Genomic DNA, 68,702 nt, shown 5'->3' on the forward strand with positions numbered 1-68,702 from the left:
GTCACACATGCTGAGTCCAAGCAAGCCCTGGCCGAATGACCCTGGGCAAGTCACTTAGCATCCCTGGACCGCAGTTTCCTCATCCGTCCTCCTAAGATGGCTCTGCAGATCACATGAGCCTTGCAGATAGAAGTGCTCTGTAAACTGGCCGGGGCTGTTGGCACGCTGGAGGGCCCAGCCACATACACCCAGAGCCCACTGCCTCCCTCCAGGCCTCCCACCAGCTACACGGAGAGAAGGGAGGGGAGGCCTAAGCCCCAGCTTCCAGCCAGAGAAGTGTCATCCCTTAAGGACAGTTGAGACAGGCTCCTCTGGGGGCCTGCTGTGCTTCCCCCTTTGGTGGCCTTGGGAAAGCGTCTCCTTAGGTCTAGCTGAATGCCCTCTTGCTGCAAGGCAACCCACTACCACGCTCAGGAATGCCGTGCTGGGTCCTCCCTCCCCATGCACACCCCTACCAAGGACAGAGGTGGGCTCCTGGCCCTGGCCCAGTCTCTCTCTCCCACCTTTGCTCACTGACCCCTTCCCTCTGTCCTCCTGGCTGCAGTGCATGAAACTGGAGGAGAACATCAAGGCAGCCGAGAGCCAGGGTGAGCTGACCCTCCAGGACGCCAAGGCTAAGCTGGCCCAGCTGGAGGCCGCCCTGCAGCAGGCCAAGCAGGACATGGCGCGGCAGCTGCGTGATTACCAGGAGCTGATGAGCACCAAGCTGGCCCTGGACGTGGAGATCGCCACCTACCGCAAGCTGGTGGAGGGCGAGGAGAGCCGGTAGGAGCTGGACCAGCGGGGTGGGGCTGGGAGCGCGGGAGGACTGTAGGACCAGCCCCATAGAAGGCCGGCCCTCTCCACCCCCTCCCCGCCCACAGCATGATTCTATGAGCCTGGCACGCCTGGATTCATATCCTGGCTCAGCCACTGAAACAAACTGGTACCTCGGCCCGGTTCATTAAATTCTCAGCTTTCCCATCTGGAAAATGGACCGATCATAAGCATGGCGCGCCTGTGGTGCAGAGGATTAATACGATCCTGCGAGCAAATGCCTGTCACAAATTAGTGCTCAGTAAATCACAGCCATTCATGCAGAGCCCAGAGAGGACAAGCTGGCTAGCCAGGCTCACACAAAAGGGCAGCCCAGAGCTGGGAGTGACAGCTAAGAATCGCCCTCCTCATGCCAGTCCCCAGGCCCCCAATCCCAGGGGAGCTCAAGCCACAGGCTCCCTTCACATCCCACCATTTCCTCCTCCCCCAGGATGGACTTGCCCTCAGCCACTATGATCAGATCCATGCAGTCCAGCTCTAGAACTGGTGAGCCCGCTTGGCCCAAGAACCCATGGTGGGAGGTGGACAGCGGGGGGATCGTGGCCCTAAAGGCATCATACTAAATGGCTCCCAAACCTCCAGCCCGTACCCTGCCCCACCCCTTATGTTCCCTGTAGCTGCCTCCAGGCATGGCCTCTCGAGAGCCCCCTCCTGGAAAAAGAAGACCAGGGGAGACCTTGTGATCAAAATCACCGAGACCTCGGAAGAGTTCCTCTCGCAGGAGTCAGAGCTCTCACAGTGAGGCTGCTGTCCGGACCCCAGGAGCCCCACGTCATTCCCCTGCGGCAGGAGGAATACAAGCTAGACTCAAGAAAGCAGCTTGGAGCCTCTAGGTCGGGAAGGAAGGCAAACCTGACCCTGAACTAAGAAGAGGAGGGTTGGAAACAGTGACTGCCTTTCTGTGGGTTGCCAGGGATCCGACAGGACTGTCACCAGCTATTCAAAGTCACTGGGCTCCACATCAATATCTCACAGTCCCACCCTTCCAACCTCTGGCCAGAGGTTTTCCTGACTGGGTAAACTGGGATCGGGCGTCTGTTTTTCCTGCACCTCCTCGCTCCTCCCCACGACAGAGGGCTCTGAACCAAGGTCCCCCTGACCCTTTGCCCTACCCTTGCCCTAAGCTCACGTCTCAGGTCTTGCCTTGCCTCTGCCTCGGAACCGAGGCGATGCCCTTTTTCCCCCAGCCCTGGCCAGCCACGGACCAGGGGCTGATGGGACTGCCTGGGCACCCTCCGCATCTGGAGTTCCTGGGGAGGCTGAGTGCTGAGGACCCCAGGCTTTCCTGCACCACCTGGGCTCCCTGGAGACCTGACAGTATCAGGAAGGGAGGGGAAGAGGCTCCCTGGGTGTTTGGGACCTGAGCCCGGACCTCTGAGATCAGCGCAGACACCTGTGCCCCTTCCCTCCTCCTGTGGGTCCCTCCCAGCAGGTCACAGTCAGACGTGGACAGGCTGCCCAGCCAGCTCCCAAGCCCCTTCTCTAGAAGTTATTCTTGCCGTGACGAACTCCCTGGCGGGGAGGTGGGAAGCGGGGAGGCCACATGGCAACCGGAGATCAGGCAGGAGAACTGGACCCTCCTTTCTCCTCCCTGCCATCCTGGGGTTCACCACCTTGCCTGGGATCTGAGCTCTCTGCCTCCCACCCAGGTGTTTCCCAGCCTGAAACCTGGCTTCGGTGCACCAGGCCCTTGAGACCCCTAGCCCCACCCCTGCCATGAAACCCCAGGCCCATTTCCCGTGAACCCCACTCCTGGGCGTCTCTGTTCTCTGCATGGGGCCAAGCAGCCTGGCCCTCGCCTCCTCTGCACCCACACCTGTGGGTTAGAGCTCCTTCCCTTCTCCCCGCTCCGCGCCTCCTCCCTCCATGCCCGCCCCCCGTGCCACCGGGGCGGGAGGGTAGATGGGTCATGAAGAAGGCACTTTCCACTCGGGTCTGGGAGCTGCTGAGCCCTTGAGGTCGGGCGGGAGGGCCCCGATAACAACCAAAGAGAGATTGTGCAGCGATCCAACAAGAAGATTTGGGGCTCCTCTTTCCTCCCCTTGGCTCTCACCTTCGGGGGCTCCAGCCTGCCACTCCACAAGCCACCTTCCTTCCCTACCTGCCCCTTGCCTCACCTCCTCTTCTAGCCCCAGTTTTGATTCATTCATCTTGTTTTCCAGGAGAGGGTGGCCCAAGGCTCTGGCCCCCTCCTAGGTCTCAGGGTCCTCCAGGCCTGTGGGGGGCACTGAAGGGCAATGACTCTCAGGCTTGAGGGAACTCAGACATACACTCATCCCTCAAGTCCCAAAAGGGTGCTGATTGCTGTTTTTCTCTGCCTATTTATTGGTTTCCAAGGGAGCAAATCCTCAGTGGGGATACAAGATATAAAAAGTATATATATATTATTTTTCATAACTTATACATCTTTTAACTTATTGCTTTTCTTCCTGTTTCTGCATAATCAGTGCTATGTATTACACTATCTGGAGAGACAACACATCAGCCACCCCACCTGACTGGCTGACTATATTGGGGCAATGCCCCCTTCTCCCCGCCAAGGGATGAATAAAGTGCTGAGATTTGTCCATGCATAAAGCTGTGTGTCTGTTTTTATCTCCCCTCTCAGGATTGGTCAGTCACTGGTCAATCAGGTTGACCACAGGACTTTGGAAATTCTCCAGTTATGGGGAAAGGAGCCCAGGGACCTAGTTATACCTTCAAACCAATGCAACTTGGACACAAAAAGTTCTCCTGCCCCACCATCCGACAAGGAGGCTGTACCGGTGTGACCTATGTTCCCAGCGCCTCCCGATATGCCCAGGCACCACGTGGCCGCCTCAGTAAGCACAGACACAGAGGATTCCCTATGTGACGGCGTTTCCCCATCAAGCACGTCCGTCTGATCGTGCTGGTTGGCACAGCCCAGCATATTTTCTGATAGGTACAGGCCTAATCCTGCCCAATCAAATTCGAGATCAAGAAACAAGGATTGAGGGCCTTATCCAAGCCCAGCCCCGTGGTAGGACACCTATGAGCATTCCCCACCCCGCCACCTCGAGAAGCTCGCTGTCAGGTCAAGAGAGGAGCTATCTGCTCACGGCAGCCAGCCGAACTTCCTCTCCAAGTGAAGAAAGCAGGGGAGAGGGGCTTGTTCAGGGAACCCGGGGATAGGAAGAAGAGATGTCTCAAGGACAGGAATCTTGGGGGTGAAGAAGGGCCTTTGAAGCATTCGTGTCCTGGCTCACCCACTCACTGGAATGAAGCCTCAAACAGAGCCTCACTTTTCCCATCTGTAAAATGAGCATACAGCTTCCCTACTTACCTAAAAGGGTGTTTGGGGATCTGACAAGATGGCTGGGTTCACTCCTACCAGGAATAGCACATGTCTTGCTTGAGCACTCCGAACAGCTCAACAGAGGTAAAGGATTATTAGTGATGTCGTTATAGTTATTACAGCGGACGTTATGGCTTAAAGACAACCCCCTAGTCGAGAGACTAAAATCAGGCGAACAGGCCTGAGGCTGGCTCTCTCAGGGCACAGCACAGCCATGCCCTTGGGCTGGAAGACTAGAGACTTCCATTCAGGGTTTATCCATTCTCCTGGGGCCCCTGAGGGATGGGCTCCACTCTCAAAGCTCAGAAGAGACGGTGGATAAACCCCATTCCTATTCAGGAAGGGCCTGGGAACTGAGACCAGCTCTCTTACTTATATCATCTTTGTTTTTTATTGTATTAATTTCTGAATTACTACTTATCTTTGTTTTCTATTCTGTTAATTTCTGAATTATGGATTTCTGAATACTAATTTGAATTTCTGAAACTGAATTCATAATATTTATAACATAAAAAATGACCTATCGTTATTTCCTTTCTTCTACTTTCTTTGAATTTATTATTTTTATCAGTTTTTGACTTGTTGAGTTGAATCTTTAGTTTTCCATCTTTCTTCTTTTTCAATATAAGATTGTCTAAAGACCATAAATTTCCTTTTATGTACTATTTTGACTGCTTCATATTAGCATTTTTTATTAGCATTTAGTTAAAACGGTTTTATTCTTTGACTCATAAGCTGTTTAGAAAGCTCCCCACACGAGGGTCACGTACTTCACGTTTACTGAGCACATACTTGGTCTGTGCCTGGCCCTGCTCTGCATGCTTAGGGAGACATTAAATCCAGCCAGCATTTATCTCTGTATCCTGGCCTCCCTAATCCTCTACTTTAGCCATGCTTCCATTGCCTACTTTTGTGCCTTTTATCCTCTAAACTCCTTGTGGGCAGGGATTGCACCCCATTACGTCCCCAGGGCCTTGCACAGTGCCTGACCCGTAGCAGGTTTTCAATAAAAGTAAAATTAATGAAAGAATGAATGAATGATGTACCTCCCCAACCGAGGTCTCCTAGCCTAAAAGTCCCATGAAGGGAAGGGCACATCTCCTCAGCCTTTGTGTCCCTGGTGCAAATGTAATGCCTGGCAAGTTGAGTGAGCACAGTTAGTGCACAAAGACAGAGAGAGAAGGGAGAGGGATAAAGAGAGAGAAAGAGGAGGAGGAGTGCAGAGAGGGAGGGAGGGACAGAGGGGAGGGAAATAATGACTTCCCTACCCAAACGAGGACACTCTCCTGCCCCGCTCCTGCCAGCGGAGGATCCTGATGAGTTGCCAGGAAGGCTGGAGTCTGACTCCCCCTCCTCGTGCAAGCTCCCTCCTTCCTCCTCCTTCCCACTCCCGGCTCCAGAGTGATTCAGTGAACACCTAGCCAAGGGCACAACCCCTGGGGCTTCCCTGGTGGCGCAGTGGTTGAGAGTCCGCCTGCCGATGCAGGGGACACGGGTTCGTGCCCCCGTCCGGGAAGATCCCACATGCTGCGGAGCGGCTGGGCCCGTGAGCCATGGCCGCTGAGCCTGCGCGTCCGGAGACTGTGCTCCGTCACGGGAGAGGCCACAACAGTGACAGGCCTGCGTACCACAAAAAAAAAAAAAAAAAAAAAAAAAAGGGCACAACCCCTGCTCTGAGTACAACAACAAAAATAAGCCCCTACCTGGGCTTGGCTCCTTGGTCTCTGGTCCTCCCAACTACCTGTGAGATGGGCTGGACAGGTATCATTAGCAGAGGCCCAGAGAAGCCTAGCACTGTAACTTTGGTCACCCAGAAGATAAGAGGCAGCATGTTGGTTCCCTGGAACCATTTTTCACCTGTAGACTACCTGCCACAGGGACAGTAAAATGGCCAAGCCCGGGAGTTGGTGAAGTGCAGACTGAAGGTCCCCATCTTCAAACACAAAAGGTGCTGGGGCTGAGTAGGTACCCAACAGCTGGTGCCCAGCCTGAGCCCCCAGGCACAGTGTGGAAGATCAGGGCTCAGGGGTCTTGGGCCAAGACTAAGTCAGTGCCCTGGTAGTCGCAGAGAGATCTTCCTCTAAGGGGCTCCCGGGACCAGGGCCTAAGGCAGGCCCTGTGTGCTGGGAGCTGACTACACGACCTCCCTTCCTGCCTCTTCTGGTCTATGTAGGCCTGAGGAAAAACAGCTGGAGGGGAGGCAGTCCCTGTGTTTGGGAAGCTCCAGAGGCTGATGGGGGGAAACAGAAACAGAGAGACGGAACCAGAGATACCCGGGCAGAGCTCAAGACCTCAGCACTGGGGCCTGCAGAGCAGCTGGGGGACTTAGTCAAAGAGGGCTTCCTGGAGGAGGGGAGGGAGGCGGCTTGGGAGGAAGGGTTGTCTGGTCTGGCAAAGAAGAAGGCAGTGGGAATGGCCTGGGGGCGGGAGTGGAGCAGGCTGCCAGTACCAGGCTGAGCAGAGGAATGAGGAAAACTATGGGGGCACGGGTCATAACGTGGGGTAACCCCTGAAACCCCCACCAGGAGATAAGCCAACAGGGGCAGGCACTGTGCCTTATTCAACTGTGCGTCCCAGCGCCCAGTAGGGTGCCAAGCACACAGTCAGCGCTTACTAAATGCTGAATAAATGAACGACGGCGAGAACGGCAGGTGACTGCAGCTACCGAGGGATGCAAGATTTACTCGTGAAGGACTTTTCGAGCACCCGCTATGTGCTGTGCCCTGTGCTAGGTACAGCAGGGAGGAATGGGGTAAAATGGGGTCCTTGCCCTCAAGGGGCTTCTGGCTTCTGGCCAGGATCCAACTCGTGGTCCCCTGTCATGGGGAATCCTCTGTTGTGGCCGACCACGTGACTGATCCCCGTGGGACCTCGGGCAACGCTGGAGTTGTTTCTTCATCTGCAAAATAAAGGAGTAGATGAGTACTGCTACAGATCCCTCAGGGTCAGCACCTTGATGGTCCCCTTCTGCTCACCCGCTGCACACTCACCTCAGTTCCCTGGGCAACACGCCCTCCTTGGAGGCCGCAGTCAGAGGAATTGAGAAGCGGCCAGCAGAGCAAATCCTGGTTCAGGCTGTGTGGTCTTGGGCAAGCTCTGGGAGACAGAGTACCTGTCTCGTAGATCTGGTGTGAAGAGATGATGCATGATAAAAGAACTTAGCGCTGTGCCTGGTACATGCTAAACGCTTAAAAATAACAATATAGCAAATATGCTAACTGTGGGAGCCTTTCCCCTTATCCCAATGGAGTTGGAACTTGGGCAGGAGTGGTTAGGCAAGATCTGCCCAGCCTCCCTCGCATCTCCCTCCCCCCAAACCCGCAAGGAGAGGCCAGGGGCTCAGAGATGTGTTGGAGGGCGGCTGAGGATTAGACGAGGGAAGGGAAGGGGAGGGGCCCAACCGTCCCGCTCCCGGCAGAAGCTGACCGCCCACATTCCGCTAGGGAAAGGTCAGCGCCCGCCCGACTTGCGCGCACCTCGGCAACCACTGCCCTCTGCCGGCCGCGGCGAGACCAGCACGTCTTAGGAACCTGAGCCTGCAGAGGCTTCCGCTCCCCTGGGGAGGGTGAGGCGGGAAGCAGGGAGGGGGTATGCGGTTCCCAGCGCTGAATCCATAACCCAGATCCCCGCACATTTAGCGCAAATCTCAGGCCTCAATGCTCAGAGGCTCCCGGGGCTGAGCCCTCAATCTGGGGCCACAGACTAAGCCATCTCCTCTCCCCACCACCACGCCCCCGATCATCGCCCGCCCGCAGGAGCAGGCTCAGTACCTTCCACAGAGAGGCTGCCGCGGCCCGCAGGCCTCAGAGACCCTGATCCCACCTGGAATACTCAGCCCCCAGGTGTGGCGCCTTCTCATTTGTCAACCCAACATCACCTCCTCAGAGAGGCCTGCCCATGTGGAAGAGCCCTCACCCCCACTACCTGCACACTGCTTGTTATTTCCTATTTCATGGTTACCCTGTCCTGTGTTCTTCAGAGCATTCAGCGCAACCTGCTCTGTCTGTTGATTTTCCCTTCTTTAATGTATCAGCTGGGATCTGGTCAGGAAAAGAGAAACCAGGCTAGGCATTTCAAACAGAGAGGATTCAACGCAAGGAACTGAAAGTGTGGGTATTGAAGGTGTAAAGAACAAAGGAGGAAAGCAGAGGTATTCTAGAAATCAGTAAACACTGAGGCGACATCATCCCTAGGGCTGAAAAGGCGGCCTTACCCAAACCCAGGAGTCCCCAGGGGGCTGGTTCTTGCACGTGGGGCAGGGAATGGATGGGTAAAACATTTTCCTTCTACTGGGAACAGTTGGGACTTAAAGACCGGGTGATTATTCTGACGAGATGGCCAAGGCCCATGTGGGCTTCCAGAAGGTGTACTGCACGTGCGTCCTGGTGGAGAATGTGTAACCCCTGCGAACCCCCGCTGGAACCCTCTGTTCAGAAACACAAACATCTCCCAAGAATAAACAAGTGAGACGACATCAAACTGAAAAGTTTCTGCACAGCAAAGGAAACCATCAACGAAATGAAAAGGCAACCTACGGAATGGGAGAAAATATTTGCAAATCATATCCTTGTTAAGGGGTTAATATCCAAACTATGTAAAGAACACATATAACTCAATAGCAAATAGCAATAATAACTAATAATGACCTACTGTATAGCACAGGGAACTCTACTCTGTACTGGCCTATAAGGGAAAAGAACCTGAAAAGGCGTGGATATATGTATATGTATAACAGATTCACTTTGCTGTACACCTGAAACTAACACAACATTGTAAATCAACTATACCCCAATAAAACGTTTTAAAACTAGCAAATAACTAATAATAATAATCATCATCATCATCCAATTTAAAAGTGAGCAGAGGAACTGAATAGACATTTTTCCAAAGAAGACATATAGACGGCCAACAGGCACATGAAAAGATGCTCAACGTCACTCATCATCACGGAAATGCAAATCAAAACCACAATGCGATATCATCTCACACCTGTCTGAATGGCTGTCATCAGAAAGACAAGAGGTAACAAGTGTTGGCGAGGGTGTGGAGAAAAGGGAAACTTGTGCACTGCTGGTGGGAATGTAAATTGGTGTAAATTGGTGGAAAACAGTATGGAAGTTCCTCCAAAAGTTAAAAATAGAACTACCCTATGATCCACTTCTGGGTATTTATCTGAAGAAAACAAAATCACTATCTTGAAGAGATATCTGCAGTCCCATCTTTATTGCAGCCAAGATATGGAAATAACCTAAGTATCCAACTATGGCTGCGTGGATAAAGTTGTGGTATATACACTACTTAGCCATAAAAAGAAGGAAATCTTGCCACTTGCGACGACATGGATGGACCTTGAGGATATTATGCTAAGTGAAAGAAGTCAGACAGAGAAAGGCAAATACTGTATGATCTCACTTACATGAGGAATCCGAGAAAAGCAGACTTACAGAAACAGAGAACAGATTGGTGGTTTTTAGAGATGGGGCGGGTAGTTGAGGGAAAAGGAGAGAGAGAAAGAAAGAAAAAAGAAAGGAAGAGAAAGGGAGAGAGAGAGAGAGAAAGAAAGAAAGGGAGGAAGTAGGGAGGAATGAGAGAGAAGCAACACCTCCCCCACTTTGATTGGTATATTTTTGTACGATAATAATTTTTTTCAAAGGGAGAAACCTGCCTCTCCCTCTCCTAACTAAGGCACAAGAGTTTGGTGGATATTACCGTAGCCACTCAACTTCTGTCCCGAAGAGAGCAAAAACAACCAGAACACTCCTGCCGTCTCCTCCTCCCCGCCCCCAGGCCTCCAGCCCTTGACAGGTTTACGGCAGCTGCGGCCCAGCTGAGGCCTAAAAGTCAGGGACCCCCCTGTCATCAGCCCCCATCACCAAGGGATGCGTGCCACTCAGAGCCAGCACTCAGCATTCACTTGACAAATATTTATTGACGCCTGCAGTTCAGCAGGCATGTTGCAGGCTCTGGGGAGAGAGCACGAACAAATGTGCCCAAAGCCCTGCTCACATGGAGTTTACTTTCTCATGGGGAGAGACAGATGAGAAAGAAACATGTTATAAAAGATACAGTTGGCCAGACGGCAATAATAAGTGGTATGGAGAAAACTTTAGTCGCAGTGTGCATAGGGAATATTGGGGGTGGGGGGAGTCATAGGAGGTCAGGGAGAGCCTCACTGAGAAGGAGACATTTCATCAAAGCCCAGACAGGGGTGAAGCAGAGAGCCGCTTGGATGCTTGGGGAAGAGCATTCTAGCAGAGGAAACAGCAAGGGCAAAGGCCCTGAGGCAGGACCCTGCCTGGCACGTTTGAGGACCTGCAAGGAGGCCAGTGTAGCAGCAGCAGTGGAGGGACAAGGGGGAGAATGGGAGGAAACTGGTCAAGCTGGGGGCCAGGCTGTGCCCGGCCTCATGGGCATTACTGGACTCCAGCTTCAACTGAGTGAGACGGAGTGTTCGGGATGGAGAGTCAGATCCTGACTTCTGTGGTAAGAGGCAGAGGACCAGAGCAGAACAGTTAAATCTGGAATTTTCCCAGCCCAGTATTTGACAAGAAATAAGAGAGAGAAAGAGCCTTCTCTGCCAGCCTTTCCTTTACCCTGTAATTTCCATTTTGGAGAATCAGAGGACAAGCCGTAGGACACCTGCCCCCATTAGAACCTAAGCTCCTGGAGGCAGGTGCCCCTTGTGTGACGTGCTCATCACTGCACCCAGAGGGTCTCACAAAAGGGCCTGGCGTTCAGCGGGTGCTCATTAAAGATCTGGGGAAGAAATGAGCAGACGTGCCGTGAGGGAACCCCCGGAAACTTGCAACAGGCCCCACGGCCAAGGTGTGGTCGAGGACGGTGCTGGGCACCCAGCCGACATCGCCCCCTTTTCAGGAGAGCTTGAGTGCCTTGCCCAGGGTCACCCAAGGCCGAACGGGAATCAGTCGGCAAATCTGTCTGACTGCAGGGCCCTCGGCCCCTTCTCACTGCCACAGAGGCCCAGCACACCCTGTCAGGCCAGTGGGTCACGCCCAGCTCCCTCTGGCTCGCCCAGGGCCCTCGAACACCAGCCCAGAAGGCTCCAGAGGGGGAGGGGGCGTCCCTTTGCCTGTCCCTCTGAGGGTCTGTGAGTCTATGGGTGGGGGGGTGGGAGTCTGACCCTCCGTGGAGAGGGTGTATTTCTGTCCCACTGGGTATCTGGCCCTCCTGGCGCAAGGTCGGTCCTCCGGATCCCACCTCCACCCGCCCTGCTGGTGGGACTGTACCTGTGTTTCACCCCCGCCCGGCCGGTTCCCATCCCGGCGGACCTGCCTCGCATCTCCATCAGCGGGCCCCGAGCGCCCCCAGCCGACCGCTGCTCCGCCTGCACGTCCACGGCCAGCAGGAGCCCGAGGGCGTCGGTGCAAAGGGGCGGTGCAATGGGAAGTTCCCCGACACCCAGGAACCACAGGGGAGTCCCATCTTGGATTGAGGGGGGATTGCCTGCCACACACAGTAAGGGGACAGGGCACAGACGTCACAGATGCATCCTCCCGGCCCTGGGACTCTCCTGCAGGCTCCCGGGAGCATTTTCCGGGGTATTGGGGGTCTGAGCCTTGAGAGAGGTGGATAGAGAACGCCAGGGGGTGGGGCAGGACCGAGGCTCCCGGCTCCAGACCGCAGAGGGTCCTCTGCCCCTGCCTGGGACTGAAGAAAACCCAGGCTGACCCCCACCCCCAGGCTTAATCCCTCTTATCCCCTGCGTCTTCCTCTTGTCCAACCCCTTGCCAATCCTATCCCCCCCCAAAACGGCTTTCCTTCCAAATCCTCAGAAGTCCCAGCGCCATCAGCAAGGCCGTCGCACAGCCCATCTTGGCACTGAGTCAGGAGCTTGAGAAGGGGACAGGAGGTGGGTGAGCAGCAGGGCAAGGTCAGCCTTTGGAGAGGACGACATACGCACAGGCTCACAGCGGTGTGCACACGTGAACGCATGTACACAGCATGTGCACGTGTGCACACGTGTGCACTCAGGTGCCGTATGTGTGAACACATGTGCACAGATATGCCCGTGGGTACTTATGTGAGTCACGTGCTCACACACGAGCGTTGCATGCACACCTCCATGCCTGGGCCCAGGTATCCACACCTACAAGCAGGCGTCCTTAGATAAACACAGACTGATACAGGTCTGCCATCGAAGCCCACAACTGCACACTTGGGTACACACACAGCCCTCAGCCGATACTCATGTGCACACACATCTACACGTGCCTGGAGGAGAACTAGACTCTGGAGACAGAGAGACCTCAGTTTGCACTCTGGCTTGGCTTCCCACTCTCTTGCTCTGTGATCTTTTGTGTGTGCAGCTTCTCAAAGCCTCAGTATCTCTGTCCATAAAGTGGGTAATAAGGGGGCCTGTCTATCGGGTTGTAAGGGTGAAAGGAGCTAATGAATGGATCAGGCCCGACACATAGTAAGCGCTCAGCAGTGGCAGCAGACAGACCCCCATCCTCAGGCCTGCGTGGGACAGTGACTATAGGGTAACCAGAAGGGTTCCCATCTAGGGATTGAGGCAAGGAGGCCCCCAGCACAGGCACATACGCGTGCACACACGCGGGGCTGCTCTGTGTTCCTGCTGTTTGTGCGGGCTGCCTAGCGACGAGCTGTGCTGAGGAGGGCGTGGGCCCACACGGGAGCCTGGCCCTCCCACCCCAGCCTGTTGGGACAGGGCCTGCCCAGGATTCATTCCTGCATTCCTGCTGCCTTCCCTCTTCCTCTTGGCCACAGACAGTTTGGGTACAAAATGGAGGATTTAGGGAGCCACTCACCCTCCAACCCACCATAGGCTTTGCCCTGCCCACAGTGAGCTAGGGGTGCTGCAGGGGCCCTCCCTGACACAGAGGGAGCCTGGGGTCCCCCTTGGGGCTCTCCAGCTTGCCTGACACCCCCTCTCCATCTCCTCACAAGCCCAAGGCTGCTGAGACTATACCCCTGGTGGGGTGAGAGGTGGCAGGCCCTGCCCCCCCCCACACACACACACACATGCCCCCCCTTGGCCTCCTGGGGAAAGGAAGCTGGCCAGTATCCCTGTGAGCTCCTTTGCCAAGGACTCTAAGTCCCCTCACAAAACCCTGACCCCCAGGCCACTCCCATGGCCACCCTAGTGCCCGGGGCCGGTAGGGAGAGGAGCTCCGTCACCTGGGTCCAGAGCAGAGAACAAGCTGGGCTCATAGGCCGGCTCTGCAGACCACACAGCAGGTCACCCCTTGAAAGTGTGCCTTTCCATCACCAAGCCCCCAAACTATCAGGCCCCAAAGGGATGACTAGGACTCTTCCCCTTGCCTGTCTTCACCCCCAGGTGGGCAGGGAGAACCTGGCAGGAACCACTGCCACACTCCATACAGTGACAGTGGCGTACATACTGCCATACTGCAGACAGGAAGAGCCCCTTTCTTTGGTAAACTGGCCCAAAGGTAGCGGGTGCAACCCACCCAGGCCCTTCTCCTTCCAGGTCCCTTCAAAACAGGTCAGGGCCACCTCACACCTCAGGTGTAGGGTTGTATGACAGTAGCACAGGCATCCCAGGGGTGACACCCAGCCGCAGAAGTGTAGCCAACCACCTTATTTTACAGATGGAGAGACTGAGGCCCAGAGAGAGGAGGGGCCTTGCCCTAGGCCCGCCGTGGAGCTGGGCCTCCTGACGCCTTGCCACCCTCTTTGGAGACAGCCGGGGCTCTAGCAAATCTCCCACTCAGAGCTTTGCTCTGTGTCCTGGGACTGCCTAACTGGTTGGGTAGAAAGAGAAAGAGATGCACACCCCCAAGTCAGCTGCGAGGAGCAGGCTTCAGGAGGCTTCTTCGCAGGGCCCAGCCTTAGGGCTGACAGGAGTATCAGTGCCCAGACAGGCTCCCTTCTGGAACTCCAGGGGCCTAGAGCATGCCAGAATGAAGGGGTCACTGGTGTGACCACAAACAGGCCTGGGTGTAGAAAGGGGAATCCTCAACATATTCTGAGACCCATGCCCTCTCCACCACTGCGGCCCTGCAGTTGTAAACCCCAAAAAATGTGGAGATAAGAAAACGGAAAAAGAGCGCTGGACTGGGAATTGGGGGCTCTGTGTCTGGTCCTGACTCATGGGGGGAAGTTGAGCCTCAGTTTACCCATCTGTCAACTGGCAATGGGATCTGTGCTCTCCCTGCTTCCTCCACCCCACACTGCCAGAGCCGGCCCCTCTGGGACGGGATGGGGTGCAGGCGACCACGAGGCCCCTCCCTGGGGAGTCTTGCCAGTCTGACTGGGGAGGTGGGCAGCGACGTTCTTTAGCACTGTCCCGGGCCACTGTCCATGAGCCTCTCCTATGGGTCAGCGCTCACGACAGTACTGGGAGGTCGGGTCATCGCTCTCGTTTACAGATGAGCAAACTGAGGCCAGAGCCGGGGCTCCAGCACGGCTCTGGCTGCCTCCAGCAGGACAAGGGGGAGGCCACCGGAGAGGGGTGGCCCAGGGCCCTAGCCACCCACCATCAGAGCAGGTGTGTCATGCCGCTGCGGGCGGGGGGGTGTCCCCTGGGCCCAGAAACTCAGGAACTCGGGATCTGTGTCTCCCGCACCGTTCCACGCCCACCCCCACGGCGCCCGACGGGGACAGGACCCGGTGTGGCGCCAGGTACCGGGGAGGGGCTCCGAAACCTCTGTTCTCGTGGCGCCGACAACCGGTGTCCGCCCGCCCGCGGGTCGGCGTGTCTGGGCAGGGAGGCGGCTCGGGGCCGCCCGGACCGGACGGGACGCGACGCGGGCGGCGACGCCACATCTGAGCCCCGCCGCCTTCAGGGGCGCCCCGCCCGGGGCAGGGGAGGAGAAGCTTCCCAAAGCCGGTCGGGCCCCGCCCCCTGGCGGCCGCCGCAGGTGGATGCAGGTCCGGGAGAAGGCACCGCCTCTCGGGTCCCACTACCCCGATCAGTCACTCATCAAACACTTCCTGCTGGGGGTCCTGCAGAAGGGAAAGCCAGAGCCTGGTAGAGAGGCCTTGCCTTCTACCGTCTTTGATCTGCCAAGCCTCTCAGCTAGCCCGGCAACACCCAACACCCCCTAGGCCACACCAGCGACACCCTCTGCACACCCCGCAGCCAGGCTGCAGAAGTGGCCTCCAGTTTCTGGACTCCCCTTGCCCAGAAAGTGGGCAGAGCTGGAGCCCCCTCTTCCTGACTCCGAGCTGCTCACACACCCTCCAAGCACACCTGTCATGCTACCCTTGATGGCCACCCCTCCTCCTGCCTACAACCCAGCCGGGAATGTCCACCCAGTCTTTGCCTGCCTGCTCTAAGACCCCTCAAATACCAACAGCAAAATGCTTATGTAGCAATTACTATGGGCGAACACTGTTCTTCCTGCTTTATAAACATCATACATTTAACAAGCCTGCCCAGAACAAATGCTGCACCGCCCCTGCCACACACACACATACACACATTTTGTGACTGTCAGTAACTCCATGTTCCCAGGTCTGGGCTCATGTGGCTTTCCTATCCGCCCACCACCGCCCTGCGCTGGCAGCTGTGCTTCAGAACATTGAGCACTGCCTGTCCTTCCCTCCGCTGAAGCCCCCTCCGCCGCCACTGTGCCCCATCCTCAGGCAGCTCTGTGGGCAGCAGGTGCTGGGGAAGGAACAGAGACTCTAGTCCCAGCCACTATGCACCGCTGTGCGACCCAGGGCAGCACAGGACCCTCTCTACGCCTCAGGTTTCTGAGCTGCGGGAAGAGGTCATTTCTAAGGCCACGTCAGACCCCATACAAATGTGGGGTTTTGTATACAGTAAGTGCTCACTAAATGCATGAACAGCTGTTCACAGATTGTGACCCTGCTCTCAGCCCCCCTTTGAGTCCAGGACCTGGGAGGAACCGTGCCCTCTGCCTCCCACGCCCTGGCCTTCCTGGCTTCTAGAACTTCCTGATAGATCCTGGTCCAGGCCCAGAGGAGTCCATAACAGGAGGGGGTGATGATCTGTGAACAGGCCTGGCAGTCTCCTCTGCCCCCTAACCCTCTTCAGGGCCTGGCACCTGCATACAGGCCAGAAGAGAAAGCTAGTCCAAGTTCACATGTGTTCAGAATCCCCCATTAGAGCTCTATGAGCCAAAGGTCCCCATGGGTTGGACCTACAGGGTCTACCCTGGAGTTTCCCATCTGTAAAATCAGGAAGAGTCAGCTGACCATGGTTTTCAGCATGTACTTGAAGAGCTGCCCTTAACAAGCTCGTAACACTTATTGAGCACCGACTGGTGACAGGCACTGCCCAAGGCATTGGAAAGACAGGCTGCTGTGGGACGCAGAGAAGATGCTGGCAACCAGCTCAGATGCAGAGGCAAGGACAGAACCTGAGGCAGCAGGTTCTCTTCCAGGAGAGGGGAGCACACACAAGGTGTGAAAGGCGAGGGCAAGGCCAGCTGGCTGGGGAGGGGCAAGGAGAAGGGCCTCCCTGTGGGGATTCAGAACGGAGCCTCGGGTTTCCCCAAACCCCACAGGTGGAGGACAGGAGAGAGCATCTGCAGTCCTGACCTCCAACTTACTGTGGCCTGAGCACCGGACAGTCACATCCTCCAGCGGACAGGACAAGAAAAGAGGGGGTTAAACACACAGCAGAAGAGACCAGAGCCAGGCACCAGGCAGAACTTCCTGCTAGAACTGTCTGAATTCCAAACTGGCAAGAGACTGAGGGGTTCCCTGATCCCCAGGGCTTTCAAGAAGGGGTGTCACCAAGGGGCTTCAGGAGGGTCCTTTCTACACCAAGGTAGAGGGCTGGGGGAAGATCTCTCAGTGCCGCTCCACGCAGGGGAGGCTGGGAATAGGACAGCAAAGTTCAGCCATTCTCACATGTCTGGCCTTGTTTTCTTCACACGCAGAAGTTACTTCGTCAGCTTCCTGGAAAACCTCTGTGCAATCACTGATGGAGAAGCCCTGCCCCAGGCCTCTCTCTCTCTCTCCCTCCACCCTCTGTTCTGATGCAGGAGCACAGACCCGCCCGCTCCCAGCACAGGCTTGGGACCTGGCCCTCACCCTGTCCTCTCCCAGCTGGGCCACCAAGATGCATTCGCCAGCACAAAACCCAATGCACCCCCAGGCCCAGGCCCAGCCATACGGGGAGGGAGTGGGGAGAGCGCACAGCCTGTGCCCAGGAAGTGGGGCGGGGCTGGGGGTCAGCAGTCCCGGGCTCTAGTCCCGGCTCTGGGCCTCAGTTCCGCAAGCTGCACAGTGAGGGACTGAACTAGATAATATCCAAGGATACTCCCAGCTCCGACTGTTCTAGGACCAACAGGAAGACACACTCCCTTCCTTCACCGCGCCCACAAGGGGGCCAGGGCCAGAGCAGGGGCTGCCTCCAGACTCTGCCCCAACCAAGCTGTGTAACCTCTCTGTTGAACTCACTTGCCGAAGTGTCCTGGCAGAGGGGCTGTTGCTAGGGTCAAATGAGATAATGCTGGAAAACTGCCCTGGGAGCATGGAGTCGGCGCTCCCACCTTTCATCTCCAGGGTGAAATTCCAAGATGGTGCATCTGGCGCACACAGGATGACCAGCACAGAAAGATACAAAGCACATTGCACTCAAGGGCTGGGGAGAGTATGGCCAGGGGGTAGGCTGGGGGCTTCCAGGGAAGGGCTGCTTCTCAAGGGAGGTGCTGGTCGGGAGCTGGAGATGCGAGCTTTACAGACAGGGAGACGGGTCTAAGGAGGGGGCACCTGCTTCCTCAGGCCGTCTCCTCGCTGGGAATTAGGCAGGCTGAGCCAGACCGCCCCACCTGGAGAACTGACCAGGAGAACTGCCCTGCGACCCCAGCTCCCTTGAACAGAGAGGGCGACCCTTGCCAAGGGAGCCCAGCAAAGTCTCCTGGGCTTGGAGAAGGGAGCCAGGGCTGTGCGGTGTGGCCTTGGCCTGTTAAGAGTCTATAAGTGAAGGGACGCTCCATGGGGCTTAAGATCCTTGGGGGAATTCACGACCCCTAGCCCACCTCCCTAAATGTGCAGAGGAGGAAACTGACACTTGGAAAGGAGAGCTCGCTTAGCCAAGGTCACACAGCAGTGAGCTCCGTCTCTGAGCCCTGACTGCCTTTTCTGCCTGCCAGGAGGGGAGGGCCAGGCCTCCCCGACTCCAGCCGCCCTTACCCGGGTCTGGGGAAGGTGTCAGTGTCTCCATGGAGGCCAGGGGGGCACTGTTGGGCTCAAGGCCAGGACTGGGATACCGCAGAAGCCAGCTTCTTCCTGAGAAGGGCGGGGAGGCCCGGAAGCAGGGAGGTAGCCTGGCCTCCACCAGGCAGACAGCATTTGTTACCTTGTAAGGTACTTCCTCTTCTCCCTCAAACAGCTTCTGACCGAACTAGGTGGGGCTGTGGGTGGAGGAGTTGAGGCTTGTTCTTGGAGCCGTGCCTACTCACCCACCCAAGGACACCTGAACAGCCCTCCCTGGGAGCAGCAGGTCCCAAGCAGCCCCCTGGCCTGTCAGAGAGCCAGACAGCATGCAGGCACGTCTGAGGACCCAAGCCTGGCCTGGGAACCACGATCCCTGGGTTCCCACCCTCGCCCCTCCGGGGGGGAAGGGGTTGTCTACCTGCACTTAACCTGCACTGCTTCCCCCTCACCTCTGACTTACAGCCAGTCTGGCTCTCCTGCCCTCTCGCACTCACACCCAGACACACACACAGCACCTGCAGGGGGAGGTGGGGGGCAGGAGGCGGGAGGTTGGTGGCTGTGTGGGAACTGCACTTTCTATCCTTCCCTGAGGGCAGTGAGGCCTGGTTCCCCAAGGAGGGAGCTGCCCATCAGGGGCCCAGGGCCTCCTGCCTCTTGCCCAGAGGAAGCAGGCTGGGCACGGCCCGGGAGTCCAGCAGGGCCATGTCTGTCTGCATCTTCGGAGGCATGGAGGGATGCAGGACCCAGGGCCGGTGGCTGGGAGGGGCAACAGGGCTGCTCACTCACCGGGCCCTGTGGGGCCCCTGCCTGACTCTGAGTGAGGAGTGGCGTCCGGGGGTCCCAGTGACAAACTGGACGGAAGTGGAGGACCGGGGCCAGGCCCCCATCACTGATGTCCCACACCCGGCACAGGGCAGGCCCCACTGAACACCCGATGAGGGGCCTTAAGGCCGGCTGGCCTCTCACTAGCTCTGTGACTTTGGGCATCTATGAGCCTCTCTAATCCCCGGTTTTGTCTCTGTAAAGTGGGAGTGATGGTTTCCTCCTCCCGGAGTTGTTTTAAGGGCCCGCTGGGCTGACAGTTTGGATAGTAGCACATGATGGCCTGCCAATGGCCTTTACTGGGCAGCTGAGGAAGGGTCAGTGTGCTCCCCAGGGTCTCTGGCTGTGTCTGCGGACACCAAACCACTTCAGCCCCTCCAGGCCCTAACCGGACGGAGCCCCAGGGCTACAGGGCACTTGGTCACCGAGGAGCACCTCAGGAGGGGCTCACAGCACCACCGGGGAGAAAGCACTGAGGACAGGGCCCATGCCAGGCAGGGCCCTCCGCCCCCCAGGTCGGCATGTCCTGGCCCCAGTGCCATCTGTGTGTCCAAAGTGCCACCAGGCCCGCTGGGCCACACCCTGGTGACTCGGGGCTATGGCACGGACCCTACCCAGCCAGTGGGAGAACAAAGCCACCAACTCAGAGCCTTGGCATCCAGGATGAGTCACACGCAAACACACCCAGCCAGGTACCCACATGCCTCCCAGCGGGCCCCACCCCAAGGGATCTGCAGTGGAGAGCAGAGGCAGCCTCTCCCGCTGATGAGGGAGGGAGGGGGCTTGGGGTCAGGGGTTAGGGTTAGGGGCACGCCTGGGCGCAGCTGACTCACAGACAGGTCTCAGGTCTAGACCAGGACCATCAGCCCACCTCTGGGCCGCCAGACTTCACTCACCCCAGGCAGCAGAGTCACAGGCCTGACCCTGGGATCCCAAGTCTGGCCCTGAAATGTGTGGGAATTGTGACAAGGTGAGATGGCCAGGCCTTCCAACGACCACTCTGGTTAAGGCCAGGTGAGGAGTGGTTTCCCCACCTTAGCCTGGGAGTCAGGGTGGTCAGAAAAGGGGCCAGGGCTCACCGTGATAAGACCCTGCATCTCCCCGACCACCAGTGGCTCAAAGAAGGAACAGAGGTTCCCAGACAAGTGTCCAGAGTGAGAGAAGACGCCCAGGCAGGAGGGCAGGGAGCAGGTGGGTGGCCTTCACGGGCAGGGAGGAGCCCCAAACCCCAGGCCAGCCCAGTGTGGCATGGGGCCCCTGCTTCAGCTAATACCCAGGCCCTAGAGAGTCTGGGGCTCAGCTGCAGAATGCCACCTCCTTGGGCCCCCGCCTGAGCACAGACGGTGGAGGAGGTCCTGCCACCACCTGGAGTCTCCAGCCGAGGCCTTAGCCGAGCGCAGTTCACCGGAAAGGGAGAGGACAGACCCAGCAGGACACCACAGGGCAGACAACCAAATCCCTAAAACCCTCAACCAGCTGCGACCATGCCCGACCCCAACGCAGCCCAAAGTAACCCCAAACTGTGCGCGACGCTCACCCGGGCTTGCCCCACCCCCACCCTGGACCCATGGCCGGATTGACACTGCGCTTACCCCAACCCTAAGGCCAGGTGTGACCCGTACCCAACCTTACCCCCAATCAACTTCACTCCAAACCTGGGTGCTTCCCTATGCCCAAAACTTACCCCCTTTGCAAAACTCAGCCCTAAAGCAATCCCATCCCAAACCCCGGCTCTGACCTGCACCCACTCTCAGACTTTTGCCCGAAATTCCAATGTCAGCCCAACTGCAGCCCCAAACCTACAACATTCCTCCAAACTCTGCCTTCCCAGGCCCTCCCTTAATCCTAACCCGTATTCCACATCCCAGTAGCACCCCACGCCCTGTCTCTACTCTCACCACCGACCCTACCCCAAGCTCCCCAAACCCCAACCTCCCCACAAGCCCACTTCCACCCCACCCGCCCCCATTAAGCCCACCCTGTGTCCATTTTCTGACAATCAGAGACCCCTGCTGAGCCCTGGAGTGTCAGGTGGGGCATACGTCCAGGGTAGTGGGTCAGGTCCCACATGCCCAGGCTGGGAGTCGAGGTAAAAGGGCAGGGGCTGTGGACAGGACGTGCCCCCAGTAAGAACGGCAAGCACTCTGCCAGTACCGTGAGCCCTGCACCCAGTGGCCCCATGTGAGGACTTGTGTGGGGTGGGGAGGGCGTCATTCAGACTCTGGGCCTGCCCTAGCACGCCTGTCCTCCCAGCTGAAGTGGGGGCTCTGCTCAGAGCAGTCCAAGGGCTCACTGTGCCCACCCGGCCCAGAAACCCACCGCAGTACAGCCCCCAGCCCACTCCTCTACCCCAGACCCTGGGGTACCCACACCTCGGGGAAGGGAGTCAAACCCAGGCCCCTGAGACTTGTGCCAGCACCCCTACCCCCTGTCCCTGGTCTATAGGCCCAGTAGGCTGAGTTCGAGGCCCTCCCTCTGCAGTCGGGGGGAGAGGGAGCAGGGATGCCTGGCTGGTATCAGCCGCCACCTCCTGCCCCCAGGCCCAGGCCGCATTCCCAGCAAGCCAGGACCTGCCACCCGGTAAACAAGCGCACTCAGCACCTCCCAGACTCCAAGGTCGCTGCTGCGGCCAGATGAGGTCTCTCCCTCAGCTCCAGCCTGAGGCCTTCATGCTGCAGTTCCTGTCACAAGACTCCCCAGGACGTCTCTCAAGCAGGCCCAAGCACCCCGAACCCCTCAGGCCGCCACAGCCTTCTCTCAGCCACTCAGCCCTGCACCCCAGAGACCCTGCACCCATGGTGGCAGCATGATCCTGAGTGGGTCCTTTCCTTAGCCTGCCACTCCCTGTCAGAAGACCTGGCCCTGAGTGGGCCCGTCAGGAGCTGCGGCTCCACGCCCCCCACCACAGTGGGCAAGGGAGACCCTGAGAGGTCGTAACGCATCACACCTCACCTAGGAGGGTTCGGGGGTAAATTCCTTGCCCCACGTCAGGCCTCAGCCGGTCCAGGGCTCGCTCCAGAAGCCTGGATGAGCGTGCGGGGCCTCTGGAAGCAGTGGGAGCTAGAAGACGCAGGGGACTCAGGGATGGGGAAGGCAGGACCAGGCCCCCCGGGACAGGGCCTCCCCAGACCTCGGCCCTGGAAGCTCTTGCAGCCATCCAACCTGCTTCCCTATAACGCAGTCCAAGGGGAGAAGGGTCTTCTCCCCTCCGTCCCTCCGGGCTCCAGCCAGGTCTGGGCCCAGGCGCCTCTGGCCTGGCGCCCACTCTTTACCACCCCTGCTGCCCTCACTGGCTCTGACCCTGCCCTTCCCGTGCTCAGCAGAGGGACCCAGCCCTCCCTCGCCCGGGGGTCCGGGCTACCCAGAGTCTCCCCACAGCTCCCCTGCTGCCCGTGGAATTCACGCCAGGACTCCCACAGAGTGTCAACCCACCCATCCCAGCATCCAGACCCCTGCTGCTCTCCACCTGCCCCTGCCCGGGCCACGCTGGCCCCTTACGCTCTCCAGAGAGGCCATGCGGTGTCAGCCTCCTGGCTTTGCTCAGCTGCCCCACAGCCTGGAGAGCCCCCCCTCCACTTCCAGACAGGAAGCAAACCCTATCTGTCCCTCAAGCACCAGCTCAAAGGCAGCCAGGACTCCTCTCAAGCAGGCCCATCTCCTGCCTGCCTCGCCAGGGACGGAAAGCTGTGGCCGGATGCTCTGTGCCCTTGGGAAGCAGGAGATCAGGGGTGGCAAAGACCCAGCACAAAGCTGCAGGACAGGGGAGGTGGACGTGCCCTCAGAGACTGAGCACAGTGGTCTGGGCCTGGGCTTCCCGGAAGGGGACTCCTCTTGGAGGAGATGGGGCTGTGATTTCACGGTGGTCTTGTCTGACACCTCCATCCCTCCCCACCCGGCTTCAGGCCACTGGGTGGCAGCTGGGGGCTAGCGCTTCCCACCTGGAGCTCCAGTTGTCACGACAGTTTTGTGACATTGATGTTACTGTCCCCATTTTACTTACTGGGACACTGAGGCTACAACAAGGTAAGGGACTGCCTACGTGGCAGAGTGGGAATTAGATCTCAAAGCCCACCCTCCAAAGAACTAAAGACTTGCCACAAGTGGGTGTGAGTAGGGTCCCCGGGGGAAGGGCCAGGAGGGTGGCAGAGCCGAGGCCAGACTTTCACCTAAATCGTTGAAACCCGACAGCGGGGTCCCCGGGCCTGGGGGAGCAGCCAGTACCCCAGGGCTCCTCCACAGCCCGTAAGCGACTGATGCCCCGCCCCACCCCTCACATTCCAAGTGTCAACCCAGCACCGCGGAACGCACCCACGCACCTCAAACCCGCCCCCGCTTCCGCCCCCACTGTCCACATGCAGACCAACCAGACCGGCTGCACCAGCCCCGCCGCCACCCAGAGAGGCTCCAGCGTCTCCCCGCCCCCACTCGCAGCCGGCGTGAAAATATTCCGTGGCGCACTAGCGCCCCCAGCTGACCATTGTGGGACAGGCAGGGCACAGGGACCCAATCCAGGCACCAGGCCAGAAGGAGGAGTCCTGCGTGCCCCAGGATCCCTGCCCGCCCACCATTCCTCGACCTCCCTGAGCGCCCAGGGTCAAGTCGGAGGGGGTGAGCAAGGAGCAGAGAAGAGGAAAGGGCGGGCCTGGGGACCGCATTAGCACAAACATGGAGGGGAGAACAGCAGGGCCTGAGGCTGATGGGTGGGTGGAGTGTGGGTTTCTGCCTTGGACTTGGTGATGAATCAGGCCCGGGGTGGAGAAGGGAGAGTCGAATGGGCCTCCCAGATTTCTGGCACCGGCTGGGTGATGGTCAGAGCTACAGGTGAGAACAGGTCTGGGACAGTGGCTGAAGGACTTGTCTTGGACATGTAGGCCTTGAGGGACCTGAGCGCCATCCTGTGGAGACCAGCAGGAGGTGGTCTGGAGAGTCCGTGGACATGGCAGGGAGGCGGGGACATTCATTACAGCGCTGGTCCCCTCTCTGGCTTCTGACCCATCCTTGGGCAAGTCTCTCAATGGGCTTGGTGTGGATTAGCTGCTCCTAGGGTCCCTTCCTGTTCTTGTACTTGTCATTACCTGCCCAGCCTCCCTCTGCCTGGGCCTCAGTCCCCTGCAGAGCCCTCCTAAGAACGCACTGAGGACATAGATAGTATTAACTCCGTTTATTGAGCACTTACTAAGTGCTAGGCACTGCGCTAGGTGGCCTCACCAGCCTGGGGGTGAAAACTGGCCACTTTGACATCAGTGCCCAAATCAGAGGGGCTCCTGGGCCCCACCCATGTGGCCCCCAAGGTACTTCCAGGGCCCCCAGGGATGCTGCCTTCCCCACAGACAGGCACATGTCGAGGCACCCTGCCTCAGTGGCCAGTGGGTCTGCGGCAGGGTGCTGAGGAGGAATAATTGGGGGCGGGAGGCAACGCTTCCCTCTCTAACCATCATGCTCCCCAGGCCTCAAGGTCACACTGTTTAGGCCCAGAACCTCAGAGGCCTTCAAAAAAATGAGGCTCCAGGCTTCCCTGCTGGTGCAGTGGTTAAGAATCCGCCTGCCGATGCAGGGAACACGGGTTCGATCCCTGGTCCGGGAAGATCCCACGTGCCGCGGAGCAACTAAGCCCGTGAGCCACAACTACTGAGCCTGCGCTCTAGAGCCCGTGTGCCATAACTACTGAGCCGGCGTGCCGCAACTACTAAAGCCCGCACGCCTAGAGCCCAGGCTCCGCAACAAAAGAAGCCCCCGCAATGAGAAGCCCGTGCACCGCAACCAAGAGTAGCCCCCGCTCGCCGCAACTAGAGAAAAGCCCGCGCTCAGCAACAAAAACCCAACGCGGCCAAAAAAAAAAAAAAAAAACGAGGCTCCTTCATCCCCTGGTGCCAATCCCCTGAACCCCTCTCTCTGAAAGGACCCCACAGCAGCCCTCCAGGCTGGTGGGACTGGCCCTGAGCCTGCTCCATCCACTGTCTCCCTCCCCCCTCTCTTGCCAGACACCTCGTACACAGACTTCCATCCTCTTGCCAGCCCAGACACCAAATACACCCTATACTATCATTACTATGCCCTATACTGTACCATGTCCTCTATGCTATACTATATTCTATATTATTCCTATCATAGTAGGAGGCGGAGACTGAGGGTCAGAGAGGTTAAATTATCCGCCCAGGGTCAGACAGATAGATTGGAACAGAGGCACATCCCACCCCGACCACTCAGGGTAATGCCTGGCATAGTACGAGGCCCTTTGTGAGCTGACTCCTGCCTGCTGGCCTTTGCAGACCTGGCTCCCAGGTGCCTTCTCGGTGAGGCTGAGTGAGGTGCCCCTTCTCCGTGCTGACCCCACATGTAACACTTTTCATTCATTCATTTAATAAACAATTATGGGGCATCCACTACGTTCTAGATGCTGTGGGGAGTATAAAAACCTGGCCCTGGCCCTCCCTTCTCTCCCCTCTCCCTCACCCCTCCCACCCTTGACGAGGGAGCTTCTGTTGCCCTCAGGCCTCCCCAGCCCTTCCTGTCTCTCTTACAACCTCAGGGAGGTGAGGGCTTCAGCAATACTTAATTTGCATTTCACTTAGAAACGTGACCACCAGGCAGGGCCACCAAGTCCCGCCTTCAACCAGGGTCCCCTCTGCTGCATCCTGTGTAGCAGGTGCCCTCAGCTTTCATATCTCCAGGGCTCAGGAGCTCACCCTCTCACCAGGAAACCCAGCCCATGCTTGGACAGCTTAGCCAGACACCATTCACCTCCCTGTTAGTCCCTGCCTGGACTTCTCTGAAGCCACGTGGAACACAGCGGCTCCCTCCTCCATGAGATGGGGCCAGGGGGGGACAGAAATGGCTTACTAAGCACCTGCTCTGTGCCAGGCACTTGGGGTGCAGAGGCAAACAGTATGCTGGTTTCCTTGCCCTTCGGTCACGTGACAAGTCCCTGCAATACAAATTGAAAAGGAAAAGAACAGCGAATTTTATTGAGCACTTACTATGTGCCAGACAATGTTCCAGTGCACTTTATGTGAAATAAAATCATTTAGTTGTCCCAAAGCCCTCAAAGCTGGGCTCTGTTAATTACATTCACCTATGCATTGGCCCAAAGTCCTGCAGACACTATGGTGAACCAGAGTTCATGCTCAGAGGAGCAGGCTGCTGGAGTTAGCAACTAACTGCCTGTTTTAAGTGTTGGCCAGAGTTTCGCTTCTCAGTTTAAAGGGTTTCTCTCTTCCATCATCTCCAAAATACAAAATGCCTCTTCTCCCCAAAATGGCTCGCGCAGGTGGGAAGAGGCACAGTCCTCTGGCGCCATCTAGGGGCAGAAACATGCATTGCAGAGGTTTAAGTGCCGCCGCGGTGGGCGCCCCCGCCTGGTAGGGACCCAGAGGGACTAACTGCAAAAAAAAGATCCTATTAGGACGTCAGGCACCTCCCACCTCCCACCACGTGGGTTGAGTACTGTAATGATGACTGCACACCTGCTTCATCTAGTTGCCAATCAGAAGACGGCTCCCTGTAGAACTGTGTCCCTAAAACGTTATTGTTTCTTTGCGGGGGGGGGGGGGTCCCCAAGCCCTTTTTATATGAACACAGGTGACTTTAAGAGTTCTGCAATCTGATGCTCTGACAGACAGCTTCGTACAGTCCCTGAGCACTGTTAGATTGTCCCTGATTCTGGAGTTAGGTAGACTTGAAACAGAGACCTTACTGGGGGATGCATGTAAGGGGGTATCACTCACAATACTGGCAACATTCTTTTCCTTAGGATGGGGGTGGGTACATGGATGTTCATTTTACTATTTGTTAAACTTTGTCTATAATTTTTTATAGATATGAAATATTTTATTTAAAACGTATTAATTCTTTTAGACAAACTTCCCAATGTTTGAAACCAACTCTATTATCGCCCAGTTGTACCCACAATGAACCACAGTGAAACAACCCTGGAGGCAGGCCCCTAGGGAAATTTCAGTTTCTGACCCCCACACCAGCCACCCAGAGAATAAAACCAAGCCCTGAGGCCAGGAAGCTGCATGCAGCTCTACCCTGAGAACTCTGCCCCTTGAGCTACCGAAGCTTAATGTGAAAGAACTACAATGGATGTTTCACTCATTTGAAAAATAGTTAGTAAGCACTTACTATGAGCTAAACACTGTGTGAGGTGCTGGGAATCCAAAAGTGAGCTAGGCATGGCTCCTTCCAGCAAAGAGGTGACCCTTTCGGAAATGAGTTCTGACCATAAACAGCAACAGGACAAGATGGGGAGTGGGAGCTGCCATAAGAGGGAAGGAGGAATACAAAATGATCACGTCTACCTTGGAAAATCTGGGAGGGCTGCCAGGAGGAAGAGGCATAGAGCTGGGCCTTTAAGAGCACTAGAGGTTGGCTGCTGGAAGGAAGAGACTCATTCCAGAAGGAGGGAACAGGGTCAGGAAAAGCCCAGAGGGAGAGGATCCAGGGGTAGGTTTAGGGAACAGCAAGAAAAAGATGGATTTTAGAAAAAGAATCCTGGATTCTCAGGCGGGACAGGTAGTTTGGTTTGCCATAGTGGCAGGCCTGGAGTGGGTCTAGACTTGACTCAGGAGGAGTGGGGAGCCATGGCAGGTGTTTGAGCAGGAGAGTGCCCCATCAGAGTTGCAGCTGTGTGCTAGGTGCTCGGAGCAGGGAGCAACTGAAGCTGACCAGTGAGCTGGCGGCGTAGGCCTGTGCTGGGAGGGGCGAGCAGAGGGAGAAAGGATTGCCCCTTCGGGTCTGTCTCTGTCAGTGAGTCTGTGCAGGGTCAGGAGTCATGTGGCTGACCCTCCCGCCCGCCCACCCACCCCACCAGAGGAGGTGGGAGTTAACCAGCCCAAAGCAGTGTGTGCGCAGCACCCACTGGGCCCTGAGGGGCCACAAGAGATGCAGGACAAGAAGCCCAAGCCCGCCCATAGGAGCCAGGGGCAGCTCCCTGGAAAGCTGCCTCTATGAGGTGGAGCTTTTAGGAGCCCACTGAGCCCTTTCCTGCCACCCAAAAAATCCCCCCCACCCATCTACTCGCTAAGGACTGGTCTCACCACAAGAGATGCATTGCTTAGATCCAAACTTTAGTCCTTGTAGTAGATTGAATGGTGGCCCCCAAAAGATATGCGAATCTGTGAATCTGACCTTATTTGGGAAAAGTGTCTTTGCAGATATAATTAAGGATCTTAAAGTGAGATCATCCTGGATTATCCAGGTGGACTCTAAAGCCAACGACAGCTGTCCTGATAAGAGAGAAGGGCCTTCCGTAGCGGTCCAGTGGTTAAGACTCTGTGCTTCCACTGCAGGGGGCGCAGGTTCGATCCCTGGTTGGGGAACTAAGATCCCACATACTGCGTGGTGCAAAAATAAAAAATAAAATAAAAATTAAACAAAAAAATGTTTTTTAAAGTTTCGGAAAAGGAGGCATGGATACATAGAGAAGGAGAAGGTGATATGAGGCAGAAGCAGAGATCGAAGCAATGCAACCAGAAGCCAGCTGTTATTGCTATTATACTGATGCACAGAGAGGTTAAGTGATTTGCCAAGGGTCACACAGCTTCTGAGTGATGGAGCTGAGATCAGTAGCCAGGTTCCTGCCCACACCCTGAACCATTACAGGAGCCTCTCCCATCAGCTAACTGCTCCCTGCTTTGCCTCTCTCACAACACTGCTCTGTTTCCTTCTTTCTGAGGACAGCCTTGTAACCAACGTCTTTCTGCCCCAGCTGCTGGGAAAATCGAGTCAACACTAACACCCAAGTACAGCAATGGGACTACCCTCCATAGTCCCACCAGCTTTGTTTTCTTCCCAATCAAGGGGCCTTATTTTTCTATTTTATCATTAATGATAGCCTGCTTCTTTCTAGAGAGAATGCGGAAGGCATTCTTAAAGACGTGTATTAAAGCATGTATTAAAGACGTAGCAGTAAGACCAACACAGAGAACTAAAATGCTGGGCCCGCAGGAAACAGAGATTATACAAGGCTGACCGAGTGGCCACAGATGCTGTGATTAAGCGTCCGGGCAGCCAGGGCGGAAGAGGAAAGCTGGTCTGTTACTATCTGCAGGAAGCAGCCTCCTTTCTCAGTGGGAACAGAGTTTTTCCCTTATAATAAACTCAAGTGAAAGTTGCTCACATGGTCCTTGGTATAGGGAACGCTGAGTGCTGTGATCCACTGACTACGTCCTGAAATACTATTTTTGCAGCAAAAGGAAAGTGTATTTCGTGTGACTCTTGGCCAACGTCAAGGGCACCGCACTAAGCCACACTCAGGGAGGGAGAGTCATCCGAGAGAGACCAGCATGGTCCAAGGACGGACTGGCCAGAACTCGGAGCCCCAGGCCTGGATGGATGGCTCAGCCCTTCAAAGCTGTGGCCTAAACATCCTCCACGGGCTTCGGTTTGTGAAAAATCGTGTTCCCCGAGAGCAGGCTCTAGTCTTTCCGTGTCTGCAGTGCCGCTCCCGGCTCACTGCCCTCAACAGCTGAGCCGGTTGGAAAGGCGGGCAGAAGGATGGTTGGGGACGACACCACGCCCCCTTGCCTAGTGCGGCGGACACTTCCTTCGCCCCCCCACGTCTGCTCTCCCCTTCTGTAGAAGCAGTGGAGCCCTGATTTGTCACCGGGCACATGGGCGCCCTGGTGTTTCCCAGCACCCCGGGCAGCTGGCCGTGGTCATGCAATAGGACAGCCAACAGGATGTGAGTGGAGGTCATGAGTCCAGCCTCCACTTTGGGGAGACACCCTCTCCCTGTCTCGTCCCCTCCCGCTGGCTGGAAGCCAGAGGTGGGGTTGGCAAGTCAGCGTGGATGGAGCTCGCCTGTCAGCGTGTAGAGCAGCAAGACAGAAAAAGCCTGAGACCTGATGCTCTGCAGCTGCTATGCCGGTCCTCGATGTTCCTACCAGGACGGTTCGGGACAGAAAACCAAGTTCCATCTGCTTAAGTCACTGACATTTTGAGTCTCTGATGCATGGAGAATGGATAGCCCAACTAATACCCCAGGGAACCTGGGAACTCAGGTGAAAAGCCACCGTCTTTTGTCCCTGGGTGCTGGGTTCAACCAAGCAGTCTCCCTGAGGCTGGTTCCCAAGGAGAAGGATGGCTGTTCCCACTGAGGCTTTTCACGCATTACCTCATCCTCACAGCAACCTTGCAAGGACCTACACGCTGTCCCTGTTTGGCAGATGGGGAAACTGAGGCTCAGAGACATGACCAAACCTGCACAAGGGCTCAGAGGCACTGAGAGGGGGAGCCAGTCTCAAATCCAGGTCTGCCTGCTCCAGAGTCTTTGCTGCCCTGACAGAAATGAGAATTGTTCACCACTGAACCAAATGCAGACACGCTGTTCTCGAGCGGGAGAGACCCGTGTCTGCAGGAAATGCCTTGGTAAGCTGCCTGGCGTCTGAGCTCAGATCCCCCAGGTCTGCGTGACAGGTTGTGACCGTCGGTCGGCAGGGCTCACCAAGCACCGTGGGGCTTCGCAGCCCTACTGAGGCCTGGTTCCCCCAAAAACCCACTGAGTGCGGGGCGTGGCGGGGACCCCACGGGAGAAGGGCCCTCGTGTGGGCAGTGACCCAGGCTGCAGTCAGCTGCCGCAACGTTTCAGACCTCCTCCAACTTAGTAGCATAAATAGCACCCGGTTTATTGTGCTTACAGAGTCCAGGGGTCAGGGCGCTGGGACAGGGTGTGTTGGGGGTAGAGGCTGCGGCCTCAGTGCGGAGGACCCGAGGGGCCGAGGGTGACTCAGATGGACGTCCGGGGCTAGAATCATCCTCACTCCAGCTTCTTTCTTCACGTGTCTGGACCAGACGATTCAAAAGCCGACCTGGGCTGCCACTGTCAACTGGAGGGTCCACGCAGGCCTCTCCACGTGGCTGTTCACAGCATGACAGCTGGGTCCCAAGAGGAAGTGTCCGGAGAGGGTCATCGGGAAAGCAGCGTTCCCAGAGGCCCAGGCCAGCGCTGCCTGGTTTTTATGACCTAACCTTAGATATCATATGGCATTGCGTCCACTGTGCCTGTTGGTGAAGTGGTCTCAAGCCTACCCACTTTTAGGGAGGGGACATAGATCCCACTTCAACGGCAGGAGTGTCAAAGAACTGGGGGCCATATTTTAAGCTGCCTCGTCCCATAACACCTGAGGGTATCTCTTCAGTCGACTTACCTGTATGATTCCAGAGTGTTCTAATGTCAAAAAATAACTCCCCTTCCCATAGCGGATGCCCAGAATTCCCCTGGAGAATTGATCTTGAAGTGACTTTATTCTAAAACAAGCCCCCCGCCCCCCGCCCAGCCCCAGCCTCCATGGGGAATGTGCTATAGGCCTGACCCTCCTTATGCCTCAGGGTCGGCAGGTGGGCTCACCAGGTCTTTCCAGAGAGCAGCAGTGGCTAAGAGAGGAAGAGGGAGCACCTGGGCCATTGTGTTACACCGGAAGTCCATCCTTACTGGATGCCCGGGAAGGGGGAGGGAAGGAAAGAAGGGGGGGTCCTAAGGTCCAGGGGTAAACTTGGCAATGTCACCATTTAGCTGGTCCTCTCACAAGCGTCTGCCTCACCCCCACCTATACCCACTGCCCCACATCCCACTGGCTTCTGAGAAACAGGACTCCTGGCCAACGCTGTCCCTCTGAGGGTCCCTCCCACTCCTATCCCCCAGTCTGGGGTCGCCCTCTCTCTTTTAGAGCCAAAGATGTTAGGAGCGGATTCAGCATTGTTTTCCATTCAAACCAGCCTCCTCTGAATACTTACTGTATCAGCAGTGTAGGAAACAAGCCAATCTAGGTTAAGAAAAGGGAGTGGGATTCAGGGAATTAGATGCTCATAAAAGCATGGGTGGAGGCAGGAAGCTGGAGGCTTCCAGTGGAATTGTTGAGTTCAAGGACACACCAACATACCACCAAGTCACCACCCACAGAGCGGGAATTGCTTCAGCAATGGCCCCCATGGCACCTCCGCCTTCCAAGTCTTGCACAGGTGCATCTCTTTGGCTCTACCTAATGCACTCTAGCTGAAGGGAGTCTGAGAAGGGCGGTTTTTGGCTTTCTGGCCTCCACAGTGCAAAGGGCGCATTGAAAGAAGAGGGGATGGATGCTGAGATCCAGGGCACCGTACCCGGCACAGATGACAAGGAAGGAGTTTGCTGGACCCATGCCCCTCCTCTCAGGCACCTGCAGAAGGTGGGGTCTCTCATCTCCCCAGCACGTGTCCCCTGATTTATTTTTCCTGCTATTGCTGTGTCATCTCTAGAGCCATCAATCGCCCTGTGGGCTTCCTGACCTGATGTAAGCTGACGTCCTCTCTGCTGCAAAGTAGAAGGAGATGGGGTGACACTGGCTCCCTTTGCCACCGTGTCCCTTAAATCTCCCCCAAAGGCACATTTACTCCATAGGCAAATTTCTTTACTGAAACATTTACATAAAAGAGAATTACCTCTTCTGAGAGAAAACGGGTAACTCTCCAACTGACTTGGACTTTCCCTTGTGGCTCACTAAGGAATGTACCTAAAGACGAGGGCCTTTCCAAGGAAGGGACTTCCCTACACAGTGTACCCCCTCCCACCTCTACCTCTCCCTCCCTCCCTCTCCATCTAACATCTGCCTCTTCCCGCAGGATCCTCCCCCCTGCACCTTCCTTCCTAAAGCCGCAGTTCTAGGTCCTGCAGACTTAAAGAGTGTCCCCCGCTTCAGTGGGGTGGGGAGAGGAAGCAGTGCCTGGCTGCCTATCCCTACAAGCCCTGGGGGGTGGGGGATGGCTTGGAGGAAGTGGGGTGCAGTCCGGCCCGACATTGACTGGAATCCTCCCATTGGGCTCCTTTTCATGATTCCCATTAGAGGGAGCTAGACACCCACCAGTGCCTTTGCAGGAAGCTCCAGCCTAGAGGGGCACGGGAGCATCTCCCAGGGACCAGAAGTTTAGACAAATGAGATTCAGAGGAATAGCATTCCCACGTTTTCAAGGTGCCTGTCCTGCTCCAGAGGTCATCGGGTCCCCATTAATCCGTCCAGAATCCTTCATTTCTTCCTGGTCCCCCAAGGCCTAATGGAATCAGAAGAGAAGGGCTCTGGCCTGGATTACCTTCTTTGGTTCAGAGCTTCCCTGGGAAGAAATGAGGGTTCTTTCAACTTCCCTAGCACACTTTCAGGGTGTCTTGGGAGCTTAGACAAGGGGTTTTAAGCTGAGACAGACAGCCCTCCCTCATTCCCACCACTGCATAAGTTGGGGGTACGGGGGGTCGGGGAACATAGTAAGGGGAACATGGGGCGAGGAGAGTTTTGCCGTGGGGCTCCTTGGAAAGTGGCTTCCTTGCCCTCCTAAGAGAGCCTCCCAAACCCATCCTCCCTCTCTCCCAGGACCTGGACGGGAAGCCACAGCCCAGGGAGCTGCTGTGCCCTCTTGGGCCACACGAGGGCGCCAGTCGCAGGTGGATGCTGCACCACATCTGCCTGGAGAGAGACCACTGACTCCCCAGGCCTTGACAGACTGAGCCCGCATCAAACCAGCGCTGAAGTCCATCCTTCCTCTACACTGACCAGTTGGTGGAGCTGAAAAGCTCCCTTCACTGCTTAGCCCAGTGTGAGTGAGGTGTGTCCTTGCAGGTGAAAGCTTCCTGCTAACTCCAGGTGCTTCTCAGGACTGTGTTCCCCAGTCTCTTCTGACCCCACCCCCAATCACCACCCCTACTACTGGGCTAGACGTGGGGAGTGCAGATAGGAAGGAAGCACAGCCGGACTCACAGAGAGACAGACAGACAAACTGTCCCCAGAGTGCTGAGTGCTGCAGTACAGCTGTGCTCTTGTGAGCGTGACCTGGCAGGTGTGGGTTCCTGGGGTGGGCGCTACAGAACCCCAAACAAGAGGTGTGTTTGAGCTGAGTCTGGGGTTATGCAGGTAAACAAGTGGCTCCAGGCTGCAGGACCAAGGGCGCCCAGGCATGAAGGCAGAAAGATGTCGACACAGGCAGGGAGCTACAGGGAGCTGGGGTGGCTGGAGCGGAGGGTGAATGTGGGGACAAGATGGGGGATGCAGCTGGACAGGTGCACCTAGACGGGGTGGAGGCATAAACTAGGTTAAGGAGACTGGACTTTATCCAGAGGGAAATGGACAATCAGGGAAATTATAGGCAGTAACGTGATTACAAGGCAATGCTGGCCAATAGAATTTTCTGCAGCGATAGAAATAGTCTGTATCTGCACTGTCCCATATGGGAGCCACTAGCCACCTGTGGCTACTAAGACTAAAGAACTGAAGTTGTAAATTCTACTTGATTTTAATTAATTCAATTGTAGCCACAGGTAACTAGTGGCTACAGTCCTGGAAGTGCAGATCCAGAGGAAGGACTGGAAGGAAGATTTGGAGGCAGGGACATCGGTTAGGAGGCTATGGAAATGGTCCAGGTAAGGGCCTGAAGACAGTGGCAAGGACATGGAGAGGAGGGCACAGATGCTAGAGGTGGATGCTAGGAGGACTCCCAGGTGACCTGGGTGATGGGAGGCTTGCTGTATCATCACTGAGAACAGGGACCCAGGGTGAACAGAGGTGGAAGAGATGGCAAGGTCAACTTTGGACAAGCAGAAATTGAGATGCCTTGGGACATCCAGGTGTATGGGCATATAGTAGGTAGCTCTGTATGTGGCTCTGGTGCTCAGGAGAGAATTAAAGCTGGAGACAGAGATCTGTCAGTCACCAGTGGTCACAAACTGGCAACCCATGGGCCAGCGTTGGCCACAGGTGGAAGTTAGGATTGGCTCACACCATTTTTTAATGGATCCTACATTTTAAAATCAGTAGAATTCATATAAAAATCTGGATTTCCATCTCCTCTTGAACAATCAGAAGATCTGACACCATCAGGCCTGAATCCCTCATGCAACAGCCATCTCAGGTCCCTTAGAGGGGCACCCTACGTTTCCCACCTAGCCCTCGTGGGCACTGTATTTGGTCACCCGATAGCATATTTGGTAGCTATGGTAGATGGTTTTGAAAGAAACTCACAACAATCCCCCCATCCCACAGGCCCCTTTACCGTGGCCTTTGCCCCTTCTTTCATTAAGAATCTCTCAATTTCCACTATTTTAAATCCAGCCACACAACCAACATGACAACCACCAGCCGTAACCACAGCAGCCAGAGTTACACTCAGAAATTAAAGTTCAGAACGTATAACATGGTAAAAACATACCCAGGGGCTTCCCTGGTGGCGCAGTGGCTGGTGGCCCGCCTGCCGATGCAGGGGACGCGGGTTCGTGCCCCGGTACAGGAGGATACCACATGCCTCGGAGCTCCTGGGCCCGTGAGCCATGGCCGCTGAGCCTGCGCGTCCGGAGCCTGTGCTCCGCAACGGGAGAGGCCACAACAGTGAGAAGCCCGTGTACCACCAAAAAAAAAAAAAAAAACCATACCCAGGTAAGCTCAGATTCATCTAACAAAACATCTCTCAATCAATGCAGCCAACTTCCCCACAGAGCCAGCCCATCAGGCCTTCGAGCTTCCGAGCCTTGGCCCCCCGGTCCCCACTCCAGCCAACAGCCCAGGCCACCAAGCCTACTCTCTGGGCCAGTTCATTTTAGCCAACAAGGTTGCTGGCAGTAGAGATTGGTCAAACCAAAGCAAACAAAATAGCTATTCAAGGACTGGGCTTCCTTCGTGACAATCACGCTAAAGGGAAACCAGCCAAGATCTATTGTGTCGCAGGAGCCTCAGAGCACGGGGAACTCTGGGTAAAATAGTTGCGGCACACTGAAATTCTTGAATCACATTTGCATCCTGTATAAAATTCTTGTACATATTTGGCCATTGCTCCATGCAGAGATTTGTTTCACATAAGTAGTAGTTCCGAAATGTGTTTTTTTTAAAACTCTCTTTGGAAAAAGAAGTGAATTTAAATTTAGTAATGTGGCATTACAGTCCTTGGAAATAAAATTAATTTTATACTGTTGTTCTGACTAAAGGAAATGCACGATCCGAAGAGCCATGATTTATGCTTTTTTTCCAAAGTTCTTCTTCTCTTCCAAAGGGAAGGTTTTCAATGTTTCCCCAAAGGATGTTGGTTGGAATGGTGGTCCCATGGGAGGCTCCTTTAAAAAAAAAAAAAAAAAAAGAGGAGGAGGGGGAAAATCAATTCTTTGGTCAAATCTGCTGGGAAGTGCTCTGTGCTTCTCTTAGAGTCATCATAATATTAGCATAGCAATGCCTCTTACAGGAACTGCAATAAAGAAACAATTTTCACTTTGCCGAACGCAATAATCCCCTAATTTATTAGACCACAAAACCCTATTTTCAAGCAACACCCATTAAAGTCCCTTGAGGCTGGAGGATCATGGAACCCACTTTAAGAAACACCGCCTTAGCCACCGGGGGAGGGGAGGTGGGGCATCAGCCTTGCTTTCTACCCAATGGTTTTGAAATATTCATCATTTCTCCCAAGTGACAAAGGACAAACTATAGTTTCTACTTTTAATTCATTTCTCCAACAATTCCTATAATATTTGGTGTCTGATAAAGACATTTTTAATGAAAAGATACGTTCAAATTTGGGACCAAACAGGCAGCACAGTGTTCCTATTCACCTGCCACCTGTGCCTTTGAAGGGGCTGCTTCTGCTCCAGCCGTTTCCACAGCCTCTGGACCTCGCTCCCAGGTGCTGGAACACGCTGTTCCAAACTTCAGCCAATCACACAGCCCTGTCCTCTCCACCCAGCTTGCACACAGGAGGAAAAAATGTGCTTTTTTTTTTTGCAAACCCACGAAGAGTGATATCTAAAGAACGGACAGTATTGAAAGCATTTGGAGTTACTGGATTTCCTCACAAAACCTCATCGTTGCTAAATCCAAAACGTGAGCATGACGATATCCAGCAGTCTGCCGACTATCCCCCTTAAGCTTTGCCGTCATTTCTCTAAAGCCTCCGTTCATGCCAGCAGCGTGTCCTCTGATGGAACTCCAAAGTGCCTCAGCTGGGTTCTAGCGCATTTCTGCGAGCTAACACATCTTTCACTCGAGAGAACTAAGGGGCTAGAATCCATTTATACTTTCTCCCTCCTCCCCACGCTGTGATCAAAGAACTTTAAATTCAAAATTTTGATTCATTCAAAAATCGATTTCCTCATAGCCTTCTGTGTGCAGTGAATGGGACAGCAAAAATCCCTATCCTATTGGAGCTGACATTTAAGCAGATGGCTCAGGCAGAGAAGTTTCCAGCTAACGTGGTAGCTCTTGTCATGACAGCCAGTCCAAGAAGGAGGTAAATCTACTTTTAGCTGGGTTGTTGGGTTCGTTTTGGGGGGTTGTTGTTTTTTTCAAATATTTATTTATTTGGCTGCGCTGGGTCTTAGTTGCGGCACGTGAGATCTTCGTGGGGCATGCGGGATCTTTTTTTAGTTGCAGCATGCAGAATCTTTAGTTGTGGCATGTGCACTTAGTTGCGGCACGCGGGCTCTTAGTTGTGGCATGTGGGCTCTTAGTTGCGACATGTGGGATTTAGTTCCCTGACCAGGGATCGAACCCGGGCCCCCGGCATTGAGAGCGCGGGGTCTTAGCCACTGGACCACCAGGAAGTCTCAGTCGGCTTGTTGTTTTGCAAGGAAGGGATTCAAAGTCAAATAGGAGGGTTCACATGGGCTGTCAACTGTGGGTGAAGAGCTGCTGTCATAGTGGTGAGGAGTCCAGGCTGCTGTGGGGAGAGAGACCCTGGCAGAGAAATGCCCTAGGATCTCCCCCCGTCCCCGTGGAGGGAGCAGAGACCCGGGCTATGGACACCTCCATCACAGACCCGTGAAGCCTGGGGGAGCAGACGTGCACAAGGCAAGTGACTGCAAGAGGAACACAGAAGGGACAGTGAGGTGAAACGTTAGGGACCCTCAAGTGGTACCAGGGACCGATTTAGTTAAGTCAGGTCGCCTACACAGCTTGGAACCCTAACTGGATCCTTTGTTAAAATACATCTTCAGCTTCCAGCAAAGTTCAGTGTGATCTGGGCCAGGGGAGGGCGGCAGCCACGGACAGGGACAGTATTCCAGCAGAAGCTGCGCCACTTTCTGGCCATCGGGGGATTCTTGGAGGAGAAGAGCATCAGGCAACGGAGGCTCCAGCCTGAGAGCTCTGGAGTCCGGCCCCCTAGGCATCCCTCTGTCCCCAGACACCGCTCCCCTTCCTGTGGGGCACGCCCCTTCCCACGCCCCTGCACCATCATTGCTGGGTTGCTCTCTGGTTGAGTGGAGCACATTCTTTGGTGGTTTCCTGAGAAAACGTACGAGAGAGGTGCATGTTCTGGGTCTCCGTGTAAGAGCAGGTCAGCCTCTCACTCATCCCCCCACCCGACCCCCTGACCTTGGCTCTCACCATGGCCCTGGTCCCTGGGCCTCCTCGCTGTTTTCTCCTTAACTGTTTGCTCCTTCCTCAGGCTCCCAGCTCTTGCTGTCCTGTTGTCCAGAGGGCTTTTCCCCACTTACCTTTATTGCTCTTTCTCACTCCGGTCTTTACTCAAATGTCACCTTCCCCATGACCCCACTAAATACTTCAACCTTTCCCCCGCACTCTCTGTGCACCTCCATTTTGTTATTCTCCACAGCCCTTCTTACCACTTGTTATGAATTGCAACCCCCAAAAAACAGATGTGTTGAAGTCCTAAGCCCCAGGACCTCACATGTGACCTTATTTGCATTGCAGAGGTAATTGGTCAAATAAAAGTGAGATCACACTGGAATAGGGTGGGCCCCTAATCCAATATGACGAGTGTCTTTATTAGAAGAAAGATATTTGGAGTCAGGTGCACAGGTGTCACGTGGAGAATGCCACATGACAATGAAGACAGAGGTTGGAGTTACGCGGGTACCAGCCAAGAAACACCAAAGGGTACCAGCAAGCCACGTGAGCTCGGAAGAGTTCCCGACAGATCGCAGAGGGAGCATGGCCCTGCCGACACCTCGGTTTTGGACTCCTGGCCTCTATAACTGTGTGACTTTGTTATGGCAGCTCTAGGAACCCAATATGCCATCTGATATTCTCTGTTTTAAATTACCTGTATTAGTTATCATCCGCCTCACCTCACAAGAATGCCAACAGCACAGCGGCAGGGACTTTTATCTGTTTTGTTCGCTGCTGCATCCTCAGGGTCTAGAGCAGTGCCTGGCACAGGTAAGTGGTTTATAACACTAGTGGAATGAATGAATAAATGAAACCTATCATGCCTCTGTACCACTGAAGACTGGGTGCGTGGCTGCCTCTACCTCTCCCTTCCCACCCCTGTGTACCTCCTGTGAAGCATGGATGACCTTCCATCACACCACCCTTTAATGCAACTCCAGTCACCTGCCATCCACCCTACCTGAGCTACCTGGAACTGTTCCGTCTGGGTCAGCTTCGGGGCTGGACCCAGGGTCTGGCTGGTTTGGGTGCAGATGTCCCCCAGAGCATCTGTTATAATCTGAGAAGTGAGAGCAAGTGGGAGTCAAGAAAGAGCCCTGGTGGTCCAGTGGTAAAGAATCCGCCTTCCAATGCAGGGGACGCGGGTTCAATCCCTGGTCGAGGAACTAAGATCCCACATGCCAAGGGGCAACTAAGCCTGTGCGCCACAACTACTGAGCTCGCACGCCTCATCTAGAGAGAGAAAAACCCTCATGTCGCAACTAGAGAGAAGCCCGTGCACCACAACAATAGATTCCCACGTGCCTCATCGAAGATCCCATGTGCCGCAACTAAGACCCGATGCAGCCAAATAAATAAATAAATCTTTTAAAAGAAAGAGCCCAGGGCCTGGGGCAGGGGAGCAGCCTCCTTCACCCGCAGGGCTGAGGGCTGAGCTGGAGGAATAGAAGAGGAGCAGAAAGGGAATCAGAGCTGGAGGGGGTCAGGGCTGAACGGTTCAGGACAGAGGCTGTGACGATGTCAGGCGGGCAAGGGCTCTTGCTGTTGGGTGAGGCTGAGACACGCGGGTGGGTGGGTGGGTGTCCTGAGAAGGGACACGAGACGTGTAACTGAACACTCGGATAGAGACTGCCAGGGGCGAGCCCAAGCTGGGGGAATGCCTGACAGGGACCCCCAGGCCTGAACAGGGGAAAGAGGCCAGCTGGGCAACGGGACGAGGAGGGTCAAAGGCCCAGAAGACACGGTGGAGAGCGGGCAAAGGCGACGAGAAGAGGGAGCAGAGACCCAAGAGGGCGGCAGCTTGGGGACCTCATTCTGGACTCCATCCTTGGAGCAGTGAAAACCCATGCTGGCAGGTGGCGATGGGGGCGTCCAAGAGGGAATGGCTCGACAGTCTACTCCTTTTTTTTTTTTTTTTTTTGCGGTACGCGGGCCTCTCACTGTTGTGGCCTCTCCCATTGCGGAGCACAGGCTCCGGACACGCAGGCTCAGCAGCCATGGCTCACGGGCCCAGCCGCTTCACGGCATGTGGGATCTTCCCGGACCGGGGCACGAATCCGCATCCCCTGCATCGGCAGGCGGACTCTCAACCACTGCACCACCAGGAAGCCCAGTCTACTCCTTTTTAAAAGACCGCTCTGGTGCCCATGGAGAAGGGGTGGACTGAGAAGCACCGACGGACGTGGGGCTGTGGGAGAGGTGAGGCTGGTGGCCAGAGATGGAGCAAAGCTTTCTAAGGGGTAGAATGGACCCCATTTGGTGATGGGTGGCTGTGCAGGGGAAGGAGGCGGTGACTCGAGGACAACTGCTGGGGAGGAGGTGGTCCCCTCGCGAGGATGCTGCGCCCGGAACAAAGGACTTCCTCCCTGACTTCCGCGCTCCCTCTCGCTCATGAAGCTCCCGCCACACCAGCCTCGTTTCAGTCCCTCAGACATGCCAATCTCACTCCCACAAGAGGACCTTTTGCCCCGCTGTCCCTCTGGCAGGAACACTGTGCCCCAGCCCTCAGCCTGGCTGGATCCCCGTCTGCCCAGGTCTCGACGCAGATGCCGCCTCCTCGGAGACGCTTTCCCTGACCACCTCCACCTACAGTCGGCCTGCAGGTCTCTGCCCCATTGCCCTGCTGTGTTACCATCCGCAAATGACCATTTGTTCACACGTCCGTCAAACAACCCCGCCCACTAGCACGTGGGCTCTGTGGCGGGGTCCCTCTGTCTCATTTACCACGTATTCCCCAGTGGCTGCCAGCGGAGCTGCTGAGGAAATCATCGCAGAACGGACCGGTGCGTTAACGCGGCGTTCAGGACCCGGGTTAGGCTGGGGCTGCAGCTTTCAGAGCCGTGGCATACAGATGGCGATTTAAGCTCCAGGAGAGCGGGGGGCACCCAGGGCAAGAGGGCAGGGTAAGAGGAAGGCCCCGGACAGTCCTGAGACGCTTGGCATGCAAGCCCTGGGCGAGGAGAGAGGAGGTGCTGGCACGGGACCTTCAGAGAGAGGTGAGACTGGGACGAGGCAAAGCAAGACCTCCCCAAGGGCTTGCGGCTGGGAGCCAGGGAGCCTGGATTCAACTCAGGCAGGCGCTCCAGGGACCTGGGGCCCATTCCCTGAAATCCACATCACCTCGGGGGTTCCCCAAAGTTGGTGTTATCCTTACCCCACTTCACTAATGAGGAAGAGGGTCTCAGTTACCCAGTGAGTGGCAGATCCAGAGTGTGGACCCACTATTGCAATGGAGACCATGGTTTCAGCGTCTTCCCCCCGAGCTATCACGGCAGTCACGGGGACAGCAGTGAAGAGGAGAGGTCGGCAGCAGGTTGAGCGGCCAGGAGAGCAGCTGAGATAAGAACTGAAAAGCAGGTTCAAGCAACCATCCGGGGGTGGATCGTGACCGGTCAGCACCGGTGTAGACAGGAGCCAGGCTGGAGAGGAGTGAGTGGGAGGTGAGGACGCAGGGACGGCAAGCGGGGGTAACTTTGGAGACGTTTGACACTAAAGATGAAGCAAGACACAGGGTAGTAACTGGAGGCGCCCTGGGTGCACAGGAGGGTTATTTTAAGGTGGAAGAAACCTGAGTGTTTTGAAGTTGGAGCCAGCAGAGAAGGAGTGGTTAAAGGAGCATTAAAAAAACTAAAGCGAAGGGGGTGAGGTGCAGAGGTGGAGAGAGCTTCCAGCGTGGCGGAGCATCCTGGTGCCTCCTTTCTGTGAGAAGCAAGAGGTGAGGGCATCTGAGCAGAAAATGGGAGATGAGGGGTAGGGTGGGAGCAGGGGCAGAGTGGAGAGTGGGCGTGGTCCGCAGTAATTCAGCAGAGCTGCCCGAAGCCGCAAAGGGTCCTGTGCGGGTCTGGTGACCATTCTTGGCGCCATCAGTCCACCCAGGGGTGAGGTGTTCTTTGGGGGCACTTGGCAGGCATCCAGGGCTGAGGTTGTGCCAGGAGGGCTCCATGCGAGGGGTGAGGTCAGGCAGTGGGCAAATGGGATTGGGGCAACGCACCACGGAGTCTGACCTGGAGGAGAAGGAAGTGGGGGTGGGGAGGCGCTGAGGGATAAGGAGGAAGTAGGGACAAATGAAAATGTTGAAACGCACAGAGTGAAAGAATAAAGGTGTGACATAGAGCACAGCAGCATCTGAAGCAGGGACTTCACAGACGGAGTAGTTTCCAGCCGTGTAAAGGTAAACAGGAACCGTGGGTGTGGGAGATGCGGCTCAGCCCTCCGGGCAGGACGCGGGCCTCACAGGGTCACTGCAGCTTGGAAGGGAAGCACAGTAACCACGGAGTAGGATGAGGTCTTCCGTGTGTGTGCTTTGTGTTGTTTCATTTTGCCCAGGTGAGCCGTGTGTGTGTGTGTCTGTGTGTGTGTGTGTTAGAGCATTCACACATACAAAGGAGTAGACTATAGAATGGAAACCCATCCCTCTCCCTGCAACGGCTTTGCCGGCCCAGAGGGACCACGTTCCCCCTTTCTTCTGCATGGGGGCTCCTCCCCCATCACGCAGGCTTAGGGCGGTGGTGGGGAGGGGTAGCTCAGGGAAGCCATGTGGTCCAGAAAGAAGCCTTCCGCCCTCCCTCCCTCCAGAACTGCGGGGGGCAGGGGGAGGGGGCATGGACACGCCCCAGTTCCAAAATCCTTTGTTCCCCGACTCCCAAAATAGCTGGCTCCCCGGCTTCCCTCCCACCTCTCCGGGCGCCCCTCCTCCATGGCCCACCATGTCCTCTCACCCTGCCCTTAAGGGGTGTCCTGCTTGGCCTGCTCCCTTCTCCCCCCAACCTGGTCCCTTCCCACAGCTCCATCTTCTGCCTCTAGAGTCACCATGGCCTGGAAGCCCCCCTGCTGAGCCCCAGCCCCATCCACTGATTATCCACCTTGGACGCCCCCAGCGTGCTTCCAACCCAACACACCTGAGCTGGACGCATCACCGCCCCTCTGCCTGCGGCGTCCCCATCTGCAGCAGCCATGAGCCAGTCTATGGGCGCCCAGCCTCTGTTCACCCCAGGACTGAAACAGGATTAGATTTGGTAAGGCGACAGCCCTCTCCTTTAGGCCTTGTGGTTTGGGGTGTCTGAGTAGAGCACGTGACCAAGGCTTAGGACATTCCATACTGGCAGCACAGTACCTCCGGGGTAACACACAGTCACAGCTGCTCCCAGGGTTTGGCCTGAGAGACCTGGGACCTAAGGGACCCTAACCCCGCCTCTTTCATGATAGATATGAATCTGAGAGGCCATGAAGCCAACATCCCCTCTTCACATGGAGGCTGAGACTAATAACAGGCACACTTACTGTGCCAGGCTCTCTACACATGGGGATCTCATTTCATCCTAACAAAACATGTACTAGCTCGGCCCCACTCTTCCCCACTCCGAAGAGGAGGGATTTGAGCCACGAGGGGTTAAGCACCTTGCCCAGGTCACACAGCTAGAGAATGTGGTACCAGCTTTCAAATCCAGGCACCTGATTCCAAGGCCTTGCTCTGACCACTAGACCACCCTGTCAGAGGCTGACAGAGCAACCAAGCCACGGGAGGCATAGAGGCCAGGCCTGCTGTCACTGTCAGACCTGAGTCAGGGCAGACCTGAGGCCAGAACTGCCGCTAGCCTTTGCAGTTACGTGCAGTATAAATTCCCCTCTGCTCAAGCCAAATATCTTTTGGGTTTCCTGTAAATTCAGACCAAAAAAGTCGTAACTGATAACACGGCCCCTCAGTGGGTGGCAGGCATCACCACCCGCTCAGTAATTCAGTCCAAGAGCTGGGGCTTCGTCCTCCCTGTTCCCTCTCCTTCATCTCTCACATCCAACTAGTGACCAAAGCCTGAATCCCAAACATCACTTGGATCTGTCCCCTTTTCTTTCCACCCCAGTCCAGGCCACCATTTTTTTTTAATAAATTTATTTATTTTATTTATCTATTTTTGGCTGCACTGGGTCTTCGTTGCTGCGCGCAGGCTTTCTCTAGTTGCGGCAAGCAGGGACTACTCTTCATTGTGGTGCGCGGGCTTCTCATTGCAGTGGCTTCTCTTGCTGCGGAGCATGGGCTCTAGGCACGCGGGCTTCAGTGGTTGTAGCATGCGGGCTCAGTAGTTCTGGCGCACGGGCTTAGTTGCTCCGTGGCATGTGGGATCTCACCAGACCAGGGCTTGAACCTGTGTCCCCTGCACTGGCAGGCAGATTCTTAACCACTGCGCCACCGGGAAAGCCCTTTTGCTGGGTTTTGATCACAGCCTCCTTGCTGTCTCTCTACCTCCAGCCTGCTCCCACCCACAGACTTACCCCCCATTCCCTAAGATCCAGATCCATGTCACTTCCCGGCTTAAAACCCTCCAGAGCCCTCACTGCCCCCAGGGTAAATTCCACTCCCGTCCAGGCTACCACGCCTCTGGTCTCCCGTCCCGTCCCTTCACACCCAGCTCTACTTACCTGCTTCTAGGGTACCACCAGCCCCACACACCACTGCGCGTCTGCCCCGAATGTTCTTCCTCCCCTTCTTCACTCCGTGAATGCCCATTCAGTACCCCTTCCTCGACAAGCCAAGCCAGTCACTCTCTGCTCTTGGCTCCATCCACACTGGGCACTTCTCATTGTCTGTGTTAGCTTCAGTCTTTTTTTTTTTTTTAACAAACTTAATTTTTATTTTATTTATTTTTGGCTGTGTTGGGTCTTCGTTTCTGTGCGAGGGCTTTCTCTAGTTGCGGCAAGCGGAAGCCACTCTTCATCGCAGTGCGCGGGCCTCTCACTATCGCAGCCTCTCTTGTTGCGGAGCACAGGCTCTGGACGCGCAGGCTCAGTAGTTGTGGATCACGGGCCCAGTTGCTCCGCGGCATGTGGGATCCTCCTGGACCAGGGCTCGAACCCGTGTCCCCTGCATTGGCAGGCAGATTCCAAACCACTGCGCCACCAGGGAAGCCCCTAGCTTCAGCCTTGTAAGCATCAGTCTTTACTGGACTGTGAGGTCCTTGAGGGCAGGGCCTCTGCCCCATTCATCTCATCCCCAGCCCCAGAGCCAGCCCGGCACAGAGCAGTCACTCAATAAACACTCATGGAAAAGATGAATAAACGAAGTGTTCCCAGGAGCAGGGTGGGGAGTGGGCGATTCTATACCTTTTCTCTAGGAGTGGCCAGGTTCGGAGGAAAAAATAACAACATCACACGATGATCACAGCCTTTCATCTACAGACAAGCACACTATATATTTGATCCTCCTGCCATTGTTGCTTCCATTTTATGGATGAAGATACTGAGGTTCATGAAGGTTTACAGCGTAGAATTCAGTGCACACGCTCACAAAATCCACTCTTTTTTTGACGCACAAGCTCTGGCCAGACTGTGATCGGTCGTCAATAGGGCAGCTGAATGAAGACATGTTATTGCCCACACTGGCCACAGGGGGGCAATCGATTGCTGGCGTGAGAGTCACTGCCCCACTCCTACCCACCCTTGGAAAGCTCTGGATCTGGGTGTGGAAAGGGAATAGCCAGCACTGAGGAGGGACCAGGGGAGAGGGGCCATGGCTGGGGTTTGCTATTTCAGGATCTGCCAGAAACAGTCCAAACTGGAGCGGGGCCCGGGGGCTACTGCTAATGCCAAGAGTCAGGAACTGGAAACATAGACCGTATACCTCAAACTTGCATTACCAGCATATTTAATAACAAGCCACAGGAAGAGATGGGGCAGTGATGGGGCACTGTTGGGGCACCCAAGACCTCCAAATGGGGGACAGTGACCCACAGCCCTCAGCAGGGACAAGTCACTGGCCTGTCAGACCACGGCCACCCTGCATCAGAGATGGGACAGGGCCCAGCAGGCAGGGGGCTGGTCAGCGTCTGCGGGCACTGAGCATCCTGGGGGTGTGGCCTCTTCAGTGCCCAGGACACACAGCAGTTGCCCGGGGGCCCATTCATTCCTGGAGCGCTGACCTCCCAGACCCACACCATAAGCAGTTCAGGAGGTTGGATAGAGCAGATCAGAGGCAGCAGCTGAGTGCAAAGATCCCAAGTTGAGATCTCACGACAATCCAGGTTTCTCCCAGGCTGTCGTCTGCACCGCACACGGATCAAAGTTAGCAGGAGTTCCCCGTACAGCCAGTGCGCTGGAATGGGAGCTCTCTGGGAGACAGACCACACAAGGCTCGGGAATCTGTAACAGACAGCCACCCCTGTCTTTGCTGGGAAGGGAGCCAAGGAATGACAGACCTTTCCAGCTCAGAGTGAGACTCAGGGGCTGGAGGAAGGTTAAGTCAAGATGTCCACCCACCTGTGGCCCCGGCGTTTCCATCAAGGACAGCACAGGCTAATGGAGCTTGCTGGTGACCAGATGCCTGGCCTCACTCCACGGCACTCAGACCTACAGCCATCCCCCACCTCTCCCTCCCAGCCGGAGCCTGAGAAATGCCATGAGAGCAGCACCCATTTCCCAGTTTTCTAAATTATTTTCCTCCCCACTCAGTCTGACAGCCTTGACCAGGGTCAGAGCTCCACAGCAAACATGTCGGTATCTTTCTCCAGGAACACTGAGGTCTCCAGCACATGCCACGGGCCAGCTACCCAAGCACTGAGCTGAAGGGATAGCGAAGGCAGGAAGTTGGATGAAGAAAGCGTTTGCCTACCCCATCTTCTCTCACCCCACCGGGACACCCCCAGCCCTGCCTGGGTGTGAGCAGACACCGTGATGCTGGGGGCACGGTCCGTCCCTCCATCAAATCTCTCTACTCCTCTAACACCACCCAGACTTGAACCCAAAGGCCAACCCAAGTCATCACCTTGACCTCCGATCCCTCTGCTCTGTCCACTTGGATTTTTTTTCCATAGGTGTATATATTCCAGCTGACCCTCTGAGCTCACCTGCACCCTCAGGTTCGGGCCAGGAAAGCTTATCCCAGCTGGCTGGGGAGTTGCTGAGGTACCTGGAAGGCCATTCCCAGCAGGAAGAAGGTATCTAGCAAGGCTGCCGGGAAGTAAGGATGGGAAGGAGGACACGGAGCGGGAGGGGGGGAGTTGAGGTTCCAGTCCCGGAAACCATATGACAAATGTGGTGTGAAGGTTCATTCTTTTGGGAAGAGAGGCCATATTCTGCATCAGCATCTCAAAGAGTGGTGAGAAATCAGGGAAAGAGAGGACAGAGCAAAGAGGGCAACCCAAGGGGTCCTTCTCACTCAGGGATGCCACCCCACCCCCTGAGCTTGGAACCAAGCAGGAGCCCCGGGGTCCAGTTCCGGCTCTGTCATCCACTTGAGCATGTCACTTTCTTCTCTCTGAGCTTCCCCATTTGTAAAGTGAAGGGTTCACAGCAGAACTGGAGACTGTCCCAGATGGGGAAGGAGAAAAGAGCATAGTATGGAGATGGGAGAAAGGATGGAAATGCAGCAAATTCAGCAGAACTTATGGGCAAGGGGGTGGGCGAACCTGGACACAGTAAAGAGAGGGCATTCCAGCCCCTCCCCCAGGACACAGCAAAGGGAGGTGGGGAATGTCCCCGGGCTGGCCCGCCTCCCTAAGGCCAGGAGCAGTCACAAGCACACACACACACACACACACCCCTGGCCAGCCCTCTCTCCAAGGGGGTGGGATCAGCATGCCTGAGGTGAGAAGTCCACAGCTCAGCAAGGCCAGTGTGGCACAACTGTCCGGGATTAGCACCAAATCCTGGGCTGCTCTGTGCAGGGATCACACGTCCTCAGCCTCACAGCTGCACCCTGCCCACTCCGGCCCCTCACCCCTCATCGGCCCCTCCTCTCCAGCACTCACTCCCTTCTCAGAGGGAAGCTGGGACCCTGCCTCTGCCCTGGCAGACAGGGGAGGGGCTTTAGAGTGGGAGGGGCAAGAGAGGTCAGAGGCACCCCTGGTGAACAGCTCCACCCACAGAAACCTGGGAATCCCTTGGTACACCACTGAAAAGAGGAGACAGACACAGAAGGCTTCCCTCGCCAAACCCTATGGCTCTGCCCAAGGCAGCCTTGGCCTAGAATTACCTTGTCTTTAGGCCACCCAGGCCCTTCCCTCCAGATGGTTCCTGTCCTTGGAGAGGCAGAGGCAGGAGGGCCAGATGGAGCCCCTACAGCTGGGAACCCTCAGTCCCAGCTTCCTGGAGCAGCGTGCTCCTGAGGCCCCCCAGCTGTTAGGAATCTTGTCACCTACCCCCCCACGCACACCCCAAAGCCCCTTGCTCTGGGCCACACACGTCCCCCCACCTGAGCAGGGGCTGGGGGGAGGAGGCCCCAGCACACCTCCCCATCCCCCAGGGTCATCCAGGCTCCTGGCTCTGCCCTAAAACTCGATCCACACTCCCATCCCTGCCCCAAGAGGGAGGCCACAGTGAGGAATCATACCCAAACCTCTCTCCGGGGAAAAGGCTTCCTGAAGGAGAGGACAGGAGGAAGCAGAAGCCGGGGGCCTGGGTTGGCTGAGTTCCTGTGGCCGTGGCTCTCCCCAGCCTCCCAGTGGGATGACACAAAGTTGGGCCTCAGCACTAGGTGGGGCTGGCGCAAAGCGGGGTGGCGTGGGTGCAGGGAAGAAGGGCTCCCCCGCACACCGTGGCCCCCCCAGACTCCCTCCTCTTTGACCCGCCCTGCTTCTCCCTCTCCCGCAGTTACACAGTGACCTAGAAAAAGGCCGTGGGTCGGGGCGCCACTGGGCTGGAGAGACGACCGGGAGAGGGAGGGAAGGGCAGCCCCTCCGCTCAGATCCCGGCACCCCTGGGATAGCCGCCGGCCCACGCCGTGGGCTTCCAGAGCTGGAACGGGAGTCGCTGAAAAGCTGAGTCTGTGGCTGAGCGCAGAGAGCCCGGCCAATACGACGGTTTCCAGACCCTGCGCCCCCACTCCCAAGGCGCTGCAGCTCTCATCTGGGCGGGCTCTCACCTGTGTGTGCGCGCGCGCGCCAGCATCGCCGGAGGGCTTCCCGCTGAAGCCGTCTGGCGCTGGGGGCCGCTCCCTCGAAGTCGGGCGTGGAGTCCGCGGGCCGCCGGGGGGCCGCGACCCCCGAGCGCAGCCGGACGCGCCTACGAGTCATCCTCGCCGCCACTGGCGCCGCCGGGCTCTCCCTCCCGGGACGCGCGCAGCTCTCGGGCCAGCAGCGCCGTCAAACCCTGGGCGCGAAGCAGTAGGCCGGCGCCCAGGAACAGGAGCCCGCAGAGCACGAGCAGCGACAGCACGCCCAGCACCGCCGCCTGCACGGCGCGCGGCCCCTCGCGGGGCTCCGGCAGCACCCCCGACTGGTTGCAACAGGAGCTGAGCCAGGCGGCCCGGGCTGTGACGTCCGCCTGCGAGCCGTTCATGCTTCACGCCGGCTGCCCAGATGTGCTGGCGACCGCCAGATGTGCGGGAGCCCGGGGCCGGCGGGTGGGCGGCGGCCGCGTCAGGGAGGGGCCCAAGGGGCGGATCCCAGGCGCCGTGCGACCCCACCCCCTGCGTCGGAGCGTTCAGGCCCTTTTTAGACAAAGGGCTCCTCCAGTGTAGCTATGGCCCAGAATCCCAGGGCCGGTGTTACTTCTGCGCTCAAAGGCCCACACAACCACGCACGCACCCAACCGGCCAAACCCAGGAGTCCTGTCCCCAGGGCTCTCCCTCCCCCTTAGCAAAGGTCAGGAGATAGCCCGCCCTCAGAATCCCGAAAGGATCTTCCAGACCTCATCCCAGGTGCTGGCTAGGGCGCTGCCCCCGCTGAGCGGGACACAGGACAAACAAGGGCCATCCCCACTCCTGGGCTTTCTGTCCCTGGGCCAAAAAGGTCAATACTGCTAGGTGGCCCAGGTGGCCACTGGGACAGGAGGCAAATAAGCAGCCTCTAGACCCTTAGTGATCATAGCCTTCATCGTGCATCATCCCCTTGGGAGCCTCCTGGGGCCGGACAAGCGGCCAGTGCCTCCTTGGTCCCAGGGGAGGGAGATGGAGGGCAGGAGGACTTTAAGGCCTGCCCCCATTCCTTTGCTCAGGCCCCAGAGGTCAAGGAGAGTTACAGACCAAGGGGAAAGCATAGATCTGAGTCACCAGGGCTCCTGTCCTGACCTTGAGTAAATCAGTCCCCTGCCTCCGGGAAATCACGCCACCAAAAGGGATGGAGATGTTACTGAACTGCCCACTATGGGGGGCTTGCTGCCAACTGGGTGTCCCACAGCCAAGCCAGGGCGGGAGACTGGCGCAGAGCCTGGCTGCAAAAAAGCAGAAAGTATGGGGAAGCTGAGATGGAGGAAAGACCCTCCCGACCAGGTCTCCTGAGAACTGTAGCAACCCTGAGCTCGGTTTAAAACAAAGTCGCTGTCCGCAAACACCTGACTCAGCCGACTCCCCGGAAGGGATGAGCTGATGGCCTCTAGGAGGAAAAGAAGGTCCCCCAGACTGCAGCAGGCCAGGTAGGGTCACACCTCATCAAGGACTTGCTGAGAATTGGCCTTCCCCATCTCCAAACCCCTGAGAACCTCCTGAGTTCTCCAACTCCGCACTGCCCCAGAGGTCAAGGGTAGGACATCAGAAAACCCCTCATGAAACAGCGCACGGCCAAGAGTGGCTTGGGGTGAGAAAAACGTGCAAACACTTCCTGGCCATCCTGGAGCCTAACTGCTCCAGGACCATGGACAAGACCCCCAGCCCCTTTCTCCCTTAGCACAGCTGCTTACGCACTGCTCACTTAGTTTGGTTAGAACTGGCACCTATGTAACAAAAAGCATTGTAAAACATGGAAGACTAAATCAATGAAAACACACAATGGAGTTCACCGGTTTTGAGCATGCTTGCCTAGAAATGAGTGAGTTACCAATGTCCTAACAACTGGCGAGGGCCAGCCCAAACTGGAAGAAGTGTTACCAGACACCAGTCTTAAGGTGGCCAATCTCTCTCCAGAGAGAGAAACACCAAATCAAATGAGCTCTCTGGTGCAAGTGGGGGCCTGTGTGTGCTCTATGAAGACAGAGGAGATATTCTTTGGGGTCATCTGAAGGAAGACCAGATAATATAAAAGGCAGGGATGTCATACCTTCCTTAGGAAGGGAGGAGAAATAGCACAGTCATATCCAAAAGCAGTAGATCCTGATCTGTGCCCTCATTCATGGGACTGACCATGGTCACACCTGCTTATGTGAATGTCCAACAAAGTACAAAATCAATCAGCTTTCATCTATCTTTAATCCCATCCGCCCACTCCCCTCATCTTGGAATAATGCTCTCAACACACACATGTGTCCTGGCAGGTCTGCTATAAAAGTGTTAATGTTTTGGGCTTCCCTGGTGGCGCAGTGGTTGAGAGTCCGCCTGCCGATGCAGGGGACACCGGGTTCGTGCCCCGGTCCAGGAGGATCCCACATGCCGTGGAGCGGCTGGGCCTGTGAGCCATGGCCGCTGAGCCTGCGTGTCCGGAGCCTGCGCGTCCGGAGCCTGCGCTCTGCAATGGGAGAGGCCACAATAGTGAGAGGCCTGCGTACCGCAAAAAAAAAAAAAAAAAAAAGTGTTAATGTTTCAGGCCAGAACACCAGCCAAGGTAGAGATGGCGCAACCCAAACTCACATTCTCAACTTTATTCACCATCCTAGTGATGTCCTCTGTACAGCGTAGGAAAGGGGACCCCCACCAGGGGCGCGGAGAGACGGTGTAGGCCAGACCTGACCATCAGTGAAGGTGACAAGGATGACCAGAGACTGGCAACCACACACCAGGAAGCCAGGGGTGGCCCTTCCAGATCTCATCAAGGACCTGGAGCGGGTTCCAGAGCCCCAAGGGCTAACAGGGCCTAACAGTACAATCCCCAGAAGCCAAGGTCCGCAAGCCATCAAGGAGCGCCCGAGGCCCCAGCGACACCTAGAGGGCCAGGGTGTCTTTGATGAGCCTGCGCATGGTGGTGGTGACGGAGGAGCCCAGGGCATCGGTGATTTGGAAGGAGATCTTGTAGAGGTAGGGCTGCACGTCCCGCAAGCCTGTGTCAAACACGTTGTCCACCTCCGACTGCGTGGGCATCTTGGGCAGGTACTCGTGCCGGTTCATCACCTCTACAATGTTGGTGATCTTCTCGCAGAGCTTCTCACCCACCTTCTCCCGGCAGATCTGCCGTTCCTGCTCCGTGGCCAGGGCCACCACGTGCACCTTGACCGTCCACACCTCCCAGGGGATGCACTCGTCTGAGAAAGGCCAGCGAGACTTCTTCTTCTGATAGAACTCCAAGGACATCTGGCCCAGCCCATCGCCCCCGGAGTTTCGCAGAGCATCCTGGGGAAGGAGGAGCAAGAGTGAGCAGGCCAAAGCCTCCGAGGGGCTCTCGCCCTGAGCGCCTGCTTCCTATGCCCCAGGGAGCTGCTCTCCTAGCTTCTTCAGTCCCCCGGGAGGGCAGGGAATGAGGCCCAGAGAGTAAAGGATTCGTGTGAAGCGCCACAGCCAACTGCCGGCCTCAAGCTGAACGGTCCAAGCAAAGTCTGTGCGCCCACCCAGCTCCTCCAGCTTTGCTCGGAAGTGAGGTTTTTAAGCACATATTCTGGGCCAGGCTCTTTGCACACGCAATCCTTCTCGCTCCTCTCAACAACTCTGTGCGGCAGGTATATAACCTCCATTTGACGGAGGCAGAATGAGGCTCAGAGACACTGGCAAGTTACCTTGCCAAAGTCCCAGGCCAGTGGATGACGGCGCCAGGGTTTGAATCCAGATTGTCTGATTTCAAAATTTTTGCCTTTCAACTTTACAAGAAGGACCTTCCTTCTCCTTCCACAACCCCGCCCCTTTGGCCCCCATCCTTCAGAAGGTTCTCCAAAATCACCTTCTCTCCAACGTCTCCTTCTCCCCAGGCCAATTAAGCACAATCCTACCTCATTCACTCAATGACAACCTAAACTCACAGCCTCTGAAGAAAAGCCCAGTGATCCTTAAAGAGAGAGACAAAAGCCAAGGAACCGAAGGGGGACAGGAGGGGAAGGACAGACCAGACCTGGAGCTTCTCCCTCCTCTCCTCTGAGAAGCCAATGGGGCCACCTGGTCCGATAAATCTGCCTGCCCCCCCGTGGGGTGTGGCAACCCCACACTCCTCCTAATGCAGCCAAGACCCTAAAGCACCTTTCCATCTGAGTCCGGGCCAACCCAGAAGGTAAGGATGCCTCCCTCAAGTCCTTAACTGCCCATCAGGAATAAGTCTCTCCTTCACGAACAAACCAAGCTCGTGTGCCCTCAGCTGACAGTAATAACAGCTGCCGCTTCTGTAACGCTTCCTGGGTGCAGGCTGTGAAGCACTTGACATATTTGACTCATTTAATCCTCACGGTGCATATACCCCATGAGGTGGGCACAATTTTCATCCTAATTTTACACACAGTGAAACTGAGGCTGGGAGGAGTGGAATCACTTGCCCAGGGTCACACACTTGCTGGGTGGCAGAGCCTGGCTCTAAGAGTCCACTGTGCTCCCCGTGCCGCTCACAGGCATCTGGAGGACAGAGGGCTGAGTACCGCTGCCTCCCTTTGAAGGGGGACTGGGAAACTCTTATGAACTTGCCCTTTCTGGCCTTGGAGGGATGGAGGTGGGGAGCCCACTGTGGCCTGGGAGAGGGTCCACCCCCTGCAAGGATCACACCTCTGTGGAATGGAAGTCAGACAGACAACCCTCCTCCTCTGACCTCAGGGAACACCTTAAGAGAAATTCCCTTGGTTACTTGAAAATTTAAAAATATGCACTCATCGGGGCTTCCCTGGTGGCACAGTGGTTGAGGGTCTGCGGCTGGGCCCGTGAGCCATGGCTGCTGAGCCTGCGTGTCCGGAGCCTGTGCTCCGCAACGGGAGAGGCCACAACAGTGAGAGGCCCGCGCACCGCAAAAAAAAAAAAAAAAAAAAAAAAAAAATGCACTCATTGAAATAGTGAAACACTGCAACACTGAATGAAGACAAAATAAAAATCATGCCTCCATTCCCACCCTGAGGTGACCAACATTAGCAGAATGGCGTGTCCCATCCACCTTTCCCCTCACCCCTACAGGCACACACAGACACGTGCCACGCTGCCCGAGAGACACTCCACTTGGATGCCCACTGCCTGAGCCCAGCATCCCTCCCTCTCAGGGAGTTTCATATAAGAAAGGCCCAAATGTGGAAGCAGAGCAGAGGGGTATCAGGAGAGAGAGCTGCAGGGTCAGAGAAGGTCAAGAGCACAGCGGCAGCGATCACCCAGGGGCCCTGACCGCCAGCGCTCCGAGGGCTTCCTGCTCTGCTTCCTTGTACTTTTACCAGGTCCCCTCACCTCCCCGCCCCCCACCACGCCCTCCTCACCCACAGAAGCTCTGAAAGCTCCTCTTCCTTAGAACCTGAAAGGACCCGACAAGTACCCCCAGGAAGGGCGAGCTGGCCCAGCAGCAGGCCGGGGCGGGGTGGGGATGACACTCAGGGGCCGCCTGCCCCCCACCGCGCCCCACCTTACCCTGAACTCCCCGACGACCTTGCGCAGGGCGCGGTCCAACTCCTCAGACGAGACGCGCACGTAGGTGAAGTCGATGAAGTCGCAGTCAACGTCCTGGGTGCCCACGGTGCCGATGGAGTAGGTGCCCTCCTTCTTGTAGTGGAACTTGCCGGTGCTGCGGTGCAGGAGCACCGTGTGCAGCACGGCCAGCATAGCCTCCTCCACCTGCCGCCCCTCCACCGACACCTCCAGCACCTCCGAGCGACAGTTCATCTTGCAGCCGGTGGCCCACGCTGGGGTCGGGACGAGAGTAAAGACCGGGGAGCTTCGCCCCACCCGGGGACCGCCCTGCAGAAGGAACCATATCAGATGTGGACACCTTCTGCATGATCTGCGCGTCACCTGTTCACCTCCTTCCAGGCCCAGCCCAGCCCCTGACGCCGCAGCCCGTCTCTGCACTGCGCAGCACATGCTGGCAGAGAATCACAGACTCTCGGGATCGGAGAAGAGGAGAGCCTCAAAGTTACCAGTCCAAACACCCGGCCCAGGCCTGAAGTCCATGACGGTGTGCAGTGCAGGTTACAGCAAATGCTCACTGTGCAACACCTATCAGCCCCTGCCCTTGAGAAGCTGCCAGGATGGAGGAGAGACAGGCAGGTAAACATTACCAGAGTGGTGAGACTACATGGTGGGAATAGAAGAAAAGGAAGATTGGAGTCTGATTTCCTGGGATCTTGAATGACCAGATTAAGGCATCTGGACTCTGTCCCGAGGGCAGAAGAGTCACTGCATCACTGTCCAGCACTGAATCTGGGCAGCAGAAAGTGAACTCTGGTTGACAAGCAGAGAATGGCTCGTCGCTATTTTGGGGTCACGGACTGCTCTGAGAAGTCAGTGAAAGCTAAGAAGACTGGACTTGAAAACCTGACTGACACATACACACCAAATCTCACGTTTCCATCCACAGACTGAGGTAAAAACTTGCCAATTTAAGGCAGAAAGGGCTGGGCAAGGAGGCCAGTTAGAGGCCACTACAATAGTGACAGTTACAGAGACAGTGCAATGGGATATGGGAGAGTGAAGTACAGAGTGTGGGGTTTTCACGTCCAAAGGGCCTGGGTCTGAATCCCAGCTCTCCTATATCTTGCTCTGTGACCTTAAGCAAATCATTCAACCTCTGAGTCTATTTTCTCATGTGTAAATTTGGATCGTTATGAGGATGAAATAAAATAACACATGTAAAACACAGCAGAACAGTGGTTAAGAGCAGTGACTCTGGGCTCCCCTGGTGGTGCAGTGGTTGAGAGTCCGCCTGCCGATGCAGGGGACACGGGTTCGTGCCCCAGTCCGGGAAGATCCCACATGCCGCGGAGCGGCTGGGCCCGTGAGCCATGGCCGCTGAGCCTGCGCGTCCGGAGCCTGTGCTCCGCAACGGGAGAGGCCACAACAGTGAGAGGCCCGCGTACCGCAAAAAGAAAAAAAGAGCAGTGACTCTAAAGCCGGACGGCCTGGGTTGGAACCCCGGCTCTGCCAACTGCTGACTGTGTGATGTGATCATGGACAAGCTGCCTCACCCCTATGTGCCTCAGTTTCCCCAATCCATAAAAAGGGCATATTCACAATAGCTACCCCGAAAGGGTCGTCTCAAGGACAGGATGAGTAAGTATCTGTAACGCACTTAATGCAGTTCCTGACAGGTAGTATTAGCTGCTATAATTATTTCATTGTCATTGATGAGAGATGACACAAGGCTACAGGACAGGACTAGTGGAGAGAGTGGGAATGAAAGAAGAGACTTGAGGGCTTCCCTGGTGGCACAGTGGTTAAGAATCTGCCTGCCAATGCAGGGGACACGGGTTCAAGCCCTGGTCCGGGAAGATTCCACATGCCGCAGAGCAATGAAGCCCATGCGCCACAACTACTGAGCCTGTGCTCTAGAGCCCGCAATATAAAACTACCGAGCCCGTGCGTCACAACTACTGAAGCCCACGTGCCTAGAGCCCGTGCTCTGCAACAAGAGAAGCCACTGCAATGAGAAGGCCACGCACCGCAACCAAGTGTAGCCCCTGCTCGCCACAACTAGAGAAAACCCACGTGCAGCAAAGAAGACCCAACATAGCCAAAAATCAAATAAATAAATTTTAAAAATTAAAAAAAAAAAGAACAGACTTGAGAACCAGAACTTCATCAGTAACTGAATATGAGCCCAGCAAGAGAGGGTTCAGCCTACACACCTCCCCTGACAGAGAATTCACTACTTCTCGCAGCAGGCCATTCCGTCTTTTCAAAGCTCTACTCAGTGATTCCCTCTATGGAAGGAATCTCTTAGTGCTTCAAACCACTAAACTTAGTTTTGATATCAAGAGCCACACACAGAATAAGTCTCACCCTTTTTCCACAAAGGAGCCTTTCAGATATTTAAAGGCAACTCTTCCATCACCCCCTTACCCCTCCCCCCCACCCCATCTACCTGTTAAAGGTCTCCAGTCCCCATAAACATGCCAGCTTGACATCACATCTTATCTCCTCAAGTCTGGCAGCTCTCTTCAAAGTGTATTGGTTTGTCTCTTTGTCCCTGAAGACAGGGCAGCAGGCCATGGACTGCTCAGAATCAAGCTGGCTCTCTGCCTCTCGCTTGGCAATCAGCCCAGGACTACCTGTATTATCAGTTATCTTTTCACAGGTGTTAATCTTGACTGATCTCTCCAACTAGGCAGACGATTCCTTGAGGGCAGGGACTGTATCCTAGTCATCACTGGAATCTCAGTATACCTGATTCCTAGTACAGTGACTGCTCAATTCATCCTGATGCAGGAATTGTTGCTGGGTTGGTTCTCTAGTCTAACTCCATCCAGCAATTTCCCATCTAAAGATTCCCAGCTCTGGTCCAGCTCCCCTTTCTTCCACAAACCCCCTCTTGTATCCCCCGCAGGCCATCCATCTCTTCACTTTTGGCCCAAACCCAGGCTCTTCCCTCATTCTCGGCGCCACTCCACTCCTTCAGGAAGTCATTACTAACCAACCTCAGCCTCCTTCCCAACGCGGCCACCTTTGGTCTGTGATGAGCTTCTCTGCTCCCTCTCCCCCGACCCCGGTGAGCAGGGGACTTCTCCAAGGCAGGGCCTGGGAAGTCTCGTCCCTTCGGTGCCCCCAAGGCCCAGATCTGCAGAGCACAGGTGCAGAGGCTGACTGATGCCTTCTCTGAGTCAGGCCGGAGCCCAGGGTACCCCCATCCTCACCTTATGCAGAGAGACTGGAGCGCGGGTCCCTCAGGCTGGATCTTGCCCTTCCTCCTCCTCAGGCGCAGGTAAGCCCTCCGCAGGTGCGATCTCCGCAGGTACGATCTCCGCAGGTACGCCGCAAACTCCGCGCGCCCGAGGAGCCGCAAGAAATGGGCTGAACGCAAAAACACACAGTTATTCGGCTCCGCATCAAGAAACCCCGGCCGGACGCAGGAAGGACTTCCCGTCCGAGTCGCGTTTCTCCAGCCACCAGTCCCGGCGAACCTCCACGGTCCAGGGCTACGCGGGAGGAGCGGACTCCTCCAGGTCTCGGGAGCGGCGCCCCGCGCCCAGCCTGGCCGGTCCCGGGAGTTCGAGGCGCGCCCGCGCTCGTACAAGAGAAGGGGGCACACGGCTAAAACGGCCCCCCACCTCCCCGAATCCCCGTCCTGGACCTTCGGGCCACGCAACCGCCCTCCCCGCGGGCGGCAGATCACCTCGGCAGGAGGCGGTGCCGGCGCCGGAAGCCCTGACCCTCCTCTGCGAGCCTGGCCGGTCCCACCTGCTCCATCGGCCTCCGGCGGGGGCGCGAGCGGAGCTGGCCGAACCCTGACACGAGTGCAGCTACCCAGATCGTTCTACCTCCACTCCAGAGGACAAAAAGAATCATACGCTGCTCTATAATTTGAAATCTACCTGTTTCTGGGTTATCTATCAGCTTTTAAGATTTGATGGTAAGAAGTATCTCCCTCATTTGGACGAGTCCATTCACTCCCACCACCGAGGATGTTGTTGTGTTTCGGCTGGAACAACTCACTTCCGCCATAGAGATTAGAGGGAAGGAGGGGCCTGATGGGCTCTGTGCTGCCTCCCTTGGCCGAGAGTAGTCATCGGCGGCGAGCCACCCCTGGAAAGGAGCCCCAAGTCTGGGCTCAGAGGCCTGGAAGGGGCATCGATCCCCCAAGATGAGGGGCATGCTATTTGGAGAGGTGCCCTGGAGATGAGCTCAAGCCAGTGTTCTGAGTGAATGGCAAAACTTTAGCTTGTTCAATGTGCACGATAGACAAGATCCCTGGCCCCACAAAGATGCTGGACAAAGGGGCTTAACCTTACTCCGTTATCTTCACACAGGAGCACTTCTTGGTGCTCTGCCATGACGGATCTGGTGACATTTCTTGTAAAGCTTGTAATTCTGCCATTGCCTCTGTGTGTGCCTCTTGATGTCATTCATCCATTCTTATTTTCTCCTCTATAAATGGGGCCTGGGGAAGGAGAAAGCCGCCTGCTTTAGAGACCAGCATCCTCTTCTAGAGCCTGGACTTAACCAGAAAGGAATCAGGATAAAATATTGAGAGGGGAGGATCTGTAAGGAGCCAAAGGAGGGGGACCCAGGGAGGTTAGAACCAGCCCCAGGGGGCGGGGGGGAGAGGGGCGGGGAGAAACAGAGCCTAGGGACTTCCCTGGCGGTCCAGTGGTTAAGACTCCCCACTTCCACTGCAGGAGGCGCGGGTTCGATCGTTGGTGGGGGAACTAAGACCCTGCGTGTCGTGTGACAAAAAAAGAAAAAAACAGAGCCTAACTTCCAGAGACTGCCAGTGAGTGAGGGGAGTGACTGACCGCTCTCTGTCCCCTGACACACTCATCTCAGGGCCCTTCACTGCCACTGTCCTGAATTCCCCATCATCACCACTACCAGTCACCGAGCTTTGCAAGGTACCACACCAGCACTTCACATGCACTAGTGTGTTGATTTCTCCTACTGCCTTTGAAAGTAAATACAGTTTCCCCCCATGTTACAGATAATGAATCTGAGGCCCGGTGATATGTAGTGATGTGCTGTGACGGCTAATGTTATGTCTCAACTCGACTGTGCCACAGAGTGCCCAGACATTTTGTCAAACATTATTCTGAGTGTGTCTGTGAGGGTCTTTCTGCAAGAGATTAACATTTGAATGCAGACTTAGTAAAGCAGATTACCTTCCCTAAGGGGGGTGGGCCCCATCCAATCAGTTGAAGGCCTGAATAGAATAAAAGGTTCTGACCCTCCCTGACGGCTTTCAAGATGGGACATTAGACTTGAAGTGAACTATCTGCTCCTCCGGGGCCCGCGTTTGGAATCGCACCATCGGCTCTCCTGGATCTCCAGCTTGCTGGCTGTAGATCTTGGGACCTGTCAGCTCCCATAATCACATGAGCCAATTCCTCATAGTAAATCTCTTTCTATATATACACATCCTATTGGATCTCTTTCTCTGGAAAACCCTGACTAATACACTTGCCAAAGCTACACAGCTACTCTTTCCTCATTCTGCCAGTCTTTTTACCCACTCTCCTCCCTCCACACCTCACCTTGTCCCTGGAGCCTTTCCTGCCTGAGCCCCCTCACCTATCTTATCTCACATCCAGACACTGGCCAGTTCTTGCCTCCTCGTACCTCCCTGAATCCTTACGGGGCCATTCTCGTTGCAACTCTGACCCTGAGTCCTACACACATCTGGGTGGTCCTGTCAGGGAGCAAGGGTCTCAGCCCAAAAAAAGGAGGCTGTGTGGAGTGAATTCTCCCGTCCTATGCCACTACTCCTGATGACCCAGATGGAATCATTCAATCATGCCACGCCTGTGTGACTGTCCCCATGCCAGGCCGATGTCCTACCAAGGGGAACAAGTCACAATCCTGGCCCTCCAGGAACTCAGAGTCTCACAGAGGAAATGGACCAGAAGTTGCCCCTGGGTGAGAAAACACAACCAATGGTATGAAAAATGGCAGCAGGTTTTGCAGGGGCCAGAAGGGGCCAGGATGGAAGCCACTGCTGTTATCCCAGAAAGAGGCCTGTGGCCCGGAAGAGAAAGTGACACATTCAGAGTGAAGAGGAGTCCCAAGCCCTGCTTTCAGCAAGCTGGGAGGTGACTGGGCACCAGTGGAAAACCAAGACAACTGCAGAGAGCACACAACAGTAACCTGAGGAGACGGACAAGAAGGGGGCTTGGCAATTCCAGGAAGAAGTGGGGCTGCAGGGAACTATGTTGGAGAGGCTTCCTGGAGAAGGAGACAGAAAAGAGCTGGAGAAAGAGGTCTCACTGAGGGCTGAGGGTGGGAACTGAGAGTTCTGAGGCAGGACAGGCCAGGACAGAGGGAGCTGACTTCTCAGCCAGAGTCATGGCCAGCCAGTCAGACAGGCGACTGGCGAAGGCCCTCTGAGGCACGTCTGCAGCAAAGCCTTTGTGGAGGGACCTCGAAGGCCAACCCAAGACCTTGGGAGTAGGCAGCTGGCTTCCCATGGCGAGTGTGGCCTCGGACGGCCCCGCCCCATCCTAGTGCGCCCAGGGGAGAGCTGAGCCCTGAAGCTGGCCCTGCAGGCCACCCCCAACCGCTCCAGAGCTGACCCCAGTGCGTCACAGGGAGTGACTCAAGCCTCTGCAGCAACAATGAGTGGGACTGACGTCAGGCTGGGGGCCCCTGACAGTGGCCGGCTTGGCTGTGTAGCCAGCACCCTGCCCGCTGACCCTCTGATCCGAGCCAAGCCACAGGGGCCATGAGGACCAGCTGTCCCCTCTGACATCTGCCCCCTGGGATCCTGCGCAGGGGTTGCTCCACCTCCCACCCTTTCTGGATGTCACTCCCAGCCCCACCTCTTCCCAGGCAGAGGAAACGGCTGGGCGGATGAGAGAGTGGCAGAGAGCATGAGGAAGAGGTGGCGCCCAGCCCAGTCTCATCAGGCAGCCTCTAGACCTGGGCTGGGTGGGAGGGGGCGCATCTGCTGCCCTTTCCCCTGGGACACATGGGGCTCTGTCCTTCTGTGACAGGGAAGGGTGTTGTGTCTCTTTCTCTGAGAAGATCTACGTAGTTGTCTCTCTGACCAAGCTGGGGTGGTGCTTTATTTCTGTGTCCTGCCGGGATAAGGGGTCAATCTCGCCTTCCTGCGAGGTCTGTGCCTCTGTTCCTTTGGGAGGTGTGTGCATATCTGTTGTTCTTTGGGGCAGAGGATTCTGTGAGGCTATCCTTGCAAAAGAAGAAGGATAGCTGTTTACCCACCCTTGGTAAGGGAGTCTCTCCACCTACTCCTGGGGGGGCTGCTTTTCTGTCCCAGGTTTCCTATCGGGTGGGGTCATCTCTGTAGCTATCCTCATGGTACCCCAGTTACCTGGGATGGGGTCCAGGTCTGCTGCTTGGGCTACCCCAAGGCTGGGCGCCCCGGGTGGCGGCCCTTTCCCTCTGATGTTCCTTGACTAGGGCAGCGGCGGTCAGCACCCTGCCCACCCGGCTCACAGCTGGGCACTGCTCCCTGCTAACGCAGCACGTACCAAGACAGGCCCCCCCTGCACCCCCCTCCCCAGCCAGCTGCCACCCCAGGCCCTCACAGCCCAGCTGGCATGATTTATGGTCCTGAGCCAGCACCTGGGTGAGACCTTGAGGAGACCTCAAATGGCCCCCCCGGCCTGGCAGGGTCAGGGCCCAGCAGGAGGCAAAGGGGAACCAGGGTGGTGGGCAGGATGGCTGGAGCATGGGCCTAGGGGTGGGGGACGGGAGGCAGACGTCAAGGCCAGAGCCTCCAGGGCCCCAGAGCCTTCAGAGTCCAGCTGGGGACCCTGGAATGTGCCTCCCGCCCTCAGAATGTCCCTGGCTGTGTGGGGAAGGGGATATTGAGGGGGTGGAGGGGGGTTTCCTCAGCCTTGCACTCCTTCCTGCCCTTCCCACAGGGGGCTGGACGTTTCCAAGTCCCACTAGGCAGCCTAGGCCTTACCCAATCAGCCCCCAGCCCGGGGGCCAGGGCAGGGCTGGCAGCGGGCTGAGCCTGCAGCAGAGAGAAGCAGCGGTCTGGGGCTCCAGGGAGAGCAGAGCAGCCGCCCGCTGAGCTGTGGGGCTGCAAGGCCAGGTCCGGACGGGGAGGCAAGGCGGACGGGCGGAGGCGCACCCCTTCAGCCTCACGTTCTGAGAAGGCCCAGCAGCCCTGGGGTCACGGCTAAAGTCAGGGGCTCGGTGGGGCTGGGGCTCGTCCAGATTTAAGCTAAAACACGCTGGGAATCCTCAGACCCAACTCTCACGTGAGGGGGACGCAGCACTGCCCTCAACCAGAACAGGCCCAACACAGCTGCCTCACGGCTACGGAAGGACATCACTCGACCTGCGGACTGTCCAGCCATCACCCAGCAGCCTCCCACCTCTGACAGGCTCTCACAGGCTTCCCTCTGCAGCCACAGAGCCGGCTACCACCCAGCCCGGCGCGTGGACACTCAGAGCAACCGTGCGGTATCGTACAGCTCAAGTACCGGCTGGTTGCCTGTGACCTTCAGAAGCTTCTCTACTTCCTTGAGGCCGACCCTCACCACCTAGCTCCGTAACCACGTCCGGATGTAGCAGTTTCCCCTATCCCAGGCCCCCGTGAAGGGCCATCGGCCCCTGCTCAGAGCCTAGACCTCAGAGCTATGGCCCCAGTCACCGAGCCGCCCCCAGACTGGGGAGGGGGCCAGGGCCTCTGGGCACAGGGCCCTGCGTGGGTGGGGTGCTGGGAGACAGGGAGGTAGGCTTCCTGGGTCTCCTGTGAGGACAAACAGCGGGATTTGAGGCCTTGGAAAATCCCGCCTGGGATTCCAGGCCCTGCCGGCGTCACTGCCTTTTGACTATTGTCCCCTACGGAAACGGCCCAGCCCCCGGGCTGCAGGGACAGAGCGGCCATTGTGAGGCCCCACCAGGCTCAATGCCCCCTTGTTCGCCCTCCTGGCCCCTAGCAAGACTCAGAGGCCAGTTCTTCCAGTTGCTGGTTGGAAAGAAAAGGCCTGCCTGCAGGCTCCAGCCCTTGGGCGGGGCAGGGCGGGGCAGGGCTGGAGAAATCAGTCCCCCAGCCCGTACCCCAATTGCCAGAGTCCCGGAAAGGAGCCACCATCCATGGGGCTTCTTTCATTTACAAGGACAGGGAGACCTAGTGGTTAAGTAGTTAGACCCATGCAGCTCAGCCACTTAGAAGTCAAGTGACCTTGGGAAAGTCATTTCCTTTCCTCTGAAATGAATTCTCCTCTTTGGTAAAAACAATAGCTATTACTCATTGGGTGCCTGCTACAAGGCAGGCACTGTTGGAAACACTTTGTATACATTCATTCATGTAATCACTATTAGCAACTTTGTGAAATAGGTACAACTAATTTCCCCATTTATAGATGAAAACACTGAGGCACAGAAGGGTAAAGTGACTTGCCCAAAATTGCACAGCTAGGAAGAGCTGGAGCCAAGATTTAAAGCCAGGTAGTCTGGTTCCGGAGTCCTCGCTCTTTACCCCTCTGCTGTGTTGCACGCTTTCCTTACAGTGTGGTACCGAGGGCTAGAAGTAACAAATATCATATGAAAGGAACTTGGCGGATGATAAATCCTAATATGTGGTAGCTGCTGTCATCACTATGGGGCCTAGATGTCTATAGGGACCGAGATTCTCCACTGCCCTGGCCCATTCCCAACCCCTGGCCCCTCCTCAAACACCTTTTGCTTTCCCCGGGGGCCTGCCCTGTGCTCCACATCTGTCTTTGCCAAAGAGTGATTCAGAGGGAGAGGGACTCAGTCCAGCCACAGCTGGTGGGGGACTTCCCAGCAAGCTCTGCTCCTAACCAGAGTACTGCCACCAGACTCACCTCCGCGTGGAACAGATAGGAAACCAGGGCTCAGTGAGGAAGAGGGGCTTCTCAGAGAGCAGCGTGGAGCTGGGGTAGGGCTGAGAACAGAAGCAGATCTCCCAACCACCCCACCCCTAGCCCCGCCTTGCCAGGTGCTGGTGCTGTGACACAGGCTCACTCACGAGCTCTGGCGGGGGTGCCAGGGATGCACGCTTGGCAGTCCGCACACTGCTGGCCGTGGCAGTCATCATGCACAGGGCCCAGGACTCCCCAGCCCACCCCACATGGACCCTTCAGAACAGAACCTGAGCAAGGGCGGGTGGCTGGGGACTCCTTGGGGAACCTGCAGACTGGGGCTGGAGCAGCAGGGAAGGCCCTCGATTCGGTCCTACTGCAGAGCAGAGCCCTATTTTGTTCGACTTCCATCCAGCAGGGGCTGCCCTCATCCAGCCAGTTCCTCGGGGCTGTGGAGGTAGAGGTTCAGGGGTCCTGGGCCAAGGGCCCTGCTGGGTCATGAGGCTGGAAGGGCACTGAGAGCAGGGAAAGGGGCCGGACCCCGCGTGGCTACCTTGGGCCTCGGGTTAGGGTCAGGCTACATTCATGTTTCTCGAAAGAGTGGCCTCCAGGCCTCCAGCCTCACAAACACCTGGGTGCTGGGCAAAAGTAGAGCTCCAGGAGCCCCACCCCGTCAAATCCGAGTCTTTGGGGTAGAGCCTAGGAATTTGTTTTTGTTTTTTTTTAAAGAATCAATTTTATTTATTTTTGGCTGTGTTGGGTCTTTGTTGCTGTGCGCAGGCTTTCTCTAGTTGCGGCAAGTGGGGGCTACTCTTCGTCGCAGTGTGCGGGCTTCTTATTGCGGTGGCTTCTCTTGTTGCGGAGCACAGGCTCTAGGCGCGCGGGCTTCAGTAGTTGTGGCACGCGGGCTCAGTAGTTGTGGCACGCGGGCTCAGTAGTTGTGGCACACGGGCTTAGTTGCTCCGCGGCATGTGGGATCTTCCCCGACTAGGGATCAAACCCGTGTCCCCTGCATTGGCAGGCGGATTCTTAACCCCTGCGCCACCAGGGAAGTCCCTAGGAATTTACATTTTAAGCCAGCTAAGCATCTGATGGGCTTGGGGGATGGAGAACCTACGTGGGGGTATTTGGGCACAGGTAGGGACCTCAGAACAGTTTCCTTGCCAAGAGGGTGCTAGACGCGTGGGGAGAAATATTGAAAATGGCGATGGGAAGAAAACTTCTACTGAGTAATGATAGCTGCTATCACCATCCTGAGCTGCCTTGTACCCAGCCCTATGGTGAGCACCACACCCACACCCTCGCAATCCCAGCAGCCAGGTGAGGTGGGGAATGCCCTCCTCCTTGTGTTACAGATGTGGAAGCCGAATCAGAGGCCATCACCCCAGGTTAGGAACTTACAGCCAAAGCCGGTGCTCTTATCCCTGGATGAATCAGCCTCCAGGCGCAGGCCCCATCCACGAGCCAGGCCTGCTTCCCAGAAGCTTTCTCCGTGTCGGAAACTAGTCTCGGTGCTTTGCATAACAACCCCATGAAGCAGCTGCGATTATTTCCACCTTTTACAAATGAGTAAACTGAGGCCAGTAAGCTCAGCTTGGTAACATCCAAGATTTATGGGTGCCACCCCTGCCTCTCATGCCATTTGGGGGATGGGTGGTAGGGGGGGAGGGTGTCAGAGAGAGACAGGATCCTAGCTTCAGCTACACGTCTATTTTTTATTCAATATATTAAATATATTAATCAGAAAAGACACGTACTATAAATCCAGGAAAATACACAAATATAAATGTCAGAATCTGTCACTTGTCTTCCTCCTAGAGTGAGTCTATGTACACATGGAAGGAGGGAGGGAAGAGAGCAAGTAGGAGGAGGCTGGTGGGGGCCCGTCCCTCCCTCCCAAAGCCCACTCCCACCTCAACCTCTTCCTTCCTGTATTTACAGCAGCATTTGGCTTATTTACAGCATGGCGGTATGTGTGTTAAAAACGGTTTTATCTTACAAAAACATAAAGACCGGGGCTGGGCTGGGGGGTAAGACAAATAGTAAGGGTCACCCCTGTGAACGCATCCCCCTCCCCCAGGGCATGAACTCCCTGCCGACCTCCCAGAGCAGGTGGCGGGGAGGGGCGGCCAGTCTGCAGCTCAGGCCCAGGCTGAGGGGTGGTGCTCCAGGGGTCCGTGGGCCGTGGGCTAAAGGCACGTGGGGTGGCGTGTGAGCGTGCACACGGAGTGCACGCGTGTTCCTGGGCTGGGGTCAGAAGGGCAGCGTGTCCATAAAGATCTTCTCGACGATGGGCGGAGGGGGCACCAAGTCCTCCAGCTTGAGGTAGAAGATGCGCTGCAGGCCCTGGGTGCACAGGGTCCGCAGCTCGGGCAGCTTGCCCAGCAGGCGGGACAGGCAGCTGGCGGGCTGAGGCTCGCCTGCCTCGGCCGAGACGTGCTCCTTCAGGCAGCTGGCGATGCGGTTCTGCAGCTCCTCTACCCTGCAAGGCTCCTGCAGCCCGTGCCGGTCTGCGGGGAAGGTGCAGGATTAGCTGCACAGCTGAGGAGCAGACGCCCCTCTCCCCGGCCTCTCCCAGGTCTCTGGAACGGCCGCCAGTGACCAGGCCCCACAGCCCTCTGCACTGTGCAAAAGCACAGGAGCCTGCTTCTGAGCCCCAGCAGAAGCCTAGCAAGGCAGCAACGTTCATTATCCTCATCTTCCAAGTGACACAGTGAGGCCCAGAGAGGTTAAATGACTTGCCTAAGGTCGCAAAAAGGAAATAAAACCCTACGCAGGTTTTCTGACGAGGCCAGTGTTGCTTTTGGTTTCTGGTTTTTTTCCCCCCAGACTGTTTGTGAGAAACCCTGGGTTTGAGCAGCAGGGTTTCAGAGGCCACCTCCAGGGAAAGCAGGCCTCAAAATCCACCACACTCTCTCTGCAGCCCAGAGTGCCTCCGATTCTGTCCTACAGTTTTTTGCCCTATGTAGCTTTGTGAAATTTCAGTTAAAAAAATTAAGTGAAAAAGAGGTGGGGCAGATTCTGGTGCTTTAAAAAATAAAGAGACCCGAAAACCTCCGCATTTAATGCCAAAAACTCCATCCTGCGCAATTATATTTACATAAAGTACGCAACAAGCACAGCTAATCTGTGCTATTAGCAGTCGGGGTGGCAGCCACCTTTGGGGGCTGATGACAGGAAGGGGGCACAGGAGGGGTTCTGGTGTCCCGGTCATGTCTGTTTCTTTTCTTTTTTTTTTTTCAATACACGCGCTTCTCACTGTTGTGGCCTCTCCCGTTGCGGAGCACAGGCTCCGGACGCGCAGGCTCAGCGGCCATGGCTCACGGGCCCAGCCGCTCCGCGGCACGTGGGATCCTCCCGGCCCGGGGCACGAACCCGCGTCCCCTGCCTCGGCAGGCGGACTCTCAACCACTGCGCCACCAGGGAAGCTCATGTCTGTTTCTTGATCTAGGTGCTGTTTATGTGCACATGCTCCGTTTGTAAAAACTTCCTGTGTGCAACACGATTAAGATTTTAAAAACAAACCCAAACTTTAGGCCACACATGACACCTACACGATCAGGATCTGTGGTCCTCTGGGATAACTCACAGGCTGGCTTGGTTTGCAGTCAGCCACAGCTGGGCCTGAAGCCTGGCTCTGCCACCTGCCAGCTGTGTTGCCCTGAGCCATGCTTACCCCTCTCTGCATCTAATCACCCTCGCTCCACAAGGTGGGGGCCCAGGAAGCGCCAGGTGCCCGCCCATCCAGGGCCAGGCCCTCAGGCCCTCCCCATCTCCCCAGGTCTGTGGAACTAGCCACCCACCTGTGATAAGGACGAGCGCAGAGAGGCAGGCAAAAGCAGGGACGTCGATGACCAAGCTGTGCAGGGAGCGAGAGAAGGCCAGGATGCTGTCGATCCAGTCCCCGAAGCCGCGGGCACACTGCAGCCGGTGCAGCACCAGGCCCGAGCAGAAGATGAGCTTCCCCTCAGCCGGCTTAGACCTGGTGGGCAGGGATGCAGACACGAGTCAGAGGGGCTGGAGGGCAGGGCGGCAGGGTGAGGGGTGAGCAGACAGCCGGAAGCTCACCGGTAGGCCAGGCG

At 56.3% G+C, this 68,702-nt stretch overlaps 4 protein-coding genes and 1 long non-coding RNA gene across 13 annotated transcripts in view; 1 reads left to right on the top strand and 4 right to left on the bottom strand.

The window, feature by feature from the left end:
• KRT80 (keratin 80) overlaps window positions 1-1,656 on the top strand; it is a 20,226-nt gene extending 18,570 nt beyond the window's left edge. Inside the window, exons 7-9 of one of the 2 annotated variants that reach the window (XM_030866922.2) lie at window positions 545-765; window positions 1,247-1,302; window positions 1,434-1,656. In XM_030866922.2, coding sequence (XP_030722782.1) covers window positions 545-765; window positions 1,247-1,302; window positions 1,434-1,558 — 402 coding nt within the window. In that variant the 3' untranslated portion in view covers window positions 1,559-1,656. Of the gene's footprint in view, window positions 1-544; window positions 766-1,246; window positions 1,303-1,398 lie in introns of both variants that reach the window. The other variant, XM_030866924.2, reaches the window with a different exon arrangement.
• A 5,003-nt stretch (window positions 1,657-6,659) lies between these two features.
• On the bottom strand, window positions 6,660-23,503 carry LOC115858722 (uncharacterized). Of its 2 annotated transcripts, none has more exons than XR_004041773.2 (3): window positions 23,458-23,503; window positions 7,123-7,257; window positions 6,660-7,031 (listed from the first exon to the last, which is right to left on the bottom strand). It is a non-coding gene; the product is annotated as an uncharacterized lncRNA (long non-coding RNA). The 2 variants fall into 2 exon arrangements; XR_011377737.1 differs by lacking the exon at window positions 23,458-23,503 and adding an exon at window positions 14,782-14,921.
• A 23,013-nt stretch (window positions 23,504-46,516) lies between these two features.
• Window positions 46,517-49,704, bottom strand: SMIM41 (small integral membrane protein 41). Its single transcript, XM_060305963.2, has 2 exons — window positions 49,289-49,704; window positions 46,517-46,569 (listed from the first exon to the last, which is right to left on the bottom strand). Exon 1 carries the CDS (start codon window positions 49,702-49,704, stop codon window positions 49,429-49,431), a length of 276 nt encoding a protein of 91 aa, XP_060161946.1. The 3' UTR covers window positions 46,517-46,569; window positions 49,289-49,428.
• Window positions 49,705-51,885: 2,181 nt separating this feature from the next.
• ATG101 (autophagy related 101) lies at window positions 51,886-58,641 on the bottom strand. 2 transcript variants are annotated; one of them, XM_060305829.2, is made up of 4 exons: window positions 58,503-58,641; window positions 58,024-58,180; window positions 54,806-55,132; window positions 51,886-52,621 (listed from the first exon to the last, which is right to left on the bottom strand). In XM_060305829.2, the coding sequence occupies exons 3-4, from the start codon at window positions 55,055-55,057 to the stop codon at window positions 52,217-52,219; spliced, it is 657 nt and encodes a 218-aa protein (XP_060161812.1). In that variant the 5' UTR covers window positions 55,058-55,132; window positions 58,024-58,180; window positions 58,503-58,641; the 3' UTR covers window positions 51,886-52,216. The 2 variants fall into 2 exon arrangements, with proteins under 2 accessions (XP_060161812.1, XP_030707521.1); XM_030851661.3 differs by having other exon boundaries at window positions 58,291-58,528.
• A 7,674-nt stretch (window positions 58,642-66,315) lies between these two features.
• NR4A1 (nuclear receptor subfamily 4 group A member 1) overlaps window positions 66,316-68,702 on the bottom strand; it is a 21,236-nt gene continuing 18,849 nt past the window's right edge. For all 6 annotated transcript variants that reach the window (XM_060305573.1, XM_060305572.1, XM_060305574.1 and 3 more), the window contains 3 exons: window positions 68,689-68,702; window positions 68,424-68,602; window positions 66,316-67,130 (listed from right to left, as the gene is read on the bottom strand). The exon at window positions 68,689-68,702 is cut by the window's right edge and continues 189 nt beyond it. In XM_060305573.1, coding sequence (XP_060161556.1) covers window positions 66,874-67,130; window positions 68,424-68,602; window positions 68,689-68,702 — 450 coding nt within the window. In that variant the 3' untranslated portion in view covers window positions 66,316-66,873. The remainder of the gene's footprint in view (window positions 67,131-68,423; window positions 68,603-68,688) is intronic.

The sequence above is a fragment of the Globicephala melas genome, chromosome 10, assembly GCF_963455315.2.
Source record: "Globicephala melas chromosome 10, mGloMel1.2, whole genome shotgun sequence".
NCBI lineage: Eukaryota > Metazoa > Chordata > Mammalia > Artiodactyla > Delphinidae > Globicephala > Globicephala melas.

Bases quoted from the DNA above. Each gene is read 5' to 3' on its own strand.
- ATG101 (XM_060305829.2), bottom strand. From the start codon at position 55,057: ATGAACTGTCGCTCGGAGGTGCTGGAGGTGTCGGTGGAGGGGCGGCAG. The intron at 52,622-54,805 runs GTAAGGTGGGGC...CTCCTTCCCCAG, and splicing joins AGGTCGTCGGGGAGTTCAGG to GATGCTCTGCGAAACTCCGG.
- SMIM41 (XM_060305963.2), bottom strand. From the start codon at position 49,704: ATGAACGGCTCGCAGGCGGACGTCACAGCCCGGGCCGCCTGGCTCAGC.